At 42.3% G+C, this 71741-nt stretch overlaps 3 protein-coding genes across 9 annotated transcripts in view; 2 read left to right on the forward strand and 1 right to left on the reverse strand.

The window, feature by feature from the left end:
• Positions 1-2711: 2711 nt before the first annotated feature.
• On the reverse strand, positions 2712-30114 carry KLHL15 (kelch like family member 15). 5 transcript variants are annotated; one of them, XM_082759477.1, is made up of 5 exons: positions 29990-30114; positions 28390-28467; positions 27812-27908; positions 17552-18263; positions 2712-9468 (listed from the first exon to the last, which is right to left on the reverse strand). In XM_082759477.1, the coding sequence occupies exons 4-5, from the start codon at positions 18254-18256 to the stop codon at positions 8359-8361; spliced, it is 1815 nt and encodes a 604-aa protein (XP_082615603.1). In that variant the 5' UTR covers positions 18257-18263; positions 27812-27908; positions 28390-28467; positions 29990-30114; the 3' UTR covers positions 2712-8358. The 5 variants fall into 5 exon arrangements, with proteins under 5 accessions (XP_082615603.1, XP_082615602.1, XP_082615604.1 ...); XM_082759476.1 differs by lacking the exon at positions 29990-30114 and adding an exon at positions 29816-29858; XM_082759478.1 differs by lacking the exons at positions 28390-28467; positions 29990-30114 and adding an exon at positions 29816-29870.
• A 76-nt stretch (positions 30115-30190) lies between these two features.
• EIF2S3 (eukaryotic translation initiation factor 2 subunit gamma) lies at positions 30191-41589 on the forward strand. The gene is made up of 12 exons (XM_082759524.1): positions 30191-30391; positions 31526-31589; positions 32102-32229; positions 32345-32466; positions 33828-33922; positions 35119-35277; positions 35845-35979; positions 36819-36913; positions 37813-37957; positions 38375-38544; positions 39580-39752; positions 41329-41589. Exons 1-12 carry the CDS (start codon positions 30323-30325, stop codon positions 41390-41392), a joined length of 1419 nt encoding a protein of 472 aa, XP_082615650.1. The 5' UTR covers positions 30191-30322; the 3' UTR covers positions 41393-41589.
• Positions 41590-66868: 25279 nt separating this feature from the next.
• ZFX (zinc finger protein X-linked) overlaps positions 66869-71741 on the forward strand; it is a 22012-nt gene continuing 17139 nt past the window's right edge. The window contains exon 1 of one of the 3 annotated variants that reach the window (XM_082783325.1): positions 66869-66958. The gene's annotated coding sequence lies outside the window, so the exon portion shown is untranslated. Of the gene's footprint in view, positions 66959-67750; positions 68167-71741 lie in introns of those variants that run through there. The other 2 variants (XM_082783326.1, XM_082783324.1) reach the window with 2 other exon arrangements.

Raw genomic sequence — 71741 nt, forward strand, 5'->3', positions numbered from 1 at the left:
GGATGGGGAGGTTTTGCACTGTAAAATGTCTTCTGAAACTTACATTTTTTAATGTTTTGGGTTTATTATCATATTAAAAATTACTGCTGGAAGTTCAAATAAATTCCTGGTATTAAGTTGCCACCCATGTTAGATAAGAAATGTGAGAAGAATGACATGCATGAGCCAGAAAAGGAAGCCAGAAGAGCTGTTACACAAGGCAAATCCCACAGAACATCCACAGCTGGTCAGGAAGGCTCAAGTGATTAGGACTCCATCCCAAGAATAAATTAGCCAAGAGGGCTTTCTGAGAGGCACAAGAAGATAGCAGAGCAATTTCTTTCTAGGGGTGAGCTGAATTTTCCTCCAATAGGGGAGAGTGCTTTGGTCATCCCTTGTACTGGCACCACCACAAACACCATTCTGTGGATTTTGTAAGACTTCAGGAATCCGGGAAGGTAAATATATACAAGAGGAATATACTGACCACCTTGGAACTGTTCCCTTCAGGTTATGGAAGTTAAAAAAGCAGTACGTGGGTGAAATACTTGTTTTCAGTTAGCATCAGGCGATTCTTTTGACAAAGAAGGGATGGTGAAGTGAAAATCTCATCAGTAGTACTCAAATACATGTACACATACCCATAACATGCACGATTGACCACAGGAGAGAAAAGATTGTCACAGAGAATAAAGAATTACATGGTCGGTTTAACTCAGGCTTGTGAGATGAGCAACACGGCAACAAAGAGTAAAAGAAACAACACTTGCGCTGTGCCTGGGGACACACTGAAAATGGGTGGGGGAAAGAAAGGCGCCAGTTTAGGTCAAAGACAAACCACCTGTCTGATAAAACTAAATGCTGCAGCAAAAGGGTTAACTGCTAACGCCATCTATCTCATTAGAAAACAAGTATTTTACTCAGCACCATTTATTGAACTTTTATCCGTTAGAGGAGTGTTACCAAGGGCGACATCACCATGAGACATATTTGACAGATACCAGATATGTGGCAGAGTTTTTTCTTATTTTCTCAAGTAATACGTAGCATTAATCCAGAAGGCTGGGTGCTCAGCATGAGGCACTTAATCGCTGGAATGAATGTCAGTGACAGAAGACTGGGTATTTAAACAGAGATCACCGTGAGACCTATTGTTACCTGTAAGCATTGCCAAAAGCTAGCTTTTCAACTAAAGCAGCAACGTAGAAGTAAAAAATGTTAACGAAAAGAAATTACTATCATCTTTACACACATTCCCTTACCCTCTCACTTGAACAAGCAAAAATTTTGCATGTGCCTAGAATGTTGCATTGGCCAAGGTGGTGCTATGATGAAGAGATGACACTGAAACATCAACAAGACTCGATAGGCTGAAGACTTGATACCCTGGGGGCAGGGAAGGGATTCATCAACAAGTACGTTGTGAACTCCAAAGGTACCAAAGAAATACAGCATCTGTGGAACACCCAAATCAACAGTTTTTGTTTTAATATTATGAAGCTGATGGAATAAGAAAAAAAATAATCCATAACTAACAGGGAACATCTGTTAAAATTAAGAATTTCAAGTCAACAAGGGTGGATAACATACCAAAAATCTAGAAGGAATTAACAAAATTACCTTTGCCAAACTACCATTAATTTAATATCACACAAAGCAAGTGAACACAGATGAGTGAGCTACCATGAAAAAATGAGGCCACGTACTCCAAAAAGTAAAGAATTTGGTAAGAACAACTCTGAGCCAGTTAATCTGAGAGTCTCCACAGTGAAACAATGGAAGCATTACTTAAGGTTCCTAATCAACTAAGCAGGTGCTAAAGGCAGCCAAGTGTAGCATCATGGTAGAAAGGTACCACCAGAAATGTGACCTCGCTCACAAAGAAAGGAAGCTAAAAGATGAACAAAAATAATTGTAAATAACAAATCTGTGACATGGAAAGATTGCTGTCATCTTCTGTTCTGTTGTACCTGTCTACTACATTTGGTCTGAGCCAGAAACGGGGGACACATCACAATTCAGAGGCCCCTTTTCTTGTGGCACACTCCCTGGGGCCAGTGGATCTGCGCTGTTCTCTGCTGATTTGTGCTGCTTAGTGTGGCATCAAGTCAGGCCACCCAAGAGGGAGGAAAAGAAGCCACTTTGCGCAAAAAGTCTTAGGTCACTCCATGTACCAAAATAAAATTAGAATACTATTTTTGGACTGTGATAAGACCATCAGTTATTTTCAAATATTTTTCGTAATAGCCTTTTAAACCAGGGATTTTGACAGCAAGAGAGTTGCTGAAGAACGCTTGCAGAGAAAAGGAAAAATGTGTCAAGGGACTGACAAGGAAGGCTTACGTCAGCCTGCCTGAGAAAACAAGGATCACAGCCTCCTTCATTTTACCTCCCTTCTTGGTATCAAATCTTGTCCTAATCCGATACATCAATCCTGAAATTAATACCTTGTTATGGGAAACTCAAAGTGGTAGGACTTAGCTTTCAGAGTCCAAGTGTGTAATAAATGCACGTTGTCTCAGAGCCCCCAGTTCCATGTAGTTGATAGATTTGGTTGGACCTTCTCTTCTCCCAGCCTCTGAGGAACATGAAATGCTGGCCTCAGTTCCCATTTTTGTTGTTTAAATGTAAATTTAGTAAAGTCCTGCAAGCCAGGTACACTACAATAAGTATTACAAAGTATACACAAGAGCGTTTAAAGCTTAAAAATATTTTATTTACACTTTTCTTTATACACATTTTATACATCTTTTTTTTCAGTTTAAAAACCAAACACAGCGCATATGCAAGTCTGAGCAAGTACTGTATCCATAGCTAGGGAAAATTACCTTCTGCCAAAAAGATACAAGATTTTTTTTTTTTTTTTTTTAAACAGTTTAAAAGAGGCAATTCTTAAATAATTCAGAGTTTATAGCAGCCCTGGGGTAGTCATTAGACAGTTAATCCAAATGTACATATGAGGTCATATATATATATATATATATATAATTTTAATTTTATATAGGAAAAGTATTTCCAATTGCTAGACAGAAACGCGGCAGACTCTGAAAATAACTCTTCCTGTTAACTTATCAAATACATTCCTCTCGATACAAACAATCTGATATCGTACACTGGAAACAAGTGGGATACTATAGCAGAATTGCATTCTTCAGCATATAATAATATATTTTTAAAAGATCTAAAAAAATAACAATATATAGGGAAAATATTTAAAATAAAAAACATAGCTCACTCTTCCCCTCCACCTGTTCCCGTAACTGACATGAAAGTTAGGTGGGTTCCACTGAGGTAATACAAGCCCCCTACATATAGCCTTACAGCCCTACGTAACACTGATTTCCTGGACTTACACCAATGCTTTCTACCAGAGCCATAAATAAAAACTACTGCCTGCAAATAGAAGTGGTTTTCCCCTAGCTACCAACTTGATATTAATCCAAAGATATTTGATCGTTGAGAGTTATTTTAAAAGACTATATAAACATCAATTGAAATCTGGGAAGTGGAAAAAAAAATAGCAGAGAGAAATCCAGGAAAGCGGTACACAAAAAAAAAAAAACATCAGTTTTTCTGCCACCTGCCACACTGACGATGCTTTTATGAAGTTCATCCATACAAAGGGAAATTCTAAGTTGCTTATCAACTTCCAAAAATAGAATACAGATGCAGAAGTAGTCATTAGTATTTACTTTAAGCAGCTTCAGATTGTTTTACAAACATTAAAACCTCAACAAGATAGCTACAGGACACTGGCAAGCTTTGTTTTAAACGAGTTACGCGTACTTCCCAGTTCTGTTCTTTCCCAGATTCCTTCCGTGAGCCCTGCCACATGTGATGGACCACGCTTATTCAAGTTAAATTCACCTTTTTTTTTTTTTTTTTCTATTAAATGAAGAACAACATGGATGTTTTCTTTGATGACCCAACCCTGGAAATACTTAAGCACAGCTTATAACATTTGTGTCTTTAGGTTAGAAGTACCTCACAGTTCTGTTTTCTTTACATTGGACTGTTCACATACGTGAAGGACGCATTTGAAGTGCTGAAAGAACGAGGGGCCCAATTCACTGCTTTAGTTTTGTATGGAAAAAATGCATTAAAAAGGCTAGGCACCTCTACAAATGGGATTATTTCTAAAAAAGACTGCCACTTACAAAACTGACATAAGCTTGAAGTTTATTTTTAAAGAGCCATTCGCATCTCCTCATAGTGCTTGCCTTCATTTTGCAAAAGAATGGACATATTGAGTTAAACAATGTTTTTCTTTTTGAACTTCCTATAATTTGTGCCAGCTGAATATTATCTTTTGCTTCCTGAGCGTCAGTGCTTCATCCCCAATGCAAATACTGTATTATCAGCAGGAAAAAAAGGCAGCACTTGTGTTTGTAAGGCAGGAGGTCCATAAGAAAAAACAGCTGCAGGCCTTAGAGAGCAGCACAATATTAAAGTCCCAACCCCTTAGAACTAGGTACAGCAGGACGCCGTCATGCTGCAGAAAGTAGGGCATCCATGTTTCAAAAGAAGGTAACACAAAAGCAGGCTGTCAGGTACCTGCTATGCTGCTGCTAGCCCTTCTTGCTAGCGATGCTTTCGGAAAGAGCACTGACCCTTTGTCAAATCAAGTCCTGCCTTCCTCCGGTTGAATCGATGAGGAAAGAATTTCAAAAGGGTTTTTTCCCCACCTCATACCTCCCGCTATGAAACTACTGCCAACACTTTGTGGGGAAAAAAATGAGCTAATTCTTCCTTGTGGGGTACTTTGAAAAGAGTAATCTGTCCCGTAAAAACAAACATGACAGGATGCTGAATGGCAACTGGCAGTGTTTAACTCACAGAAGCACTACACATTTTGTCCATTCTGGCTCATTTGGAAACAAACCTCCTTCCTGGAGCTAGGTGCTACATTAAGACAAGGAGCTGATACATTTTGGTATAAATGTGAATCAACTAGGCTGTAACTCACTATGTCCACCTTTGAAATTAAAGGCAAGTACACTTGCTATTTAAAAGGAGGTGATACATTAAGTTCTAAGTATATAGGTAAGATCAGATTTGCTGGTATTCTTTTAAGGGTGGGGAGGAAATTGAAGAACCTCCCAAGCTTACTGATCAAACACTGTAACTTACCTTTCCCTTGATGAATGAGAGGCATTTAGATGGTCTTAAAACCCTCCTTATATTAACTTACTCATAACACTTAAAAATTGATAGCAATAAGCAATTCTTTTTAGCCAAACTAATTTTGTTTAAATAAAAACATTAAATGATCTGGAGCTAAATACTAAAAGAAAATACAAAGAGAAACTTTCAATAAAATCTCTCTCTGAGACAGGACATAACAAAAACGACTGGCTCAGAAGTTCCCACTGCAGTGGAAAAAAAGAGAATGTAAGCTAATTTTATATTTTGTGTTTGAAACAATAAAAGCATGGTAGAAATGTTTACAAAATTAATATAACATTCTTACATACCCACACACGTTCTAAACCCAAGCAAATTCCAGTCATTCCTAATGCTCGAAGATTGCAGCCAGCTTCTCGACAGAAACACAACTTCAGGGAAGCTGAAACCAACAGTGCAAGTTGAAACCTCATGGAATAATTGCTGTTACAATCCTGAACAAGGGCTTCCAGAACTGGGCATCTGAAGACTGTATCTGCTTCAAAGCAGAGCACCTAAAAATGATCTGGTTGTTCAGGTCGGTGTCAATACTCACCAATGACTTCACTGGCAGTTGCTTAGCCCACAAAACTAAGAAGGTACTTAAATGCAGAGCTGCAAACTTTATTTGGGACACCTCCATCCTTATTTTTAATCGAGTCTTAGCCATGTGCAGTTAGTACACCTGAAACATGGAAGACCAGGTTTCCAGAACCACATCCATTCCCCAGACTGATTGGTAAAGTACTCCATGCCCATTATGTCCATTAAAGCTTACTTGAGCAGGATTAGGTTTTTGCTGCCCCATACACTTAAGAAACACGCTGGTAGAAATAGACTATGAACAGGAAAAAAAAAAAAAAAAAGTATTTTTTTCTTGTGCCCTAGTATCCTATGAGATAGGTACAGCAGAACCTTTTTACTTGCGCACAGCCAGCACCTCCTGGAATCAGGTATCTCTGCGCCCACGCGGGGCAATGTACACGGACATCTCATAGTGAAACTGAGGTTTTAGTGTAAACCAAGTTGGCTTTAAGTTAAACTATTAAATTATATTTCTTACTCAGTAAAGAATTAAATATAACTGCAAACCCCAGTCTGCATCAGAAGACTGAATATCAATATTTGGTCCAGTCACTACTGACATAGATAACTGATCACCACAGCTATGATGGCATATATCCTCTCTTTCTGTTAAAATTTATGGAAAGAGAATACTCTATCAATAGATCATTTTTATGGAAAAGATCCTGCTGACTTGTCATGTAGCTCCAGATCCTCACACCTGAACCCAGCATAACTGCTACAAAGGTATTGTTAAGTATATGGATAAGGAGTTTTAGACATTGTTTTAACTTCTATTGATGATTTCAGATTTAGTTTAGGCAAGTAGGTGTTATTTTTAACACAGGACGTTTTGTGTGATTTTGGTCCCTCTGTAAGTGCATTCTTTTGAGCTCCCTGAGTACAGTACATTCCTTTTCTACAGTGATTTCTGACTGGAAGATGCTGAATAAAGTGGACTTGCATTGCTGCATATGAAGTAGAGTCTCTTGCTTAAAGAAAAACACAGTAGCGTAAGATTTTACAAAATATGCAGGTGCATGTTTCAGCATTTTGCCCCTACATGTCTGAACTAAGCCTCTGACTTCCACACATTTCTCCTTCAGATTCTAGAAGCAACTACTTTCACGTAATTAGAGAAAATGAGGATTAAATAATTACTCATCATTATTTATGCCTTGACAGATAATTCTTACCCATGTAGTCTGAGTATCGGCAAGTTAACACGATGGACTTTTTAAATGCCCGCTTGGACCACACAGCTCACTCAGTTCAGGCACTCTGAGGTCAGTAGCTATAGGTATGAAGGTTGTTGTGGATTTTTTTGTAAAAGAAACATAAATGTTACCGACCACCCAACCACCGAGGCTCCAGATTTTTAAAACACAGTAGTTCACAGCAGCTGATAATTCAAAAATTAATAGTAATGAAAGATTATACCACTCCAACATGAGTACAAGCAAAGTCACTGCTGAGAATAAACAAAGTACATCCAGTTCCAAAAATAACCGTGGGTCAAAGCCGTGCCGTTGTGCATTTGCTTACTTACATTTTCCATTTTCATAAAAATGATGACTGGGCAGCACATTCAAACATAAAAGAAACTCAGGTAAGATATGTTTACTTTTAAAAAATAATTTATAAAATAACAAATTATTAACAGTTCATTATGTAGAATCAACATAAAGATTTTAAAGTTACTGAATCAATCAGTATATGCTAAAGAGAATTTGATACCAGATGAGGCCTCCAGTTACTTAAGAACTTTGAATTATGTAGTTTATGAATGGAAAATACTATACCTTAAATTCAACAGATATGGCTGACTCTGTGCACTAGTTAAAATATAGCTGCACATGAAAAGATTTATTTATTTTTTTTTACAGTGTATGCATGTGTGTGTAAATATCTTACTCACCAACAAACACAATGCAGACAATAAAAGGCAGCACAGAAGTAGTGTTTTGAATAAAAAAAAGTTCCATTTTCAATTTTGTAGAAAACGTGTAAATTGCGTTTTGGCAGACTCACTGGTACTACTGTACAAAACCAGGAAAAAAGCCATGCAAAGGGGTCAGGATTATTCTGAAAGTATTTAAGGGAAAACAGAAACACCTAGCAGATTTGAGAATACTTTGCAATTAATGGGAAAAGCATCCAAAGACAACACAAAACACAAAAATGGTTTAGATTTCTTCTTTTAAACCTGGTTGTAACCTAGTATAGCTAATGAGTTTTACTTTGATGCTCAATAAAAAAAATGAGAATAAAGTCTTTCTTCTCTTCTTTCCACAAATATTTTGTTAAATTCAATTGATTTCAGAAGCAGTGTGGTATCATGGCCATAGAAGAAAAAAAAAAATGTATTATGGACATGAAATGCTATCAAAAAAAGTAAACACAACCAAAAATATATTTTTCTTTCTCCTACTTACAATTATGTTTGTTAAAAAAAAGCTTTTACAATATCAGACCAACTACTGACTTTTCCAATAAACTTGGTAAGAACTCTCCCTGTACATCCCCATTTCTCTGAAGCATTTAGCAGTTGTTCATATAGACAAGCTAATGTCTCTGAAGGAATTCAACTGGTTTGTGTTTTCTGACAAAGGAGTTCAGCTTTTCAAATTTCACTGGGTTGTTCATTCCTTTTTAGCTGCAACGTCTAACATGCTCCAAAACATATTCAGGAAAGTGCAAGCTGCAGACTTGTAAGCCATCCAGCTTACACGGCATCCTCGGGTATTCATCTTCTTTCCATTTGTTTTCCTCTGGATCAAAGGTGAGAATCGAATCACTGTAATGACCATTGTAACAAAGGCCTCCAAGAACCATTATCTGTTTGTCCAGAACAGCTACACCATGACCACTCCTACCGATCGGCATAGAAGCCAGTATAGTCCACTGATCAGCATCTGGGTCGTAAACCTCTGTAGACGGACACCCTTGAGACTCAAAGGAAGCCCTCAGAATCACGCAGACACCACCAAAGACATAGAGCTTACCATTATAAGAAATCATTTTGTGAAAGCATCTCGCATAATTCATTTTGCACTTGTTCTCCCAACAATTAGTGACCACTTGAGTTCTCCTCGTTCGCTGCTCTACTGTCCCTTCTTTACTGGGATCGAACACACACACTTGCTTAGAGGTTGAAGATGATGTAATTCCACCAGTGATATACAGCTTGTTCCCAAGCACAGTCCCTTCGTGTCCGTACTTATTGACTGGGTAGGGATCCACAAACTCCCATTTGTCTTCAGTAATATCATACCGTTCGGTTGAGTAAAACGTTTCGTCCCTGGTTCTCCCAGCCACCGCGTAAACATACCTCCCAATCACTCCAACAGCAAACTCAGACCGTGGGACAGACATGTCTGCCATTCGTAACCAAGTGTTCTGTCTTGGGTCATATCTAAACACTTTGGATGAAGCATGAAACTCACCGTCTGGCCCCAGTTCTTCCCCACCTAATAGGAACACAAAGTTATTGACAATGGCAAGGCAGTCTGGTCGTAAAGGTACTTGAGGACCCTCGAGTTCCCACCAGACCCTCGGTTTGTGCAAGAGAAGAATTTTACTGTTTACCATACTGTGTCCTATCATTCCTCTAAATACAGCAGTCTGGGGTTTGGCAGAACGAATTTTGTTCGATTTCATTTCCATCAAAGGCTGTTGGTGAACGCTATGAAAGTAATTCATGGCTTGGTCAACCTCATGTCGCAGCTGCCGGGAGTATCGATAAAACTCTGATGTTTTTACCTATGAATACATTTAAAAGATATTAAAATTCTGACCAAGAGAAACATTCCAGAAAATCTAAATGACTATGTGTCATTAAAAGATTATTTTACTTAGTTTCATTCGGGTATTCTCGAGAGCAATTGCATTTGTGTAGGGAAGGTTAAGCTAATGCACTCTTATCCAAAATCCAGAAGGCATTTGAGAAATTAACAGCGGTGGCTAACAGTTTCAGTGGAATACTCGCATGCAAAATTTAAGCAGGGATTATGCACAACTCAAGTCCCCTAGTTTAAAAATCATTATTCCTTCTCCCTAAAAGCTCATTCATCTTCTGCTTAATCAATGAAGTGCCAAAATTAAAAGCGCACCACTGTCCTAGTTTTGAAAAACATTCTACACACCCATTCTGTGCCCACTTTACACTAATTTCTAATGAATTCTCACCACAGAGCACAAGCAGGTATTCCTAAACACAAGGCTCTGCTCAGAGGGCCATTTAATCGTGGTGGAAAGGGAAGGTACAAAAACCCCTTCCTTCAGGGCATGTGATCACACTAACCACTTTTCATCATGGTTACCTTACAGTTCCCCCTCTGTGCATCTCCACAGGTTAACACACACCTTCAACACAAGAGGAAAACATATCAACAAATATTCTTTTGCTTGTGCATTTTACTGGTAAATTGCAGATGTAGGTTTGAACTACCACTTCCCCAGTGAGCCTTAAAACCTTTGTATCGATGCCTAGTCATGAAGCTCTCCTTCCTGCTGCCATCTCTCAATTTGAAAAGAGCTCTCTCTGCTCAGTTTTTCTGAAAGAATGATTGTAATTTACCTTCCCAGGCCTCTACCTAGTATCTAAGCTCCTTTAAGTTCCTGAAACTGGTCTGGAGATGATTCCAAAACATATCATCTGATTTGAACATTTTCATTTATGTAACTCCAGGAAGCCCTCAGTCACCCTGTGACTCTTTTCAAAGAGGCTTCACTCTTTCTGTGCAACATTCTGAATTATACCTCTAAAACATAGCAAAACAAACAAACAAAAAACCCCACACTCCCAAATATTGCCTAACCCACAAATCCTCTATCAGATTCGATCCTAACTCTAAGTATCTTCCACAAAAAAAAAAAATAATAATAAAAAGGATTGCTTTCTAACACGCTCAACACCTTTAGTTCCTACCAGCTCCAAAAGGAGGAGCAATGCTCTGAAAAAGGGTCATGTAGCTCCAAAATTTCAAGGTAACCACACAATAACATCAGAAACTACTGTATTTCAACATCTGTTCCCCCACTTCTTCCTACTCCCAGGAGGCAAAAGCCCAGAGCACCACTTAGGTAAGTGTTTATGGTGTGAACGAGTTTTCACATATATGAAAAGCAGTTTTGAAACAACTATTGTTTATACCTTGTGAATAAAATAGCTCCATAAACAAGGACTATGCAAATTACATTAGCTTTCTGTTAATCGCTTCTCTTCCTTGCATAGTAACCATGATGTTCTGCTATCAGATAAACATTTCAAAAAAATCATTTCAAGCCACATCCCAACCACAGGTAGACTTAAAGATTCAAATAAAATAAAATAAACAGTAAGTTAAATACAAATAAGTAAAACAAAAATGACAAACAAGGTGGGTATCCTCAAAAGTTACTTTCAAATTCTAGAACAAAACTACAATTTCACACTGTTTGCACCCAAACTGGAGCAGTCATTTCTGGAATTAAGCAAAAAGACAGACGATTTTTGTTCCACCTATGTGCATCTGAAGCTTTCTTAGATGATTATGGAAGATCAACGTGCATAAAACAAGCATGCCATCAAAGGCTGGCTGAGAAGGGAGGTGTTGTTTCTTTCCTCATCCGTCTGTCTTTACGATTCTGTCTTTAGACCTAGAAATGGAAATGCCAGCTGGAAACTGGCATAAGCTTCATATATCCTCGTCACTCTACTCCTTTATTTAGACAGCCTAAACCTCACACCATGAGAGTACACGAAAAGAAATGAGGGATCTATCTTATTTCAGAGACAGCCTCTCAAGGCCAAGGAGCCCATCTCTCAGTAGTTTATCACTACTTTTCTTGATAAGGGCACTAACATCAAAGCAAAGCTTCAACCTCTTACCTTAAACCAGTAAGAAAGACATCAAGAAGCAAACATAACCACCAGTTATAAACGAACCTCTCAGACTGACCTATGTCTGATTAGCTACACAGACAATCTTAAACAGAAGAAAATATGTAAGCACTGGGAATTCTTACAATATTCAGAAACAAAAACTAGGGTGGTACGCTGTTTCTCTATACACCAGTAAGAAAAGGTACTTGGAGGCTTCCTAGACTTTGCTGGTGGGGAAAAACATCAGTGTTGCTAGCCTTCCACCTTTCACCAGCACCACCTCAGCCATATAGGAACAGTACTTCTCCTAAGGCTCAAATGATGGTTTAAGATGAATGTTGGGATGTGTCTACAGAAACAAGTAGAGACTGTTCACGCTTGCTTGGTATGAACAAAGGCAAGGCAACTGTAGGACAGGTGGCCCACTTTCACATTCACCTGTGTTCATCTGTGTGAGATCTGGAATTACTTGAAAGTCCTATCCAGATCATAGTAAGGAAAACTTCCCATACACCTACACTTTGGAATAATTTTATAATACCTTTAATTACTTGCGTGTATAATCAAAAAGGGAAGCAAGCATTAAAATGTATGTGTTTAGTGGTTAAAATACAACAGAAAGTTGTATATGTTTTAGTTTCAGTAAATTACAAGCATGGCCCACAACAAGCCTGTTGTGCGAACTACTGTCTGATACCAAAAATATGCTAATGGAAATCCCTCAGTGTTCAGAAGTAGGCTAGAAGTAGAAAAAGTAGTTGTCCAACAAATATCTAAGTGCTTAATAGCAGACCATATTTTTCTGTTAAGTTCAAATGGAGAAGATCTAGAAAGAACATGCACTTAGTTACCAACATATAATATAAAATTAAAGAGAATGTTCAAAGCTTGTGTGGGACATGTACAGATGGAGATGTACACTAACTGTGATGAATTTGAAGTAAAACAAACGTGCATGGTAAGAAGTATATCATCAGCGCTGTAGTGATAATAAAAATGTTAAGTGCTTCACAGCATTCCCAGAATTTAGAGAGACTTTCTGTTCTCTTGCTGGAGGGTCTCACAGAAAGCTTGATTCAGACTTCCTCACCAACACCAGTCTTATTATAAAAATGAAATTTAATCCAGGTGATAAGTCTTCCCTCCTGTGGTTTTTTTTGCATTGTTTCCAGTATTATTCTTCAGTTTTCCAGACAAAACCTTCTTAGAGGTTCTGCTAGGATACAGGATTAATATTGGGACATAGCTACCCAAAGAACCACAGGAGAAGTACGTCATCGCACCATCTACTAGTTACAGTGGTTCACAGACAGACTTCTAGGTACACAGTCAGAAAACAGCGTGAACAAAATGAAGTGTTTCATTCCATAGAAAAGATGAAGAAAATAATTAAAAGCCATTCACCTCCACAGCCATCACCAAAACTTTACCAAAATTGTCACCATCCTTCCAGGCATAGTAAATTGGAGCTGGAATGCATTTTCTCTTCTTCAATTTGAATCCATGAGATACTCAGTAAAGAGCTCTGATTCTCCAAAATAAAGCAACTATTCATCACTGACTATTTTCCTGCAGAATCACAATGCATGCAAGTTAAATAATTTTTCTAACTGTATTCTGAGAAGAAATAAACCCAAAATATATGCCTTTACATTAGAGTATCTAGTCTGAAAAGCGAGCCCTATAAAGGATCAGATAAACCCCGTGCTATGTCAGTCTTATTTTTCCCCTCTAACAATTAAGGAAATCAATAAGTAGAAGGGAAGATAATGAAGTGCAGGGTAAATTTCCTTTAACAGTAGTCTGCCTTCAAAGCATAGCTTTTTTTTTTCAGCAGCCATTTACCACTTTTGCTCTATTTGTATTTTTCTTACTTGGTCTTTTAGTAAAAAGCTTACAAAAATATATATATATATATATATATAGAAAAGCTGCTTTTGAAGTGGCCAAAATAAACATCTCTTATTTGTAAACTCAGTAACTAATTCTTAACATGTGATTATCTGAGGTAGATATTAGCATAGTTCCTTCTGTAGGACTGGTAAAAACTCTGAAAGATTTGGATGGCTCATAAAAAACTCCACAATTTCTAGCCACATAAGCAGAAAACTATTTCAAAGGTCATAAAATTGTTCCTGAGTTTTTTAAAATTGCTAATTCTGAATGTGTAAGTGAAGCAACTCAAACTCAACTTCCAGGCACGCAGAAGCTATGCTAAGTCTTTCCAAAGAAGATGTATCAGATTTCTAGAGCTAACTCCACCTTTTACTTGCAAAAATAAAAAAAAAAATAATCAAGATTTGACTAGAGATTAGGCTGACTCAAAACAAAAGATCCACCAACTCTGCTATAATTCATATTATTTTCACATCTCCTTATCTCTGGCCATATTCTAAACACGATTACAAGCCTGTCAACAAACATGATTAAATTTCTGGCACGCTTACTCCAAGTCAAAATTCAGTCAAATTTAAAAAGTTACATGTATGTCTCTAAAAGGGCAGCAACCAAAATTACTTTGCAACCCAACATCAGCATACATGACACTAGGTAAATTGCTGTACTTAACTTTCCCTTTCTCTAGCATGGGTGATTACTTCGTTACAGCCCATGGCCAGTGTGAAAACTGCATAGGACTTTGAAGGGCTGTTCTGCGAGTGCTACAAATCACGTAGTGCTTTTCAGCCTAGCTGTAAAAAGACAAAAAGACTGTGCAGCAAGAACAGTGCTCTCAGAGTGTCTCCCCAGTTAAAAAAAAAAAAAAAAAAAAAAAAAAGGAGCAGCAAGAAAAATGATCACAGCCAAGCTAGAATCTAATTGCAAGAACTCTCCTATAGAACCAGAAATCTATATGCCAGAATTGAGGTGTTCAGCACATAAATACTGCTAGCAAGTCTATCCAAGTCAGAGATAACCTTCAGACAGAAAAATATCATGTGCAGCACCTATTTAAGAGAAGTGGGAACCACTAACCTTATCCACTAGACACCTCAGCATATGAAATATGTAGAAAATATTGATGTGTAATTTACTAGATATGGAGGTGAGGAAAAAAAATATAGACAGATACATTTATCAAAGACAAAAATCACAATGACAACATTATAATGCCATCTTCTCAAAAGCAATCATTTGCTAGATATAGAAAAGCACATACTCAAACATGGACTAACTAATGTGCTTTTCATCGTATCTCTAAAGTACAAATTGAGGTACCTAGTGATTAGTAAGCTTCTGATTTAAATTCAGAATTTATAAATCAGCACGGACTAGTCGTAACACACTCTAAAATATAGTTATTTCAAAAAACTTCCATGATTTAAGGACAGAGGTTTTTGAAACATTTACATCTGAGCAGTACACAGATCGAAATCAAATATGAAGGGAAAGCATAACATGGTTGCATACAGTAACAGAGAAAAACTCAGTTTGCCTTAAGACTTACAAGAGTTATGGGTAGGTTTAAAATAAAGGCAAATGTAATGTTTAATGGAACTTGTGCTTCTCAGTCATGAACCTTTCCTTTTCCAACAATTTCCCCAAATCCTTATATTTATCCTTCCATTTTCCTCATACATCTATTTTAAGAGCCAAACAACAAAGTACCTATTCCTACTTTAGAGGCAGCTCTTCCAGAACCGTTTAGAGCAAGCAAACAAACCACACCTTCTCTTGTGCATCCCAAATGCATGTCAGTCGTGAGGTATTAACTCAGTCACTCATCGATTCCTTTTTAAAAAGACAAGGCATCCCACTCAGATTGTAAATCTCTTTTTAAAAACGCTGTAAGAAACACAATGGCCTAAGAGGCAAAAAGTATCCTTACTGCAACTTGCAAAATTATGTAAGTTATTTATGTACTATAATGACAGGCATCTCAGAAATGCCTGTTAGAAAGGTTACATAAGAGTACATATGACATGTCAGTGAGTGTATTGTGAATTCTGAGCTTGCTGAACCGTAAGAGTCAGCCTCAGACTGTATTTGGTACATTTATGCAGGAGTTTACCATGCGCTGGCTTCAGAAGGAGGAATTCTTGTCTGATTTTTGATCTTCAGGAAAGCAGAGTAATCAATATCTTCCCCCTTCCACACACAGTAGCAGGTTTTCCTCAAGTTACTGTCAGAACAGTTAACTGACATGTTATTTTATTTAAAAAAAAACGTTTGTTTGTTTGTTTGTTTTTACATTGGCTTCAGCTGCAGATGTCCTTTGTCACTTGTCATGTTGGATTACTCAGTGCTCTCTAGCAGGTCAAAAGACAAATACATTTCTAGCTGCAGTGACGAATGACATGCATATTTAGCTGTGCTTCCCTGTGCTGAACATAGCACTGTGTCCCTGTAGAAAGTGCACTGGCGTCTCTCCGTTGCCACATACAGTTATGGGTAGGGCATTCACAGATACGGCTTTCACCTGTGGGTATATAACCCGGGGCACTGAAAACAGCATCTCTCCTTAAGTTCTATCTGTTTGGTAGCTGCCAAGAGAAACCATGAAAAGCCGTGTATGCAGGACAGATATCAGTGATATCAAAACCAACTTCAGAAGTTACACCTGAATATAACCCTAAAAATCAACACACACTTTTCACTTGCGCTTGCAGAAATTTCATGGGAGACAGCTTGATTCTTGAACTTCTATCCCAAAAACTCAAAGAGCTGAAGCCTCTTCCACATGAATCTTAACCTATTAAATTGACTTTAAGAATACCTGGTGAATCCTAACAGTTTTCCTACTGAAAGGCTTAAATTACATAAAAAGGTAAAAGCTTTATAAAAAACAAGGCACCACATGGTATCTTGCAGAATCCAGCTCTTACTAGCTGGAAACATTTTAACCCAATATAAACATTCCATTAGTGTTCTGAAACAATTCTAGGTAATTAGATTTATTTTATGTCCACAGGCTAATACAGGATCACCAATATATTTTATGTATTAAGTTCTCTACTCAATTCACACACAAAAAACCAACCCATTTAAGGCCCAATACAGGGCCTTAAATCCTATTAATTCATTAGGAGGTGAAAAACATACAAATTAAAGTTCGTCTGATCGCACAAAATTAATAACATAGTTAAAACAAAATAGCACAAATTAAGTAACTCTTAACTTGAATACCTTTACTGCTACTAGCCTGTAAGAGAGCTGATTATGAGCTTTGTAGCTCTCTACTGTTGACAATAAATATTCCTGAGATTATCAGGAACTAAAGAACAACATTTTTTGTCTATTCTTCAACAGAACAGTGGAAAAAGCAAGTTCTCTTTTTTAACCTCTCAACATACACAGTCATCAGATAAATTTTAGATCACCTATTACAAAGATTCCTCTGATATTCGAGGTCATTATGTTTCACACTGTCAATCACTTTTGGTTGCATTATTTGCCTTGTATCAAATCAATTGCACGTGTAACTTTGAGGGACAGGGACTTAGTTCCAACTTCTGTGTAACAGCACAAGTACTGAAGATACAATAACAACAAAAACACCCTGCAGATTTAACAGCAGATGACACTTTTCATTTGTAAACAATTCGAATTTTTAAAAAAGTACTTAAAACACACAAACTCCACAGTCAGAATGCTTTGATTATATTGGTAACATTTGTCATGACATATGCCCTATATAACACGTGCAGTCCCAAAATCTCTGGAAAGCAAGAAGCAACTTGTAGAAAACAAGAATGATTAAAATAAAACTTGATACAGGTGACCTTGTTTTAAAACATCCTTTCCATATGAAATCACTTAAAACACATGTACTGTAAACCTACCTGTTCTCCAGCCACTGTACATACTATTGTCTAATAAACATCTTAAAGTATTGTCATCTGATTATCTTCTACAGGTATACTAGAAAAATAAATGGCGTATTTTTGTTCCTCCTAACAGCACTGGGAATCTTACCTATTTAATGGCATGCTGCCCTAGCTAAATGATGAATCCTGTCTATTGCTTTTCAAATGCACCAACCTTCTCAAAAACACTGGATGGTGTCATCAAACAAAACCTGATGTTCTGAATGATGGTGTCCGTATGCCTCCAGCGTCTTCTATCATGGCGCAGCCAGGCCTGAACAGCTTCATACAGCTCTATCTCTGGAAACCTGCTCAGATGATCATTATCCAAGTAAGACATGAGCTTCTCAAAGCTCAGATACGAAAGGAAGTCAGGTCTGGACATGAGTGGCACAAAATTCTCTAGCAGAAAGGAGTCCAATTTTTCCCTGACTCCTTCGATGTTTACACCAAAATCATCCAGGAGTCTCATAATTTCTGCACAGTTTTCTAAGCAGATCTTAGCTAAGAGAAAAGAGCAGCAAAATTTTACCACCTCTATAAGCTGGACATACATGGCAGCCTGAAGGATTTCATGAACAGTGTTCATACTCAGTTCAATAGTTCCATAGTACATGAACTGGAGGACATGACTGAAGCCTGTAGCTGTCAGACCTTTCAAATGGATTTTGTCCTGATCTCGTTCCCGCATGTCAGCTGTGAACATAATCCTGAAGTAATCACTCTGGGTGGCAAGCAGTGCTTTATGGGCCTGAAATTGGTGGTCTTCAATGACAAGTGTGACATCAAGAAGCAATCCCTCCTCATACAGTGCTCTGAATCCAGCAGAGACACTGGTGTCATGGATGGAGGAGCTAAACCCTTCCACGTCCCCTGCCATGAATCACCTGGGGGAAAAAAATAAACACAAAAATAAAAATAAATTTTTATTTCTAGTAATGAGCACATCACAAACTCTTCCTGACCAGATAAATCCTAACTGAAGTTGCTTTCACTAAGACTTAAAAGTCTTCCCCATCCTTTTGGTTTTTATCTTCAGCTGAGAAATTAACTGAAAAAACAACTTAAGACTCAAAATTTAAATACTTTTCGCCCCCAAATATTCTCCTTTTAAAGAAAGGATGACGAACAAGAACAACTATGCAATAATACCAAAGTAATTCCTCACTCCACACTACCTAGTGGTCAGATAATGAATATACAATACCAAAAAGCTCACCATTGTTCTCCCTCCTTCCCCTCCCCCCCCAGTCTTTCTAAAGAAGGTATCTCAGGAGAGCAATGAAACACACTCTTGAATATGAAAGGTTTCAGAAAGGAAGTGGAACTTCCTTAACTTCAGAACCAAGCTGTAAAAGAACTGTACGAGGTGTAACATAAAAAAAAAAATAAATAAATAAAATTACCCTCCTTAAAAATGTACATCAATTTACTCAAAAGTTATTTCTGGGAAATGAAACATTTTGCATTCGAAGATACTACTTAGGTTTTCTGTGTCTCATTTGTCCCACAACAATATAGTCTAACCTTCCCTCTTGTTTCTCATTCTCAGAATTATTTACATAATGAGATTCATAAACTACAAAATACTAAAGGCCACAGGAAGCACTGACAGGATCAAGTCACAATAAATAATATTCTATCTACTGGGTTTAGTGAAGCTTAACTGCTTTTTAAAGTGCTACTTCTGTGCAAGCTAGGGTCAACCACAATTAAGTCAAAAAGAAAATAAAGACTAGCAGCATCTTGCCCTGTAAAAGTTAAGGAAGATTAATAACCAGTAAAAAGCAGTATAAAAAAGTACTCAAAATCCAAGAATTTGTCAAAATCTTGCTCACCTTCCTGGGGTCTAGCTAGGGTGCAGTTCCGTTAAACAGCTTGAACCAACCTAACAATTTATCACTACTCACAGGGCAATAGTGTGCTCCACTCTCCCTCTGTCCTCAACCTGGAATCTAAGCTTCTGCTGCCTGCCTACTTTGTGCCACTTCTGCTGCTCATTGGACTGCTCTGGAAAACCCATTCAGCTCTTAAGCCTGGTAGAAAATAAACCATGGGGAAAAACAGAACCAGAGAGCGACCAGGTTGGCCAAGGTTTCACAACTTCAGAGAGCAGTTAGCACGTTGCACCCCAAGCACAGCATCCTGACTGCTGCCATTCTATCGGCAATGTATTTTATGAGGCTCCATGAACAGATAACCACCTCCTCTCCTTAACTCATCCACACCCATTCTGGGAAACAAAACCTGAGATTTTCTTTGTCTACACAAAACTACAGTGGTGTGTGGGTGTTTGTAGCCGCGCCTTGTGGAATTGGCACCACTCCCACACTGTTGAAGCCTGCTGACAATCATAGAATAGAGTTAAGGCCAGGAGCAATTCAGGCAAATTAAGGCCTAAAAGCAAAATTCAAATTCCTCAAAGTTAGAGCAGCAGCAAGGGAACAAAGCTGACAACCCAAATACTTTCCGGTGATCCAGTATCCATGAAAGGTAAACTCCAGAAAGGTAAATCATCATCAAATATTTTCCGCTTAGCTGTTGATAATTCTTGTATAAAAGCAGGAAAGGATAGAATTACTCTTCTAACCCTTACCATCTCAAAAAGAAGCAACAAACAGAAGAAGAAACATAAAACCTGGCTTCAGTAATTTGCTTTCCAATAGGAACTGTGATATCAAATAAAAGACAAGCACTAATATTAGATTTTTTTTTCTTTCATTAGAGCACTTGTAACACCTCCCTGTCCACCTCCAGTTCTCTGATGTCTAACAGTAGCTGAGCTCACACTAAATTCTTCTCTCTTTATGAAACTTCATGGTTACTTTAAACAAGCTTTAAATGGGCTCCCCATTTTCACAAAATATAGAGCAACTTGTATATACAACTGCCTCTCCATCGGGTTTGAAACTGGCCACAGGGTTCAAAGGTTAGTAGGATTCTAAGGCAGCAAAGCTGGGTTAGCTACATTTCTTTAGGAGATAACTAAGGCATACACCTCAGCTTCAACTCCAAGGTGAATGGAGATGACAGGACAGAAGGACAGTTGACATCTGCAAATGTGAGACATGAACAGAATAACAGAAGAATAAATATATATATATATATATATACACGCACACACACACACATATATATATATAAAAGGACAAAAAAGTCACAAGAGAAGGAACATTCCCCAGGTGACTGAAGCAACATATAATAATCTGAAAACAATGGGATTTCCCATCACACAGGTGACAATCTTGTGGAAGGGGTTTCTTCAAAACCATACATATGTTACTGCATACATAAAGACCACATAGGAACAACACCAGTAAGACATGTTGGGGGCCTTTGCCCTTAATTTGAGAAAGATAATTACATTATACATACTCTGTAAACGAGAGGAACTCGGGGATTTTAAAAGGGTGCTCTCATCACCCTCAAAGCAACAAAAAGGAAAAGTCAGCAAGCAAAGATAAAGAGAGACAAATCCCAGAAGGTAAATGCACCAACTCCAGAGGAGCAAGTCGGGTGATCTTTTTAATGATCTTGATAAATAAAGTCACGATATCCAAAACCCAGCATCAGACAGTGATCTAGGCAACTGACTGTGGAAGGCCCTGCTTGAGCAGGGGGATTGGACCAGACAACCTCTCCAGAGGTCTCTTCCAACCTCAGCCATCCCTTGATTCTGTGATCAAGGTGTTTTTATAGCAATTGCTTTAATTATTTTTTTTTTAAATTTGATTAAACAATAGTAAAAAGAAAAAAATCAGAAATAAACTATTACAATTCAAATTTGTATCTATCAAAAAGTAAGGTGGTAGGAATCACCAAAAGGCATTAAAAAAAAAAACTGCATGAGGAAGTGCCTAATAGGTTCCAATTTTCACATCTCCCTCAAGGTAGTTATTTGGTAAAAAATATATGTATAAAAACAAGAAGTCAGCCATAAAACTCAACGGTAACAAGGTAGTCAACACTCTGAAATTATTATTTCAGAATGTTTCAGAGAATGTGATGTTTTAAGTCACTTAATCCTTCTTTTCATATCTCTGCTTACATTATTTTTAGCAAGTCTACAATTTTCAACCTCAAAATGCTTCCTCCCAAACATCACACTGCATTTAATGGATGTCTTAGGAAGACACACAAATAAGACTTCACTAAAACCTCATCTAAAGAAGCCTCAGAATTTTACGAGTAACAAGGAGAAGACTACTCATCTCCCTCTATTAAACAAAAGGAGTAAATACTCTTTTTCCAGTACAAAGCCATACACGATATCAGAAGTCACAATTTTCTTTAAAACTCGAAATTATATTGGCCATTGAATATACTTTAACAAGGGGTTAAAATAGTTTTCTATAAAGTCTTCAGCAGAGACTGAAAGAGTAAAAGTTAAACGCATATTATGACCAACTGGTAAAAATCTCCATTGCTATAGCCAGTATTCCAAGTCAAAAGCAAACAGCAACATGGTAGCTCAAACATTAAAAAAGCAATACAAAATACTCTCAAAGGAAGTCATTTTTCTAAAGCACAGCTATCCTATTCCTCCCACGCAGACACTTGCAATCTTCGATGTAATTCTATGCACTATTCAAATGCTGCAGCTTATTTCCCAGAAGACAATAACGTAACAATTTTTTCTTACTTTCAATAAAAATGCAAAATTCAGAGGTAGATTTTTTTCCACCCATGCAAATCACAATAGCACACTTGATTTGACAGAAGACATGTAGCCTACAGTGATCTGTACGAAAATGGAACAAAAAATTCCAACGTATAAACAATAAAGGGAAAAACCCCCTAAAGCTGACATTCTGCATTGTCCTGCGCATAACAGAGCTGATCAGTGTAATGCAGCACAGGAAGTAAGATTCTCTGCTGAAAAAAAAAACAAAACAAGACAAATATGCTCAACCTTGTTAGCTTTTCCTGACATTTCTTCCTCTTTCAGCACATAATGCATTACAGTCTACTCTGCTGCGACTGTAAAAGCTCTTTCTTGGAACATTGATTTCTCATCTTTATTCTGCAGTTGTAATAAATGTCTGAAAAGCCTGCTCCAGACTGCTTTTTCTTGCCGAACAAGGAGAACCTTCTTTCCTCAGGGTCTGAGGCTTTTAGTCACAAGTAGAAGAAATGGAGGCTAAATGCACAGGCTACTGAGAAGGAAGTTATGGAATACTTATTCGTGGCTTACGCCCTTCTTGATTTCAATATCTATCCAAAAGCAGTACTTCCTGAAAAAAAAGCACCCTAAAAAGAAGCATCTGTATTTAATACAGAACTCTGTGTGCACTTTCTAGGGATAGAAATGTATTGTCCCAGTAAAGCACTGACATGATCAGGAACAGCATCTGAAAGGCAAATTTCTGCTTTCCTTTCCTGCTGTTCCTTAATTACTCATTTGTGATGCTGAGACAGAACTAGCAAGCTTCAGATGAACTACCTTGTTCATTCTACCTACCTCAGAGAAATTCTAAGAAAGCATCTATGTGAACACAGCTGAACCACATTTTTTCACATAATAGAACACCATCTCCAGGTTACACAAAAAGATATTTCACAAGACATATACATGTATAGCTGTGTTTTGGTAACATAAAGTACTAAAACAGAGCTTAAAAAACAGAAATCTGTTCAATCTATCCCATTCCTTTCATCTGTCCAATGCATGCATTTAAACCTAAATTTTAAAGCCAGTCTGTACGCTTTATATAGCACAGCACATAGCAAAAACTGCTTTGAGGAGCACTCTTTCACACTAACTTTACTTAAACCAACACTGTCCTGCACTAAGGCAACATTTCTCCATAGTCAGATTTTATACATATATGTGAAAATAGACTACTTACAAGCAAAACTTTCAGTTGTATACACTGGTCACTGAAAAACTGGGCCTTTGAATGCAGATAGGTAATGAGTGTATAAACATGTTTATACGGTATAATTTATCCCCCAAATTAGGCCTCTATTTATATGGTTTGACACTAAACCCACCAAACTTTGTCTAAACCACCATTTTTCCTCACAGCTCCCCACTAAGTGCAATGGAAGGAATTATATAAAAGTGAGAAGGATCAGTAACAGTGGATATCAAAACTTTCCGTTGCCGGAATAATTGGAGATGCAGGAAACAAAGAAGCACATTAAATTTTTGTATGTGTAAAATCTTTTATAATCCTAAATTTTGGAACAACTTTTCTTAAACCTCTCAGCATTATCTGGCAGTTCATGCTGAGGACTTCACCCAGCCCGAGGTGAGAATTCCAGAAGCATCCAGTTAACTTCAGAAGTGAAGAGCTGTAGGCTTAACAGTCACAGAGCCAAAGGAACAACGCTGCCAGAACTTCAGAAGCTAACACTTGGGTACTCTTGAAAACTAGCCACTGCACAAGGCTTTTCTTTTAGGGGCATACATCAGACACCGACAGTCTCTACCTGTGTTGCTATCTCCAAGCAATCCACAGCAGCTTTCAACAGCAGCATTTCTGCAGCAGATCAGTTGCCTGTGAGGTCATCATGGCTAAGCTAGAAGTGTCATCAGAACTAGTTATAACCAAACATACTTAAATGACATATGGATCGTCTCAGCTCTGCATGCTTATACGTCATACTGGAAATGTGCTTCAACCACAGCGTACAGGACTGGGAGCCTTTTGTTTTGAAAAAACGTCTAACCCAAAGCAGATGTGTCGCTGCTCTTAGATATATGTACTCATAATGGATAAGGTTCTCGACTCACATTGCTTTCTGTTCCTAAAAAACAGCATTACAACCCAGTTTAGTCTTTCTGCACTGAAGAATCCAAATGCACACACAAAAAATAGTCTTTAAAACTAAATGGTTCTATTGAAGAATGTAGGTATCACATACAGTCAATTTACACAAATACTAACAGATTTTGTCAGAAACTTCGCATTTTACAATGCTAACAACCAGAGAAGAATAATATGCTCACCGGATGAGCCCTTAAATCAAGCTTTAGGATGATAATCAACAGGTGTCTGGTGAAAGCGGATGCTTGACAAGTTTTTAAGACTGCCAGACATATTAAGCTGCTGCAGTTGCCTGACCAGTTTAACCTCGCCTGACTGAATCTAAACTCAGTTTCTGTCCCATGAATTAATATTAATGACATATATGTTAGTTTTGCATAGTTTGCCCATTAAGCAGATGACGTAATTGCACCTCGCAGACATCGAGAGATTTTTAAACCATTTGGCTAAACTATCACTGCAGCTACACCTTTATAAACAACATGCACCAGAGCTAAGGACAAGCACAGCCCAATGCTGTTCCAGCTACGTTTACTGATGTCAGACATGATGTCTAACATGATGTTAGACATGCAGTCTAAAATATTTCTAATAGAGCCATAAGAATGAGAATCATCTCTAACAAGAAAAACTTGTAACACTAATATGTAAGACTTAAATGATGGCAGGGATGAAAACCGAATTGCCACTGCTCTCAAAGAAGGACCGCCCTACCTTAAGTGTCAACATTATTTATGTATTTGTAATTTATATAATGATTATTGTATCAAATGTCAGAATGATATTGACCAGTGATTTTCTCATTGTCAACATACTATGAACATCATCACAGTGTATTTTATACAGGAAAATATAAAATTAAGTATTTCCTACTCAGTCACCAAAATCTAATCCTACATGTTTACAGCAAAGTGTTTAGGCTCTTATTACATATAATTTTAGCATAATAAAAGGTAATGAGCTGTAAGTTACTACTTCATAAAAATTATTTTTAATTAAATTTAGGATATCTTAACTACTTCTTAAAACTCATCGACTTGTTTGTTATCATCAGTAAATTTATTGCTAACTCAGCTGTGCTTTTTAGTAGTCCTCTGAGAAAATAAGAATGATGAGATTGTGCCCTTTGTCCAAGATGCACAGCTTTTGACCCCACTGTCAAGTGCCAACTTAATTTGTCAGGACAGAAGTCTCAAACTTCTCCAAATCAGCACCAAATTGGCAGCTACTCAAACAAAAAGACCCAGTGCTACCTCCAGCATGAGCTCAACTTATCTGTTTTGCTTCGCCTGCTGAAAGGCAGATCAGCACGTGTAGATCCAAACCAGCTACAGGATATAATTAAGGAAAGTGAAAGGAGATGAGTGACGGTAGGAAAGCTTATAGGACATGTGGTAGAAATTAAACACATTGGCTAGGACACATTGGCTAGGTGTTGGAAGGAAAAAACACAGAAAGGATGTTGACGCATGGTGGTATGCCAAGGGGATCCAAGTGTGAACTGGGGTGATGGTGGTGAAAGGGCTGGGTTACGTCTTAGGAACAAGTATATGACACAACAAACAAGTCAACAGGACACCACGCTTCAGCAGCTCTGCCTTTTTATCGGGTAACAGCTTTATGGTTCCCCTATTCTTCATTTAAAGGAATGAAAAAGACTTCAAGTTTTTAAGTGACGTTTAAAACGGGTCGAAGCCCCAGTACCAATCCTGAGTGGCAGGCTACTCCCGCTACCAGTAACCACTATTTTTTCTAACGCCGCCGATCGCAAAGTAGCCCTTTCCTGTGGCAGGCGCTTGGCTGACCTACTTCAGCTCTCCTACCGACGCGTCCCACACGGCTGAGCGGCCCCGACCAACGGGGCAGGAGGGCCGGCGGGTCCAAACGGGCCGCCGGGGCCCGCAGCGCCGCGCTGGGGGTCCCCGCTCTCCCGGCAGCCCGCCGCGGCCCAGCCGTGCCGCCGCCCCCTCCCCTGCGGCCGTAGGCACGGAGCTCGCCGCCTCGGCCGGGCTCCGCGGGCGGAGCGGAGGAGGAGGGCCCCGGAGGCCGGGTGAGGCGAGGGGGCCCGGGCCGCCCTCGGCGGAGCTGCCGGCAGCGGCGCGGCTGGCGGCTTCGCCTACCTCTGGGCGGCAGCGGCGCTGAAGACGCGGCTCCTCCCGCAGAACCGGCGGAGAGGAGAGGGTGCCCTCCGCCTACCATACAGCCGGAGGCGGCGGGAGCGGCGGGCCGCGCCGGGGGGCTGGGGAGAGGGGCGAGGGCTGAGGCGAAGCCGGGAGGCGGCGGCGGAGGAGGAGGAAGAGGAGGAAGAAGGGGGGACCCCGAGCTCCCTCCTCCCCGCTCCGCCCGGCCAGGGGCGCTCCGGGCTGCCCGGCGCCATGCTCCCCCGCCGCGGGGCCCCCCGCCGCCCGTCACTTCCGCCGCCACCTGCGGGCCCGGCGGGCAGCCCGCGGGAGGGGCCGCGCCCCGGGCGCCGCAGGGCGGCCGCCGCTCCCCCGCCCCGCGAGCCGGCGCCTCCCCGGGCCGGGCCCCTGCGACGCCGCTCTCTCGCTTACCGGGGGCGAGCAGCGGCCGCCGGCCGCTGGGGATCGGGAGAGCCGTGCCCAGGAGCGTCATCTGCTCGGCTCCCCGCCCGCCGGCAGCCACCTGCGGGGGCTCCGCGCCTCGGGCCGGCCCCGCGGCTCGCCAGCCTGGCGGCGGCCCCCGGGGCACGGCCGGGCGGCTCCCGGCGGGGATGCGCTACCGGAGCGCGCTGCGAGCGGCTGCGAGCCCTCGGCGGAGCTGGCGCAACTCCTCCCCCTCGCAGCTGGCCGGCTGCGGGAGCTGCAGGCTGAGCACAGCTCGGCACGGGCAGCCCCGCCGGCTGCACGGGGCTTTGCCGTGGCCCGGCCTTCACCTCCTTGCTTTGCTGTTCGAGGCCGAAAGCAAACCCAGCCTTCCCCGCTGTAACAGGCTGCACGCCCGCTGCCATCCTCCCCGTGCGTACTGCTGTTCCCATCCCCTGCGTGCCAATTTTCAGCCACTCTCGATGAATAAAACAGCAGCGCAGCTCCTCCAGAACTGCCTCCCCGACCTGAGCGTCTATCCCACCTCTCACAGCTTCACACAATCAACTAGTTACTCCGTGCTCAGCTTCACAAAAGACTTCCCGCTGCTCTTCCCGCTCTGTCCAACTGACCTCCTGCTGCTCCCTCATGGCCTACTTACTCCATGCTGCAAACAACCCGCTCCCATTCACTCCCTCGAACCAGTGACCTGACCTCTCTCTGCTCAGCCAACTTCATACCGTTCCTCCTCACGCGCTTACTCACGCAGTAAATTTGCCCCATTTCCCCGGTCACAGTTTCAAAACCTGTTACTTGTGCAGTTACGGTGAGACAACCAACTTTTACACACCCGCTATCCCAAAGCTGCTACCATTCCTGCCTCCTCAGCCTCCGAAAGGCAGGCTCTCCCTTATTCACAGGCTGTGTCCTCTGCTGCATCAAGCACGTACCACACCGCTCATATCTCGTGCTTTGACAGGGAGAATCACTACAGAATACGTTCCACACATGCAGAAACCACACAACTGAAACACCACGCATCCCTCTGCCCTCTTCAGACTTTTGGCCTTCATAGTTCAGGGAGGGTGTAAAAAGCTAGCAGGGCTGTTTTGGTTTTACCTGACTGTCATTTTGCTGTTTGCAGTTTGTGGCAAGCTGAGGTGTGAGATGATCTTCGGGTCTCTCCTATACACTGCCATAGAAATGGACCTCAAACCTGGCAAAAAAAAAAAACAAACAAAGCAAGCCAGCCATTTTTACATACTTGTTCTCATCATTATTAAAGCATGTATTAAAGTATTAAAGAGTATTAACAAAAAAAACACTCCTCCTCCACATCAGACAATTTACCTCCACTGTAAAAGCCATAACTTGTTAATAATGCTTCAGTCTCCTAACTAAAAATGTGAGACTCTTAAATTTGGGCCTCAGACAGCAACGAGTAGGGTCAATACTACCTTAATTAATACTAATTTACATAGAGATTTAGGTTGACTCCTCTCATGTAGGTATCTGTACAACCTCGGTTATTAAGTAGTTACCATTGCCTTAACTGAGACTATTGAAATTAATATAATTCTGGACTTAAGTTTTTGAGTTTTATGAGTATGCAGTTCGCTATTCCATTTCTATAATTTAGACATTAAATTTAAGCATGCACGTATCATATATTTGACAGTTCCTAGAAACGTTTTTACCTTGTTTTGATTAGACATTTGCAGTCTTTAGACTTTCATTTTTCTTCACACTACACATATTCGCAAATACGGTGAACCCTAGTAACAAAACATCAGAATATGCAAAATGTAGCATTTCGTTGTTTAAAGTAGGCGCAACCGTTTGTGGATTTTTTCCCATTCCTGGCAGAATTCTTGGCAGGGATTAAATCATTTCTAAAGATTGCTGCAAACGTGACAAAAGCTGTTTCTGTAATTTTATACTGCACTGCATTATTGCATAAATATATAACTAAGTAACTGTAGAGTCTAGTATTTTCAGCTCATTTTCATGCCCAATGTCGAGGCAACTACATTCAAGTACCACATCGCGCTCTCACTATAATTTGTCTATCTGTCATAACCATATATTGTTTCTCCCAAAAGCAAGATATTTACAATTCTTATGTAAAACATCATGCGGCCTGATGAAAGACTAGAAATGCAAACGTGTTTTATTTTTGTGCAGAATTACTGGGCTGCAAGACATAATACATTTTGTCACTGGCAACATCATCACCGTACGGTTTCTTGCCACATTCTTGTATTCTTTTCTTCAAAGCAAGAATGCTGGCAATGTATTTGCTACGGGTATATACAGCAGGAGTCACTCCTGGATCTTGTAGCAGGGAAGTATGGGAATAGCATTTGTGAAAGTGGGAGGTTACGCGCGTTGTTAAACCAGGCATACCAGTTTTGTACAGATTTCCATCATCGCGTTTTAATCACATGTGCGCTGTGTGCCTGAGACCCATTGTTTTCACCCGAACAGCTAGCTGGGCAAAATCTGGGAACCTCCACATTTTCCAGTAAGCAAAACCACTGTTGATGAATGTGGATGCATCTGACAGTGGTTACTCATTGTGAAACCAGTTGCTCTGATCACTGAAGAAATCCTATTAGAGTAGCAACCTCCCCTAGGCCTTTAAAAAGTTCCCATGGAGAAGTCAATTCAATTCCCCACGGGGGAGGGCTGTGAATTTGGCATTTAGTCTCTGTTAGGTCTCTAAAATGGCTGTCAGCACCGATCAGGGGTTTTATTCCATTCTTAACACGTTTATGTTGTAAACACGTTACGTTGCTGAACACAGCATGCATTTGGAGGGGGGGGGCTTGGGGGCTGTTTGGTGTAAAAGAAGAGCTCATGTCTTGGGGCAGGGCCCTATATCTGTCCCCTGCAGCACTCCGCCTCCAGAAGCCAGCAGCGAGGGAACAAGCGGGCTGTCATTCGCAACCGCGCCAGGCTGGCGGCCAGCGGAGATCACCGGGCCGCTGGCGGTGACATTTTTAAAGCCGTTACAGCCGTTACAGCCGTTACAGCCGCGGCGCTGGGCGCGCACACGGGCAGGCGGCCCGCCCCCCCGCCGCCTCGCGCCGCGCCGCCCCCTCCCCCCCCACACACACACACCTCCATCTCCGGGCCGCTGGACGCGCGGTGACCGCCGCGGACGCCTTCACCCCCCCCCCCCCCCGCATCCCACGGCGACACCCGATCCCCGCGGCGGCCGTTAGGGCGGCCGTTACCTCAGCACCGCCCCGCCCCCGCCTCCCCTCCCCTTCCCCCTCAGCCCGCGACCGTTACCCGGCGGCCCTCCCGCCCCGCGCATGCGCGAGGCCCTCCGCGCCCCGGCGGCGCTGCCGCACGCGGGGCCGGGTTGCATCACCCGGCGGCAGGGCGGCGGGGGCCTTCCGCGGGGCTGCCCCGCGCCGTGCCTGAGCCGCTCCCTCTCCGCGCCGCCGCCGCCGCCCGCCCCGCCGCGCCGCAAGCCACGGCGGGGCGGCCCCGAGCCGGGCTGTGCCGGCTGCGGCGGGCAGCGCCGTGCGGCCGGGCTGAGGGCGGCGCGGGGCGGGGCCGAGAGCGGGGCCGGGGGACAGGCGGCGGCGCGGGCAGCCCCGGCTTCCTCTGGCGGCCAAGATGGCGGGGGACGAGGCGGGGGTGACGCTGGGGCAGCCGCACCTCTCCCGGCAGGACCTGGGCACCCTGGTGAGGGGCGGGCGGGGCGCGGGGCCGTGGCCGTGGCCGTTGGGTGGGCTCCCCTCAGCGCCCTGCGGCCCTTGGGCTCTCCCCGCGGCCTGTGACCGCGCTCGTGTCGCGCTTCCAGCCGTTGGTGCCGCCGCTGCGGTTCGGTGCTCGTCCCCCAGCGGCTCCTGCGCCTCCCCGCCTCGCTGCTGGGCTGCGGCTGCGCCTGCTCGGCCCTTTTTTCGCCCGTTTTCTGCCCGTTTTCCGCTCGGCCCGAGTCGCGTAGCTCAGCCCCGCCGGGCTGCGTGCCTCGCGCGGTGCCGCGGAGCCTCCGCTGCCACCTGCAGGGCGCTCGGCACGGCGAGCCTCGTCCCGGCGAGGCAGGCAACAAGGAGTAGCGGTATCAGGGCAGTTGGTGGGCAGAAGCTGCCTCGAACCCGGACGTTTTGCTCGTGTGGTGCTCGAGAGTAGGGTGGGTGGTGTCACAAGGCTGTAGTGGGTGATGCAGGCAGTATGCGGGCTGCAGAAATGCCATATTTGGCCAGGTGCTGCCAGTGGTTTCCAGCAGCAATCTGCTGAGGACAACAGATTTTTTCTTCCAGTACACGAGGTGGAAATAATAGTGTTGGAGGACAAAGTTGTCATTCAAAAAATCAGAATCAGAGCCATGGCGTTAATGACGTCCCTCTGCCTACTTACTCCACAAAGCTGCAAATATACCTGCATTTATACACTTTCTCTAATAGAACCTTAATCTCAAAGAAAACTAACATCTATTGCCAGACCTTTCTCTTTAAAACATAAGTACAGTTGGCTGTGTAGCCCGTGGAAAGGTAACATGATTTTACATGTTGCAACCAATTCAGTTTGGGGATAGATGTGAGGTATTTTTATTTTTAGAGCTTCCTTTTGAAGCTTTTTGTTTTGCTTACTTTTCTTCTGTCTTTCTTTAACACTGCAACCTCTTCTGACTGTAGGCTTTTTGTCCTATTCTGCATACTTAAAAAAAAAAAATGGAATGCGTAACACTAGAGGTGCTTTAATGAGCTCGGTTGGATTTTGCTTAATAGAACTACTGGATAAATTTTAAGAAAATACATATAGTACTCTAAACGTTTAGATCCAGGATGAATAAATTGTAAAATCTCCTTCATACAGGATGTTACCAAGCTGACGCCTCTGTCACCAGAAGTCATCAGCAGACAAGCCACGATTAACATAGGTAACAACAAAATTCTGAAAAAACGAGGGGCTGGGGGCATCACAATGTAACTTATTGTGGTGCTCATGTGTTAGCATATGGTACCTGTGTTGAAAAAAATGAAGAAATCCTTACTGAAGCACAGTAATGTAGATAAGGTATTCTTACTATAGATTTTGTCAAGATGCAAGAAGAGACCAGTCAAACCATTTTAACTTGAAAAGACCTGTGATTTTACTTCAAGAATGCCATGTTGAATTGCGTGGGGAGTAGTTGCTAAAGTAAAGTTTATTATACCTTAAAATTACACGTTGAAATGAGTTTCATGAAAATGCAAATCACGACAGGGCAAAGATCTGCGCGTCAAGAGACAGTTCTAGGGTGTTGTGCGTTTAAGAAACCCATATTTACTGTGATGGTACCACTGGGCGTGCTGGCTCCAGAGAGTTTGGGGTGATTATGTGTTGACCATAATAGAACACTGCACAAATTAAACAATGGCTTATTGACAAACATCTGTTTTTAAACCATAGGTACAATTGGCCACGTAGCCCATGGAAAGTCGACAGTAGTCAAAGCTATATCTGGAGTTCATACTGTCAGATTTAAAAATGAACTGGAAAGGAATATCACCATCAAGCTGGGCTATGCTAATGCAAAGGTGAGTTACTGGTAGAGATAGAGCAAATATGTTGCTGATATATTTCAGGGTGGATGGAAGCTTATAAATGATTAACGGTTAATTAAACCTCTCAATTTTTAAAAATTGCTTCCAGATTTACAAGCTGGATGACCCGAGCTGTTCCCGACCAGAGTGTTACCGATCCTGTGGAAGTAGCACCCCAGATGAATTCCCTACAGATATTCCTGGCACCAAAGGGAATTTCAAACTAGTCAGGTACCTGCTGTAAAATGAGTGGTGCAAATTGTATTTCCTTTATTTGCATTTGCTTTACAGAAATGAAAATAGTCAGGATTGAGCTGTGAGCTGAATGATAACAGACTGCGTGCTCGTAGATGCTGAGATGGGACACCCCGATCTGAGGCATCTCTTAAACTGTGTTCTCTGTCATTGTCTGTTTGCAGGACACTGAAGTGAAACGATGCTTTGTTCTACTCTTACCATAAGTACATTTTTCAAGCCACCAGAGTAAGAACTAATGTGGACTTTGCAAACTCATCTTTAAAATTCATTTCTGACGTGTGGCTTTTTTTCCTGCCTCAATGGATTAAAAAAAAAAAAAGTTTAAAAGTTTTCCTAGTTCTAAAAATGAATCTCTTAAAGCCTGATTCTTAGTACTGGAGGACAGGCGTCCTTCATTTACTTCACAAGCATAGCATGGTCATTATGCAAGCATCGTAATCACAGCTGTGGTTGTGTGAGTCTGTACAATGATTGTTCAAATGAGAGTAGTCACAAAGGCAGTTGTATGACAGGATTCCTGGTTCATGCTTACGTATAAAATAGGCGTCCTGCTGTAGTCATGTGTTTCCTCCTTTTCCTCAGATTCCCAGTAGAGCACTAGTTCTAACAATAGCTTCTGTCCGAGTGTGATTGTCGTGCAGCCATTTTTAAGCTATTGCTTTAAAGCTTTAGGTTCTTTATCTTGCTGTTTATTTGCTTATGGTAGATTTTTAATGGTGCTGGTGAAGCGGAAAATTAGTCTCTTGCTTTTTGGTGGCATGCTGCAAGGTTTCTTCATTGAATAGTTTCACACAAGAATGTAGCGTGTCGACTGTTATCAGCTGCACAACGCACTCATAAGATTGGAGCTAGCAGCTGTAGTGCTGTCTCTGGATAAATCTTTGAAGTGCAATTGTTACCATGTAATTAAAGATGCATCATTTTCTAAAATTGGAGTGAGAGGCATCTTAAAAGAGATCAGAGAGATGGTGTACAATGTGCCAGTTCCTGTGTTTTTTTTGTTCTGGTGCATTTAAATCTAGTCTAATTTACATGTATTTTTTTGAAATATTAAAGCAATAACTAGTGTGAGTATATGGTATTGAATCTTAGAACTCAGCCTTTCTGTAGCCTTTCCATAGTCTTTGTGTTCTTAAGTGTATACTTTTAATATATTACTTCTCAGCAACTGTCTTGAAATTTTGTTTGCTTCTTTATTTACTTAAACTTGTTCTGTTTTTATTTATTTATTTTAACTTGTGTATCTGCTTAATCATTCACATAAGTCGGAGAAGTTGTTGATAATTGGCTTTTTTTCTTGTTTTTTTTTTTTTTCTCCCTTTCTTCTACAACAGGCATGTCTCTTTTGTGGATTGTCCTGGCCATGATATTTTGATGGCTACTATGTTGAACGGTGCAGCAGTAATGGATGCAGCTTTACTGTTGATAGGTAAGAATTGTTACACAAAAGCAGGTCTCTATTTTTTTTAATACCATAAGGCAGCTTTGTATGGGTTTTGAAATCTAGTGGGGTGGGGTGAGTGGTTAAAACAAGAGAATGCTTTTGAGATGTGTTTAAGAAGCTTAAGTGATGTTACACTGAAAATACGTTCCAACAAGCTTTTTTAAATACAGCTATACATGGTCAATAGCCTGGTAGCCATCAGTTGGCCAAGATAAATCTCTGTAGTGAATACTACTGTAACATTTATATTTTATGGAAATGCATTGGATACAGTTACTTTTATCTGAAGCTTCAGTTTGCTTTAAGTTTGTAGTCTTAGTCATACAGGAGAGTACACAGCCATCAGTATGAGCAGTAAATCCAGGTGAATATGGGGCAAATGCAGGTACAGGAGATTGAGCTTGACTAAAACAATTGTTCTGATTTGCAAGTGATCAGAAATAAGTAAAACTCATTTTTATATTAGTGAAACAATAGAATGCTCTACAGGGATACATGGCAATTACATTATCTGGACAGGGCATGTCAACAAACAAGAACACCAACTTCAGATATTGAAGTTTAAATAGTCCAAGGTAACTGATAAATAGGGAGTGACATCTTAAGTCTAGAAAGTGTGATAGACCAAACTAAAGTGAGATTAACTGTCATAATGGCACATGGGGTCAAAGTTGGCTTCTTGGATGGCCAGCTGTACTGATAACTGCCCTATTCACATACTTAATGTCTTTACTGTCTGTATTACAGTTTGGGGATGTTGCTGGTTTTATTGTTAGTGGTAAGAAAACTCTAAAGAATTTTAAGACCTTTCTTGAAAGGTCCAGTACAGTCAGTACTGAGATGTCTAGAGACCTAGAGGGTGGCATGATTCAAGTAGATGTGAGTTAGCTGTCAGTATCTTGGGAAACTTTAAATCTGTTTCCACTGGGAGCAAGTAGAATGGCAGACTGGTTTTGCAACCACTCATCTGTCATATTCTGTGGATGCTGAATCCAGCAGTTCTGGGAAAGAGTGGGTGTTTCACATGTAGCTTATATTTTTTTTTGTTTGTTTTTTTTAAAAAAAAAGGCTGACTTTTTTTTTTAAAAAAAAAAAAAAAGGCACAACAGAAAAATGTCCTAAGTGCAGGAGATTTGTCAGTCTCTCTAGCTTCTATATCACAGTCCCTTTTCTTCTTTCAGCTGGCAATGAGTCATGCCCTCAACCCCAGACCTCAGAACATCTAGCTGCTATAGAAATCATGAAACTGAAACATATTTTGATTCTGCAGAATAAGATTGATTTGGTGAAAGAGAGCCAGGCTAAAGAACAGTATGAACAGATTCTTGCATTTGTACAAGGTAAGTTTTCACCAGCAGAAATCCAGTCAGTGGTGGAAGTTATTCGGTGTTGAGACATAGAGATGGTTTTTGTTTGTTTGTTTTTTTTTTATAAACGTATAGAAAAGCCCTGAATTGGACTTCACTGATACACATGGTCTGTTAATCTAAAAAAAAAAATAAGTGATTGGAGTTGTGCTTCATGTTTTGGTTCATGAAAACTGACTTTAAAATGAATGCCAATGTATCAAATGTTTAGGTATCTGATCTCTCTGAGGAAATTCTCTTAAGACTTTTTCTGCTCACCCAGAAGCAGATTACCTTTCTCAGTTTTCATAGAGCAACTGTAAAACTCCTCTGTGTGGAGTTATCCAGTGGCAACGCGAAGGTGGTTTCAGACTGCCTTGGAAAAGTAGGTCTGGCTGGTTTGAGCTAAGATGTTGAAGGGAAGAGTGTATGTTGTGATACTGCCTTGAGAAATACGTGTAAAGTGTGCTTCAAACTTCATTAGTGCTTATAACAATGACAGAACACTTGGTCATGCTTCTATAAATATTATATTAAGGCTTGATGTGGAACTGGTTTTAGGTACAGTTGCAGAAGGAGCTCCAATAATTCCAATCTCAGCACAGCTGAAATACAACATTGAGGTAGTCTGTGAGTATATAGTGAAGAAAATCCCAGTCCCTTTGCGAGACTTCACATCCGAACCAAGGCTTATTGGTATGTAAATGCTTATCTTCGGGCTTTTGTGATTTAAATGTTTCCTACCTTTACCTACACTCAGAACATCGTGTTGCAGAATGCTCTAAAAAGACATGGGCTTAAAAGGAGCATTCAGTTTGCTCTTTAAAACTCTTTTCCGAGACCTGTATAATTTGTTGATAGCGAAATTAAGCCAGTTAAATCTATCCAAGGTAATTGTTCTTTTGTATATGTTCTGTGTGTCCATCAGTAGTAAAATGCAATAAAGATGAGAAATTTGTCAGTATCTTAAACATTAATTGCTGTGGATTTAAACTTGATTTAACAAAGTATAGACAGGCTGTTTCGTTTGAAAAGTAATTTACGTGAAAATCCTATAGTTAGGGTAGCCTGGTTAAATTTCCTGTATTAAAAAGCCTCTGTTCTTGTACAGCATATTTTGAAATTCAGTGCCACTACAATAAAACCACATTTTTGCCTCTTCCCCCAAAACCCACAGAACATGTTCATAGTGCATATGAACGGAGTACATTAAAACAAGGTTACAAAGAAGTTGACGTTGTGAATATTGAAGTTTTCTAAATAGCTGATCATTGCTTTATTTTTCAGGTATTGATATTTAACTTAATGTGTGTTATGCAGAAATAGATTTTTAAAATACTGTTTATATATATGTGCTGCTTAAATGAATTTGAGAACAAATCAGCTAAATATTCATGTTTTATTCTCTCGGAATTATGTTTTCATAAATAGTTGGATACCTTCATAAGGATAAGGAAGTAATTGAAATTGTTGAAAAAACACAAATTCTTTGAAAACTGGCTCTTAAATATAAACTTGTTTCTTGTCCTTTTCAGTAATTAGATCTTTTGATGTCAACAAGCCGGGCTGTGAAGTGGATGACCTTAAGGGGGGAGTAGCTGGTGGCAGTATTCTAAAGGGTGTTTTAAAGGTAACCTTTTCTCTCTTTTTGGAGATTTTTAGTGATAACGAGTAGTTTTTGTACGTTTTCAGTACAAAATTAATCTATGTAGTTCATTTTTTTTAAGAAGAATACAATCATGTGGCACCTATCCTGTCTGTATGTGCATCATTGCTACTTTCCTGTTTTAAAATAATGTAACAAGAAACACTGATTAAAAAAAAATATTTTAAAAATATTTCTGTAATATTTTATTATTAATAATACTGTTTTCATTGCTTAACAAAAGTTGAGGGAGCTAATTACATTTTCCCTGTCCTATCACTCTTACTTTGTCAATTATTTTGTGGAGGAAGGGGAAAAACTTTAAAGGTACCTCTTTTATGAAGGTATATAGGTTCCCACAGGTCTTGCTTCCTGTCTCAAGTATTCTGTAAATATTTTTTTCTTGTGGAATACTGTCAGTGGGTGGGAACTTCAAAAGTTACTGCATTAGACCGGAAAGCAAATTGTCTTTGAGCATTTATTAACTTGTATTTTCTTTTTCTGGTTTATGAATGATCAGTTACACAGATTAAATTAACACAATTTTTATTGGTGCTGTAACACTTCTAAATGAAATGTTATTAAAAAAAATAAACTTAATTTATATGTCACAATTAAAGCTGATAAAGATCCTTTGCAAAAGCAGTTATTTAAAATTAATTGGAAGGAAAAGCAATTGCTTGATTGGCTGTAAGATACAGAGCTTTAGGTATTGTCTGGCTTGCATTAAGCAGTGCCAAAGTCATAGAAGTTCTACAGTAGCCCAAAACATAGGATTTGTATTAACAGTGGGCCTTGGAAGAAGTATGTCTTACCTATGACTAGTAGTTTCTTCATGTTCCTGTGAAACCACCTGTTAACCACTTTTTCACCTTTGTAATTAGGTTGGTCAGGAAATTGAGGTCCGGCCTGGTATTGTGTCCAAGGACAGTGAAGGAAAACTCATGTGTAAGCCAATCTTTTCCAAAATAGTGTCACTCTTTGCAGAACACAATGATCTACAGTACGCTGCTCCAGGAGGTCTTATAGGTAAGGATATTCTCTTACAGAAAGATCTTTCTGTCCAATGCTTATTGAAAACACTTGGTTACTACACTGAAATCCATTGCTAAGTGAAACCAAAAGGGATATGAGCAATTTCAAATACTTAGATGTAGAAAGAGACAATGTGTGTGAAAACTAAGTATTTATGAAATAATTTTCCTGTCACTAGCCAACTTCAATCAATTTAAACTGTTAATTTTATCAGCTATAATGGTAGAATATCTCTTCATGTGTTTAGACAGATCAGTCTTGCTGGCATTCTGAAAGGGCTGTCCAAGTTCACAGGGAATTCACAGTACATTCTCAGTTTATTGTTTTGAGGTCTCATTCAAATATTTTAATAACGTAAATGTGACATCTCCCTTTTGATTACTCCTTGGGACTTTCCTTGTTATGTTGTAGGAGTTGGAACTAAGATCGATCCAACTTTGTGTCGGGCTGACCGAATGGTAGGGCAAGTTCTTGGTGCAGTTGGAGCACTGCCTGAAATATTTACAGAGTTAGAAATTTCCTATTTCCTGCTGAGACGACTATTAGGTGTGCGTACTGAAGGGGACAAGAAAGCTGCAAAGGTCTGTACCCTTTTTAAAAATAAAAAATAAAAAAGTATTTCATGTACTTTTTTTTCTGATTTCTGTTTTAATAACATGTGCTAAGTTTCCTTAATACCTACATTTTTGATGTAGTATTTTGTTTCCTTGTTTGTATACGGTTGTTGCAAAACTGTTACCTCAAATTTTACAGAATAAAGCTCTTCAGAGGAATAGGAATTCATATCAGAGTAGCTTAAAATACTATGAAATACAAATATATCTTCAAGTTACATATTCTTTTAAACACATTGGTAGTTTTCCTTTGCTATCAGCATATTCATTGGTGCCATATGCACACACTGATTTACTTCCTACTTGCCTGCGTTTTGTAGATTCTCTCTTTGAAGAACTTCTTAAAGTTAAATATTTCTGAAAGACTATAGCTGAATAGAAACTGAACTTGATACACAGTATGGCTTTGTGTTCCATGGTCCATTTTATACTAACAAAACCAGAAGATCATACTGTTCCTTCTTAGCGTTAACATCCACAGCCTGCTTCATGCAACAATAAATGAAATACTTCAGTCCTCAGATCCTCTGTGGAATTATTTTTTGAGAAATCATTTTGATGTATGTAGGCATAAGGAAAATGAAAATATCCAGATAATTTAAAAGAACGGTAAAACACTTTGTAGCAATATGTAAGATGACGATTTTGCTTTTGATAGAGTATGTGCAGTTCTAGGTATGTATTACAGTAAATAGGATATACCTTCTTGGGATTTAGGTACAACAAGAACCTGCAGTACTACGTGTATTGGCCTTCACAAGAGTTAAAAATATAAACTTTTTATCCACTGATGCTTTTGCATGGTTTTTATGTGGGATATCTATGGTTTTTACATTTCTCAGCTGTATCATTTTTGTGGCCATTAGGTAATAATGTTCAGTACTGTCGGTGGTATTTCTCTTCATTTGAGGAATTGTGTTGCTAAATGATCTTGGCTTAGTGTGAGCAGGTTATTTTAAATACTAAAGCTTATGTTTCAGACTTCTGTATGTCTTATTTCAGGTGCAAAAACTATCAAAGAATGAAGTTTTAATGGTAAACATAGGATCCTTATCTACTGGAGGGAGAGTCAGTGCAGTAAAGGCTGATTTGGGCAAGATTGTGCTAACCAACCCAGTGTGCACAGAAGTAGGAGAAAAAATTGCCCTGAGTCGAAGAGTTGAGAAGCACTGGCGGTAAGTGGGCAGCAAATTGGTAGAATATCTGGCTGTTATGATATAAACACAAAAAATGCATGGAGGCTAAAAATGATAAGCGGATTTGATTGATGATTAATGTTAAGCTTAGTGCTGTACTGCTCTTTAGATGATTATGCGTACTGTAACTCTTATGTATTTATTCCATAAGAACATAAGGGTATTTATATTCCTTGACCCTGCACAATTCTTGCAGTATGAGGGGAAAGTATAAGGAAACAGGAGCATTCACCCGAGAAGTTCTTACTGTATGAAAAAGAACTGAGGCTTTAGTATCCATGGATGGGTGTTTCAGTTCAACGGGAAAGCACAGACAGGAATTTGGTGCTTCTTGTCTTGGAGATAGCTGATGAATCAGGAAACCCTGCACAGAGTGAGCAGAAGAAAAGAAAAAGATAAGTTCTTGAACAGGAGAAAGAAGAAGGGAAAAGAAATAAAGAACCTAAATTAAGATAGCAAAAGCAGAAAGGAAGAGGAGAATGTATTGGAAACAGAACAGTGCTTTTTTTTTTTTTTTTTTAAAGCCAGCGACTGTCAACTTATGCAAATTTTAATACAAGTTCTGTTCAAAGGCATCTGTCTTTCGTACTTCCCACTCATAAAACATAAGCAAAGTTTGCCAAAAGGACACTTGTCTCTATACAGTATTGTGGGAAGGAACTTGTTGCCTGAGGGAATGGAGTACTGAGAAGGTGGTAAGAAAGCAAGAAAAGAAGAGGAGAAAAAATAGAAAATAAATACATAAAGGCATAGAAGTTAAGCAGCAAATGGCAAAGCAAACAAGATGTACTTGTATGTTCCAGGGAACACAGATTCCAAATGTGGACTAGTTATAAGCTATAAGTATGGTCCCAAAAAGTAGGAAATCCAATGTTAATTGATTTTGGTTACTTTTTTTCGGTGCTCTGCTGATGATTACCGAATCATCATGAGAGCCCCTACCATTAGTGAATGAAATTGAAATGCACATAGTTCCTGTGCATCTCCTTGCTGAAAATGCAAAATGCATTAAAGATAGTTGAGTTAATATGGTCTGCCTGATGACTGTGTAAATGAACATGATCTTAAATTCTTTTAAGTATGTTTTTCTGAGGTGACAATGGCCTACAAAAGGGGCCTTAATATAAGATTACCAAACTGAGAATTGATTTACCTTTATAGGTTGTAGTTTCATTAAGAGTTAGAATTGTTTATAATTTTACTGCCATCTTGTCTGAATCCTCACATTTTTATTTCTCTCTGAAAGTAATGCAGCACTTTCATATAGGTAGAAAGAGATTTAGCTATATTTACAGTTACCTATTGCAACTTATGTTACAAAACCTTCAGATTTTTTGTTTACTGTTGGTGAGGTGCATTCTTAATAGATAACAATCGTGCAGATGTTCTATGTCTCTCATCCTTAGATCTTGCAGGATGTTTTGTGAGGAAGGCAAGTGGGGAAAAAATCCAAAATATGTGAATTGAAGGCTTAAGCACAATAGAAGTACGTTGATTTATTCTGGATATTTCTAACTGCTATTAAAAGTAATATAAACTGTTTTTCTTTTTACAGTTTAATTGGTTGGGGTCAAATCAGAAGAGGAGTGACAATCAAGCCAACTGTCGATGATGACTGAAGAACGAAAAAGAGTGCTTCATTTTTAAAGATGAAGTGCCTATTCCTATCTACTTTGGAGGGGGTATATTTTCACAGTGGAATTGGAAGCTGTGCAAACATTATCTTTGAGTTGTATGGCTCTCCTTGTACATCTTACTGAATTTTACCCTCTTACTAAAATACTAGTCATTATCACCATTAAAAGTGTAAAAGAAATGTTGTAGAAGTGGGTTTCATTATCCACATTTTAGTAGAAATTAATCGCACATGTCTCACGGCATGTCTAATTTATGTTTTCTCTTTCAGACATATCTGTTTAATATCAGTCAAGCCAGCCCCAGTGTAACACACAAACCATAAATCTGGTATGGAAATAAAATAATATCACTTATTTTCATTAATTCCTAAAACATATTGAATAACAAAAGAGAGCAGTGATTGCTCAACCAGTACAAGAATTAAACAAGCAAAAAACATCCTTTCCCGGAAGACTAGTACCCTTTCTGCACAACATCTTGGTTTATTTAGTCAGCTGTTTACAGCAAAAGCTTTCTTCTGAAATTTGTATGGTTCTGACTGTAGGATTGTGATTGTAGTACATGTTATAATTAAGATGACTTATATTTGTCACTTTCAATATTACAAGGAGCTTTGGATAAAACCCCAAAGAAAAAACACAAACTGGATCTGAATTGACAGTACTTTTTTTTTTTTTTTTTTGAACTTACGTTAGAATGGGTTTACAAAAAGAACAGGATTAACTTGAAGCATAGCTGTTTATCCTTGTGGAACTTGTGAGCAACCTGGCATATTGTAAATTAAGCTATTGAGCAATTACTAGCTGTGATTTTGAAGTATAAAATAGCTGGAAAAGGCTGTTAAGGGAATGATTTTGAAGGACAAAATCACAATGAGATGAGAAAGGTATAAAAACCACTTTTGCTTTCCTGGATCACATACTCCTTGGAAGAAAACAATGTAACAAACTTATTGTGGGGTGCTAACACTCATTCTTTTAGGTTTAACTTCTTTTCATTTGTCCTAGTGTAATTAGTTGTAGGTATTTCATATAGTAGACTATTTAGCAAGTCATGCTGCTTCCCATATTTTTATACAAAGTACTGTCTTCATTTTCAAAATCTGGTTTGAGCTACTGTGTTTAGGATGGTCAAGGGTATTCTAAGGGTAAATATTGTTTCACTCATCAAAATGGACTTCAGTGAAGCAGACTGGTTTTGTTAATGATTTCACACTGTATTTTGTGTTGCCTTATTCCATCTACATTCTTGTACTCAGTTTCTCCATTTGTAAAGTACTTCTACCTCACACAGTGTTGGGACTAAATGCATTGATTTTTGTATAGTGCTTCTCCTTTTAAAAAAGTGTCAGATACAGTTCTTCCTGATTCTCCTAGTACTTGACCAGTATACAGTGAACATGGATGTTTCAAAGATTGCATCTTCAATGCTTTGGAAGCTCGTTTATGTAACTCTGAATTCTAAAGACTTGGATAAACTAAAATCTTACCTAGTTTGGTTGCATGAGGGCACAGAAGCGAAAGTAAGCCAACACAGTCAGTGCCAGAACAACTCTGCCACAAAATTGAAATCTACTCCAAAGAGTTCTTCCTGGATGCCCTCAACGTGTGGGTCTAATACTAAAGAAATGCTAAGCCAAAATGCTTCTGATATATTGGTTAAGCACCCACAGGCATTTTTAGGCATCCATGTATTTTGGAGTTTAGGCCTTAATGTCTTGATCTGAAATTCAAAAGAAGTGCTATAATCTTTCCAAAACACTTGATGTATTCCTTCACTTAGGTAGGTAATAAATGCAAAGTACTAGTATTGTCCTAGTGCTGGATCAGTAGCCGTAACTACATCACTCCATCTCAATATCCATAGGTCATTACTTAGCTTGGGTCTAAAATATGGTTTGATACTGCTGTAGTTAATATCAAATTTATACATTAGGTATACGTTATCAGTAATAAAAGTGCTTTATGAAATTTTGTTTTGTTCCCTCTGAAACATTAAGCAATACCTTGTTTGGCTGATCGTGTGCACAGGAACTGATGGGAACTAGTGAGCGAGTAGAAGCAATTGGGTGCCAGGATGGTAAACCTTGATTCTGGTCTGTTTTTACATCAGCCTGCTTTCACGGTGGCTTTTCCAACAGACTTGGCTAGGTGTTTGAGCAGCTGCAGCCCTCTCCTACAGCAGTTTCTTTTATTTGGAACTTCCTCCTGATGGTGGATTAGGCTCATTGTATGTGGGTGTATGCTGTGTCATGCAGAAAAAGAGTTGCCTAAGAGTGAATGGTTGTTCAAGAATTGTCTGTCTAGAATGAAGTCTGTTCCTGATCCTCTCCAAGAAAAGGGATGTTAGGAGCATGCGTGGGTGGTCTGAGTTGTGAACTGGGATTTATATATGACAAAGTGTGCTATATATTTTGTCACACTGTGGTGAATGGGGCGTGTAAAATGCACTTTGTTTTTTTTGTCACTAGAATTTTCCTCTAACTGAAAAGCTTTGGCTCTGCTGGTATGAGTATTAAAAAAAAAAAAAAAAAAAAAAAAAAAAAGGTTTTGATTTAGATGTAAACATGAAGCACATGACAGTAGTCAGAGCCAAATACAAATGTTGTAAGTGTAAATATGTAATGTGCTGATGTGTCTGTGTACAGCCACCTGGCATTCACTGGCTACAGAGATGAAATTGAGATGCCATGATCTGGATGTATGAAAGTAGAAGAGAAGATCCATACTAAACTAAGGAAGTTAATTATTTAATGTTCTTGATTTGAATGAAAAATAGTAACAGTACTCATGTGCCCTGTCCCTTTACTAAGGATCTGTTTGAAAGGAGCTCTTTTATTTGAACCTTTTGTAGGTCAGATTTAGCAACGTGAACATAGGTGCCTGCTTCAGGTGTGTTGGATAGCCAAGGCACGTGTATGGAACTGGCAGCCATCGGTTCCTGCACTCTGGAGCAGTAGCTGGCAACCAGGCAGGATACAGCAGGGCATCTCAGGTGGCACCAGGTACCCGTGTTTCAGTAACTGGATCTCTTCCAGTGATCTGTTAGCATTTGGTAGGTGGCTTGAGGAGGGTGCTAGGGTGGAACCTCTCAGCTATGCGGAGGAAAGTAATGTCAATCACAGAACAGCCGAGGCTGGAAGGGACCTCTGGAGATCATCTGGTCCAACCCCCTGCTGAGCAGGATCACCTAGAGCACATTGCACAGGATGGCATCCAGGCAGGTGTTGAATATCTTCAGAGAAGGAGACTCTACAACCTCTCTGGGCAACCTGTGCCAGTGCTCTGTCACCCTCACAGTGAAGAAGTGCCCTCAGATATTCAGCCAGAACCTCCTGTGCTTCAGTTTGTGCCCGTTGCAACATCATACATGTACATCTGTGCCAGGCCTCTCATCATCTTAGCAGCCCTCCTCTGGACTCGCTCCAGTAGCTCTGTGTCCCTCTGGTACTGGGGAGCCCAGAACTGGACACAATGCTCCAGGTAATACATCACCTCACTACATATTTTGTAAAAGCATTCCAGCGTGTCAAAAATCCATGAGACCGGTGTAAGTTAGCTGTCTTTTAATGAACCCGTAACTGGTTCTCTATTAAAACTTGTAAGACACATTGGCTGCCGGTCATTCCGAGGAGTTCAGTAACAACTTTACTGGAAGAAAATCCATTTTCCTTTTAGGAATTAAAAGAGAATCAGGTCAAAGGCTATGCATTTCTGTGGGCAGCTTGGATTTAAAATGTGGTTTCAAGGCCAAATCATCTGTCGTAAGATTGTAGGTAACAGAATGTGGGAAATCCTGTTCTTGCTTTCCCCAATTAGGAAATTAACCTTCATTTCCTTAGGTATCTAATGTAACTTAAGACTTCATACCGTTGTGCTCTATCTCCATTAAACTAAAAATAAATTCCGGTCCATGTGCATACATCAGTCGCACAGGTCCATTAATTCACACTGGTAATGCAATTAAAGCCAGGATGGTGTAACTGTAGTATTACAAGTCCAAGCAGTGTGTATTTAAAAATATATATATATATAAATAAAACCATAAAATCAAAACATCTCTATTTTTCCTTCCCCAAGATTCTGGCTGTTTCTACTTTTTAATTATTTTTGAGAGTTACTCTGCACTGATTAAAGAAAGGAGGCATGCCCGAGTGTCTGCAGAGCATCTGCATGGCCATTTCCTAGGATACGAAGCTGGTTGTGCAACAAGGAGGTAACATGAAGAGAGCATTTCCCAGAATTGTGGTGGTGCTGCTGCTGTTAACAGTTTAAAAGCTGGCTTGCAAAGCCATGATTTCACAAAAATACCGGGGAAAAAATGTCATTATCTTAGTAACATATTGGTATTTTCTCTAATGCTTTAGTATGTTTGTTGGTTAGGGTATTGCATACGTGTAACACTTGCTCAATGCAAATAGGACAGTGAATGGATATGCAGGAAACTAATTCTGTGATGCAGCAAAGGGATAAAGAAAGGTAAAAGCTTGTGTTTGTGTGCGATGCTTATTGAGGTCCTTTCTTTGAAGAAACTTATAAAATGCTGAGGAACATATAAAGTCTTAATAGGATGAGTAGGCTTAGATTCAACAAAAATTTAGGATGATTTTTTTTTTTCTGCATTTTGTACCTTAAAAAGAGGAGGTTTGGGGAAAGCTTGGTTTGTAATCATACATATGCGTGGGAAAGGAATTCACAGGTGGCTCCATGCTGTTTCACATGTCCTTGAATTAGAGATAATGAGGAAACAAGCAGTAGAATCAAAAACTTGAGCAAGGCTGAGATAAAGTAACTTGGCTACAGTGTTAAAGATGAGCTTTGGGCAGTGACCAATTGCTGGCTGGCTCGAGGCACGTGTCTGAGGGTCTCAAACCAGCTGTATGACCGATTCGGGCGCGTGGACAGTGTGTGGAGCTATGGGGAAAGTATATGTAGTAGTGAAAAAGGGCAATAAAGGCCTTCTGTTCAAGAGCCATCAGGAGTCTGTGTCTTGCATCCCTTCAATGGTGACCCTGACGTGGGAGGAGCAGCGCTGCAGGAGCGTCTGAAGGGAACCCAGCCGAAAGAGTCAAGCTCACAGCTGGCCTGCAGCTTCAGCACCGGGACATGGCCTGAAGGACAGGTGAGCAGCTGGGCGTTAATCATGGGATCTGGCCTTTCTAGCCTTTCGCCAGAGGAAGAAGCTATTGTGAAACTACTAACGCAACTCCTAATAGACAGGGGAGTAAAAAATGAGCCGTTTAAGATAAAGCTACTATTGAAATTTTTGCGAAAACAAGGGTTCCCCTCAATGGCTTCCACAGTATTCAATGTAAAAACTTGGGACCAAGCGGGGAAAATACTATGGGAAGCAGCATCCAGGGGGGATACTAATGCTGCTGAGGTGATTACTACGTGGTGGCTGGTGACTGAGACTTTAAGATCGTGGCAGGCAGAAAAGACAGTACAGAGCACCGCTGCCCAGGCCATGACAGCAGCCGAACCGAGATCAGAGCCTGTAAGGTCCCCAGGGCGGTGCAAGTTGATAGACCTGGGGCATGACAAGGAAGAGGGCCGCAGACCGCTGCTGAACCCCTCGGCTCCTGCCTTGCCTACCCCCGGTAATGCCTTCCAGTGGGACCTAATTAAAGAATTAAGGAAGGCTGTGACCACGCATGGATTACGCGCACCATTCACTCAGTCGTTGTTGGAGTATGTTATGGCTGGCCAGCTGCTGGTGCCATACGACTGCCGACAGATAGCCGCGCTGATTTTAACGCCGAAACACAAATTGCTCTGGGAGCAAAAATGGGAGGCAGGGTGCAGGTTAGCCGCCCTGGGCAACATGCAGCGGCTGCCTGGTGACCCCCTCCGCGGGGCCGGGGTCCCACAGCTGATGGGGACGGGGCCATTCCTGGACCCGAGGCTGCAGGCTCGGCTCAATGCCGCCGTCCTGCGGCAGTCCGCCTCTCTGGCCCTGCAGGCCATGCTGAAGTTGCCTGGAGCTGGAGAAGCCGAGCCATCGTTTACCAGCGTCAGGCAAGGCGTTACCGAGCCCTACATGCAGTTCATTGGCAGACTGCGAGGTGCTTTGGACAGACAAATTTTCAACCGTGAGGCGAAGGAGGTCCTTACGCTAAAACTGGCAGTGGAAAACGCAAATGCAGACTGTAAGAAAATACTCCGAGCCCTGCCTGCTAACGCTACGTTGGTACAAATGATAAAGGCTTGCAGTCGAGCTGGGTCCATAGACCATCACGCTGCTGCTTTGGCCACAGCTTTTGCTGCCGCGCTTAAAAGCGGGGGTAAGCGGTGTTTCCACTGCCAGGCCACGGGGCATTTTGCCACCGAATGCCCACAGCGAGGGGCCGGGGGGGAAGGTGGTAACCCTGCTCCTCCCACCATTTGCCCACGGTGCGGCAAGGGGTGGCACTGGGCGAGGCAGTGCTGCTGGAAGCATGACGCAGAGGGTCAGCCTTCACAGCCGCAGCGGGGACACGGCAAGCGGAGCGCGGGACAGGGCTGCATGATGACACCAGTGGCCGGGCCGTCCTCGCAGAAGTCACTGGGGCAGGTGGTGATGACTACTGGGCCGCAACCGCAGCCGCCCCCTGCTCCAGCAGTCCCACCGACTGCGTCACCGTGGGTTCCCACACAGCCCAAACCCAAGAAAGCGCCGCATGGGATGGCTCTGCAGTAATGAGCTGCACCCTTTGGGACATTTGGGTCTGTGAAATACCTCTGAACGTAAAGGGATCAATAGGGAAGAGATGCAGCACCCGCTTGCTAGGGCGGTCTAGCACCACACTGATGGGTCTTTTTGTGCTGCCTGGAGTAATCAATGCTGATTATGAAGGAATAACACAAGCAATGGCATGGACTCCCTCTCCTCCAGTGCTCATACCCAAGTGGACTAGAATTGCACAGTTCATGCTATTTGAAGCCATAGTTCCACAAACAGAGACACACGACCAACGCAACGTGGGGTTTGGATTGACGGGACCCCCATCAGTTTTTTGGGCCTCGGCCATCGCCATCAAGAGACCTACGCTGACCCTAACACTTCATCACCCAGAGGTGACCCCTTGAGTGCACAAATAACCATATTAATGGATACCGGGGCATCCATTGCTCTTCAGGATTGGCCCAAAGGTTGGCCATTAGATTCCACCACAAAAAGCTTTGTGGGAGTTGGTGGTGTCTCCGATACTTTTCAGAGCCGGGATATGCTTACTATTAAGACTCGTGAAGGCTCGCTCTATAATGTGATGGGACAGGGAGAGTTTACCCTGAGCTTTCCAGAAAATTTTCGATAGCGACCATTGACAAATGACCACGCATGAGACTCACCTGGAGGACTAATAATCCTGTGTGGGTGAATCAATGGCCGCTCCCTGCAGAAAAGGTCACTGCTCTCCAAGAACTTGTCCAAGAACAGTTACAACTGGGACACATTACCCTCACAACCAGCCCCTGGAATTCACCCGTGCTTGTTATTGAAAAGTGGAAAATGGTGATTACTTCACGATTTATGTCAAATAAACAGTGCAATGGAAGACATGGGAGCTCGCCATCCCACATTACTTTCTCCTGCTATGATCCCTCAAAACTGGCATATAGTAATTATCAATTTAAAGGACTCCTTCTTTACTATTCTGCTTCACCCTGCTGTTGCTCCTTGATTCGCGTTCTTGGTCCCCAAAATCAGTAAGATAGAACCAATGGATAGGTATCATTGGACTGTGCTGCCCCAAGGGATGAAAAGCTCCCCAACAATTTGCCAAACATACGTAGCAGGAGCACTATGACCCGTATGCAAACAATTCCCGCACATATACATTATCATTATATGGAAGACATATTGCTCTTCAGTCTGACAGACAATGCAAGAAGTACTGCCTGTTCTATGGCAGGAGTTACAGAAATGGGGATTACAAATCGTGCAGGAAAAAAATCAAATGGAGGCTCCTTGGAAATATTTAGGCTGGAAGATACTGCAGCAAAGTATTCAACCCCAAAATTTAGCCATTACAATGGAAAATCACACGCTCAATGATGTCCAGAAACTTATAGACAATATCAATCGGATAAGAATGCAATGTGGAATTGACAACCATACCCTAGCACCCCTGTTCGAGTTGTTAAAAGGGGACACTGATATTAATACGCCCTGCCAGCTGAAGACACTAAACTAATGAAGACAGGGTGACACTACACCATATAGAGGAGATCTCTGCCCAGCAATGCTAGTGGTGAGCAGAAAATTTACCTGTTCAGCTCTACATATGCAACCAAAATCCACAGCCTTTAGCTATTAGTGCTCAATGGGACTCCAACACAACAGACCCATTACTACTATTAGAATGGGTGTTTCTACCTCACCAAACGACAAAGACACTTGCCACCTGCATTGAGATGTTTTCAGATTTGATTAGGAAGGGCAGAGAACAAATTATAGAAATGGCTGGAGAAAAGCCAAAATCCATTATCATTTTGATAGTTGAAGACTGCCTTGATTGGTGCCTCCAGAATAGCTTAGAGCTACAGTCAGCCCTTTTGGGTTTCAATGGTCAATTTGATATACATCTCCCATCTCATAAAATGCTTACTTTTTCTAATAACGTACAGGTTGAGGACAAGCCACTATATTGATGGCACCCAGCCCAAGGACAAACAGCATTTACAGATGGGTCAGGGAGAACAGGAAAAGCTGTAGTCACGTGGGAACAAGGAGGCCACTGGCAGCATGTGATAGAAACAATACAGGGCTCCCCTCAGATAGCAGAATTACATGTGGTAGTAATGGCCTTCAAGCAATAGGACCAGGCTCCACTAAATATTGTGTTTGATTCACATTATGCAGTAGCACAATGAATCAAAAGATCTCAGATCAAACACATCCAGAACGAGGCGCTATTCTTAAAATTTAAAGAGTTATTATTTCTTGTAGAGCACCGTACCCACCCTTATTGTGTGATGCACATTAGAAGTCATACGACACTCCCGGGATTCTTTACAGAAGGAAAGGCCTGGGCCTGTCAACTGACCAACATTGCATTGCAAGTCCCCGTGCCAAATACATTGTCCCAGGCTTGTTTATCACATCAGTTCTTCCACCAGGCAGCAAAAGCATTGTCCAAACAATTTTCCATCCCCATAGGAGATGCTAAGCACATAGTACAGACCTGCCTGGATTGTTAACAACAATCAGGCCCACCAAATACAATTAATCCTAGGGCCCTCTCTTCTCTTCAGATTTGGCAAACTGACATTACTCACCTTCCTGAGTTCGGGAGGCTAAAATATGTTCATATGTCCATAGATTCTTTTTTGCATGTGCTCTGGGCCTCTGCGATGATGGGCAAAACAAGCCGTCACGTACAGGTGCCTTTCCGTGCAGCCTTCACCGCCCTCAGAATCCCTAAAGAAATAAAAACTGATAATGGCCCGGCTTATGTGAGCCGCTCTATGCGGGTTTTTTTCCATACTTGGGGCATCACTCACAAGACAAGCATCCAACGCTCACCCACAGGACAAGCAATAGCAGAGCGCGTTCACTGCACATTAAAGGACTTATTGGCAAAACAGAAAAAGGGGAAGACACAGGAGACCCCACAGAATAGATTAAACAAAGTGGTATAGGTCATGAATCATTTGACACTACCTTTTCAATACAAAGAAATACCACCATTAAGCATTTTAAATCAATGGAATCAGGACTAACGTCCATTCCAACAGGAAAAGCGATGGTTATGATGAGAAATCTGGATACTGGGGGTTGGGAAGGACCATATCCCTTCATAACCTGGGGGTGAGGGTATGCTTGTTTCCACAGGACAAGGACCATGATGGGTGCCGGCTCGTGGCGTGCGACCATGGTTGGGACCATCGTCCTCGTCCATCTCTGCAGCTTGACCACCTCCTGGGTCTCAATCCAGCCCAGACAAAACATCTGGGTCACCCTCGCCAACATGACTGGACAAAACCATATGTGTCTGTCTATGGCAAGCATGCAAAATCCGTTCACGACCTGCCTAGATTCCACTAGAAGATAAGGATCTGACAAATTCGGTTAGGGGCACATCGACAGGGCCACACCTTGTGGGGGGGGGTGGAACCTCTAGGATACAGGACATGCCTCCAGAGAGGCAATGAACAACTGGGATGGTTGGGTGGTCCAATTACCGATAGCCCCGTTGGAGCTGCAGGAATTAGACATCCTGGGATGTGTAATAGCAACAGCATGTGTAAGGTTCAATTGCATGGGCAAAAAACAGATTATGAAACAAATGGTCAACGCCACACTTGCTCCTTATTGCAATGCATCTCTTTGGTGTAATTATACAAAACTATAATGGCATCATTCCTTGTGCCAGGAGTTACTCTGCTCGGCTGTGGGATCGACTGTGGAACGGACGCCCCTAGCTGCACCCCAAGCATTTTCCTCGGAGGGGTCTCCACTCTCAGCCACTCACTACAGGAGTAGACAAGGACCCCCTGAAGCCATGGACAAATTATTTTAAGTGATATTTTCTTGTGGTATGAATGAGAAGTGCAAGAGGCCTCTTTGCATTACTGTGTGATTGTGCTGTGTGAGTGAGAAGCAGCATTGCTGCGAAGCAACATCCCTAGCGCTTAGTGGCTTGTTGACTGATGTAGACTCTAGTAGGCACGCTGCTTTACAGTCGTAATTCTGCATGTGATTCTCACCCTGTTGCTTACTGTACTGTGCTTATTGCAATGTTTGCGATGATTGATAGAAAAATCTATAGAAAGCGTTTGGTTGGTTGGAAATAAAAAAGGGGAAATGTGGGAAAGGAATTTGCAGGTAGCTTCGTGCTGTTTCACACGTTCCTGAATTAGAGATCACGAGGGAAAAAGTGGTAGAAACAAAAACTTGAGCAAGGCTGAGATAAAGTAACTTGATGACAGTGTTGAAGATGAGCTTTGGGCAGTGGCCAGTTGCTGGCTGGCTCGAGGCGTGTGTCTGAGGGTCTCAAACCAGCTGTATGACAGGTTCGGGCATGTGGACAGCGCGTGGGGCTACAGGGAAAGTGTATGTAGTAGTGAAAAAGGGCAATAAAGGCCTTCTGTTCAAGAGCCATCAGGAGTCTGTGTCTTTCATCCCTTCACATATGGAGGCAATAAGAAAATGCTTCTTAAGCAGTCTGGCTCCAACATGCAGGACTAGTTTCCAAAAGTAAATGTTTAAACTCTACCTCATTATTAAAACCCTGTGGTTATATTCTGACGTATAGATCTGTTCTTGTGGGAGTTTAAATATACCAGTGGTGAAACCTTCCAGTTTCATAGTTCAGTTCTCACGGAAGAGTGCTCTCCCGGTATCTCATAGAGATTTCTTTTAAAGTAGCCAAAATTAAATGCAGAAGGGGAAAAATGAGGGCAATTAGAGGTTCTGATACTTTAACAGCTGTTCTGATACTTTAACACCTTCTGGCTTCCTGGCTGAGACACTGAATGCTTTTGAGTGGTGTAACAGGGAAGAAAGTTTGACTTGTCACACAGTGCTTTGTACTGGCTCAAGTTAAACTAAGGCATTGTTGAAGGATACAGTGCTGACTGAAGACGTTGTCAGGCTGCATTACTTCAAGATTATTTAACAAGGCAGCCTGATGCAACGGAGCCTTTCTTTAGTACAATAAGGAGGTATCTTGTGCAGTGGTACAAAGTTAATGGGCCGTGTCAGACTAATTATTTCTGAATTTTTAGCACGTACTTGGGAAATGCCGTTTCTCAGCCAAATCTCAGGTCATGTTCTGCTAACATCTTTGCTAATTTTCAGCTAACATCTTTGCTGATTTTGTTCTACTACTACTACTACAAAAAAAATAGTAAAAGTAAAAATCCACAAGCATTTTAAAATGATACTTCTATTATGTATTCTATCTGCCCCCTCGAGTTCTCTCTAGCTCGCTCCTGGAAAAGGAGCTTCCACTGTTTTTCCATGTGGCTTCTGCCCCCCTCCTGTTGATGTGCTGGGATCCCATCGCTCCTCCACCAGGCAGAGGCCCCGGCTATGCACGCCCCTGCCCTTCTGCATCACGCCTTGCTTCAAGGACAAGGCCAAAAACCCCTACGTACTTTCAAACAGCTGCCTCCCCCTTTCCACTAGTAATATTTAAACATTGCACCGAGTCCTGCTTTCCAGGGCTTGTCTCTTCCTGACCATGCGATGGCGCTTGTGTATGCATGATTACATCCAGTGGTCTGTCCCCAAACCGCCAGACTTCCTGCGTACGGCCTGTCGCGCATCACTTCTTCCATTACCACCACTATTCTGGCACAGCTGGCTTAAAAGCTGATGCTCACGTACCGTGATGCTAAAATTATGAGTGTGTCCTGGCGTTGCTGTTCTTGTTTCTGTAAATCTGCATCTGTCTGTGCACATCTAATTTCGCATACGTCTCCAGTCCGTCTTACTGCCATAGTAAGAGTGCTTGTTCCACATCATTTTGGACTAAGCCCAGGCAAAATAAACATTTTTAGACAGTTTTTTGTTTGTGTTGAATAACATTTCATTTGTAACAGTCAAAAACTTATGTAAGGAGCACAAGCACATAAATAATTTCACCTTTCTGTTTAATCTTGAAAGGATTAAACAACAAAGAAACAAAAGACCCTAAACCCTAACATGGGCAATGTATAACACAGGAGGAGGAACTAGGAGAATTTTGGTGGCAAGGAATAGGAATCTTGTCAAAGGAATTACTTCAAGCATTTAAATAAATACGTGTGAGAAGTGGCTGAGGGAGCTGGGGTTGTTTGGTCTGGAGAAGAGGAGGCTCAGGGGAGACCTCATTGCTCTCTGCAGGTACCTGAAGGGAAGGTGTGGGGAGCTGGGGGTCGGCCTCTTCTCATGGGTAACTGCTGATAGGACAAGAGGGAATGGCCCCAAGTTGCGCCAAGGGAGGTTCAGGTTGGCAATGAGGAGACATTTCTGCTCAGAAAGAGCAGTCAGGCACTGGGATGGGTTGCCCAGGGAGGTGGTGGTCACCGTCCCTGGGGGTGTTCAAGGAGAGGTTGGATGTGGGGACATGGTTCAGTGGGTGACATTGGTGGTAGGGGGATGGTTGGAGCAGAGGATCTTGGAGTGCTTTTCCAACCTTGATGGTTCTGATTCTATATTTAATGTCTTCTATAAGATACAAGGAATTAGAACACCAAGCTCAAGCATGGATGAAAATAGTCCAAATAGTTGAAATAATGTGCATATGTGATTTTTACTTGTGCTGAGGAAGGCTTCGTTGAAAATTTACAGGGCCTGCATTTTGAAAACACCAACTTTTCAGATCGAGAAGTTGCTTCTAAAGCCCAGCATATATATTATTTTTAATATTTCAGTACTTTTCCCCAAAAAAAAAAAAAAAAAAAAAAAAAAAAAAAAAAAGCCGCAAATTTAAGCCTCATGTTCCATAATCCTAAGGATAATAATTATCAAAAGAAAAAAATATAGGGTAGGCAAGAAGGTGTCTATCAGTCATTTCAGTTCTCACATTCACAGCAGGAACAAGGCCCACCAGACTGCATTACATGATTTTATCACCACCTAGCAATTTAGGGGGCTTTTTATGTAGGACTTTTCTGAGGAACTTTTGAAGCATTCAAGTTAACCAGAGCACCAGCTCTCTTTTATTGTCTCTTGGTTGACATTTGTAAAGAAATCTAAAATGTCAGACAGGAGTCATTCTAAATACAAAGACAGCCTCAGCCTCATCCCCTGCAAAATAGTACCCGACTCTATGTTTATGTACTGTTTCAGTTTATTTAATGATGAAGCCCTGAAAAGTTTTTTCTTCTGCAAATGTGCTGTAAGGTTCTCTGGTCCATTTTTGTTCCTGGTTTTGCTTAATCATCTATTAGACTATGTAATCCATTATGAATCTCAAAATGTTTCGTTTGCCACATAGCCCTAACTACTACATGCATTACATGCATTCAGAATTCAGTCTCAGCTTTTGGCAGTTTTTATTCAAAAAGGTTTTTTTTTTTTTTTTTTTTTTTTTTTTTTTTTAAATCTAACATAACTCATACTGTACATACAGGAGTAGAATATTTTTTCTTTTGTACTTCTCCTGCCTACAGCCAAAATGCTGCTGATGAAATTTAGCAAAAAGCATTTCCCGTTTATTCCTTTGGCAGTAATTGTATACAACTTAATCCTTTATAAATCTAAAATGGAGTCATACTTTTCACCAACAAAGGTATGAGAGCGTAATTATTTCTTCCATAACAATTGCAAGTATTCACATATTCTCCATATGGTTTTGGTTCCTTGCCTCTTCTCTGGCTGTCTGATAACACGTGTGTTAGACATGCTGAGCCTGCACATGCTGGTGCGGCCGCGCAAGCGATGCATGTGTACGCCTCAGACACACGGATTGTCCTGTTAATACCGGTGGGACTATTATCTGCTTAAAGGTAAGCTTGTGGTTTAAGTGTTATGGAAACTTTGATCTCAAGTTACTTCGATTTTCCTGAAGGTATAGTTCTTTCTTTACATGACAGTTCACGCTATCACTGTTTCCCCATCATGTATTCTCACGATGGCAATTTATTCGTGCAGCTAAAACCTCACATTTGACTTGGAAAGAGTTTATAACTTTATGTTGAAGTGTCTGTTTAGACACTTAATACTAAAATAATAAAAGAGTGGGCTCTCTGTACTTAGTGGTGCAACTTTATGGACTATTGACAAGCTTCCACACGTACTGAGCAGATCGCAAACAACTATCAATTTAAGTAGACCACAGACTCCACATCCCAAGTCACATAAGGACAGGGAGGAACAAGGAGTTTCTTCAGGAGTTTAAGCTTTACTTCCAGGAGTTTGAATTTCATTTGTGTTTTTGTTTTTCACTTTTGCTCCATTCTTGAGTCCCATCAGTCCAGTCCTATATGAAAGTTTCACGTCGTGACATGTATTTTTTATGCAAGTTTAGGAAAGAGATTGCTCATGTCTGTGCTGGAGAAACCCACTTTTCATTTTTATAGGGTATTTGACATCTCAATGTTTCAAAGTACTGTTGCAGCTCACGTAGAACACAGCTGCTGCAGCTACAACAGAGCTTTGCTTGAAAGAGAGCAAGTAACACAGTTTTGAAATGACAAATCCAAACCTAAAAATCAGTTCATGCTATTCTAGCAGCAAATTTTGTTCCTATTCAAGTCACACTGAAAACAGAGTTGGTCCCTTAATGCAATGCTTTGTTTTGTAATGCCCTGCTGTCTTGCTAAACTATTTATTAAAGAAACAGGGAGGGGCTGGCACAGTCCTATTTCAAAATACAATGCTTGTGTAGTCACTGAAGCAGATAGCCCTCAGGGCCATTTGCAACTTTTTTTTTAGCTAAGAAGAGAAAATAGAAGTACCTTTTAACTGTTTGAATTTTCTCTAGCTTTTCTTTTTCATAACCTATTAGGCTGTCTTCCAGCAACGTATTGAGCTGAATGTTTACCGGTCCTTTCGCCCTTACTGCATGTACTCACCAGCAGCTCTGGAAGTGGTAGGGTTGACTCATGGAGAAATAAGGCAACTGAAAAGTGAGCTTACAGAATTATAGGGCAAGCCTTGAATATTTTTTTTTTTCCTTTTCCCCCCTAAAACAATAGGAGTTTGAACCAAGGAGACGTTATTTGAAATTGCAGAATAAATAATTAACCTCCCTACCTAATTAAAAATTCCTTTCAGCATGCACAGCACTTGATAAGGAAGAGTTAGAACTAAAATTGTCTGTGGAAACCCTACCTTTAGCAACTAAATATTGACAAGTCTACTGAATATCTGTAAACCAACGTATTTCAAAGCTTTTAATGCAGCCAAACCACTTGTCAGTTCCCCAGAGGATGCCAGAGGCCCCTACACAACACAAGGACCACCCTGCTGTTAAATATAAGATCTTTTTTCAAAACTTTTTTTTCCTTTCTGTAACTATGATGTTTAATTTATTATTATTAACAAGGGAAAAAAAAATCTGCAGTTTTGATCTTAGGCAGCTGAAAAAACTGTGTCTGGAATCTTCCCAAAAATTCAGTTTGAGGCCAACACCCCTAATGGAAAATTTCAGACTTGTGAAACTGGCAAGGTTTTATGAGCAACTAAAAACCTGTATAATGCAAAACGTCAGAGAGCTTCAAAATAAGTGACACTATGCTGCCTGCTTCTAATGTTTTTAACTAGAGAGGTTATCCAAGATAAGCATTTTTAGTGGCAATTTCTTCAAAGGAAGTTTGTGTAGTAATAGATGATTGACCAGGTTGATTAATATTATTTTTTTACATTACTTCATTCATTGCAACTAGTTTTCTCATCAAAAGAAAATATTTCTCTCTTACATTGTCTTCAGCCATCTTCCTTTGTACCCAGCCCGCTGGCTCCAGGGCATTTTGACGGCCTGTACACACGGGCAGTCCAGTTAAAATGTCTTATTTGGCTATCTACATTTGTGGAGATGTGGAGATGTGGAGACAGACACACATGGTCAAGTTCAACCAAGCTGGCTGAAAACAAAACAGAAACAAAACAAACAAACAAAACCAAAAAAATTGTTTCTGGTCCTAGAGGTAATTATTGAGTTATACCATGGGGTGGCTCTGTATGCCCAAGCTCAATTGGCACTTTTGTCCCTGAGCTCCACCGGCTGAAGTCAGTCGGTGGCTCCGTGCTGAGGGTGTTGGTGTAAGGGCTGTGGCATGCATGTCTTGGTGGTCCAGGCGTTTGTTCTGACAAACATCAGGCCAGATGCTACCTGAAGCCTGGGTGTTTTGATAGCCTGGGCACTTTTCCAGCTCGTGTTGTGCTTTCCAAACCTTGTTTCCCAGGAGCCATGCGAAGCTTCCCACCAACATCAAGCCAGTTCTCCCTTTGGGTCTCACCATGCTCTGAAGACCAGCGGTGATGGCAGAAGAGCAGATGGACTGGTCAGAGCCATTCACAGCCTCCTGGGGGAAGGGTGATGGGCAGCACACCCAGCTGTGGCATTCAGACAGTGCTCCAGCTCTGTGGGGGGCATACCACCTGGCAGGAGCATGCAGCAAATCCATGGGGATTGCCAAAGTCAGGGGACATGGCAGGTGACTGTCCTGGAGTTCTGCACTGATTTAGTCCTGTTTTTAATGAGGCAGATAACGAGCAGAGCTACCTGGAGAACAGGAAGCCTCTACTTGTGAGCAGCCTGTGCCTGTTTTAGTGCCAAAAAAATATCAAACGGAGCTGTGATTTGGGAGAGGGCTGTGAGGTTAAAAAGCACTCGCCCTTTGTTGCCTGTGGATCACATAATGCATACCGGGCCCTGGACAGATTTATAGGCTTGTGATTCCTTACCTGCAAGAAAGATAAATCATATAAACCTCTCCTTCCTCTACCCAGCAGGAGTTCCAGGCCCTGGCTCTTCTCAACACCCTTTCACACCTTGGAGTATCTTGCATCCTTTTGTCTCACTGCATCTGTCCCATTCTGTGAGTTCTCTGAATTTGATGATGTTGGCTTCTCAGACATAAAATTATTCGACACTTCATACTGTGGATAAAACATCCTGTGACTTACAGATGACTTCAGCTGTCTTCACTTTTCTGTAGGCAGCTTCAAGGGACTTTGCTTCACACATTCAGACTTGTGCACGGCCATAAGCCTTCATCACAGCACACAGCAATAACCAGCACCGCTGCGGGAGGCTCCAGCAACTGTTTTCCTGGTAAAATTTTTGCTCAAATTGAGAAGAGTTACAGACCCGTTTTGGGGCATGGTGCCTGGGATCAAATCATCTCTGATGCATTTCCTTCTGCAGGCCTCAGTCTGTTCTTTACTGGATGTTTCTGGGTCCTGCACGGAAACCCTTGAGACCATTTAACCTGGGACAGTTTTGGTGAAAGACCAAGTGATTGCCAAGAGATAACGGCGGGCTGGTGACAGCACCGTGGTGGCAACATTCTCTTGTGATGGACACAGAAGGACCCTTTCCTAAAGCAGTCCGCAAAGAAAAACAGCAATAGCATCTCATTTTGCTAGTCAAAGGACTGGCAATACAGAGAAATGTGAGTGGGATGAAATAGGCACTACTGACCGTGTGCAAGCAGCAGAGCACAGACACTAGAGGACTCTACTCGGATCTCTTCACAGGCTTTCATTAGATAATTACATTAGTTTAATTTTTAAATGTAAATTATGTCTGGACAACTCTTTAGAAATTTTGAACAGCTCTATGCAGATTTTACTGTCTACCAAATAGTGACAACTACTACTGGGCATGATTTGAAATATTATTTTTAATTTTTTTTTTTAGTTATTCTTAAATAGAAAAAATCTGAATACTAAAAAATATGACTTCAATAAATTATATTCTTCTGGGTACCTGTAATTCCTTCCACTTCTGAAATGATGAGGTCACTTAAATTTCTCTGTGTCATAAGCCACTAAATTTCACTCGCTCCCTGAAGGACTTGGATTCAGGGAAATATACCAGAACGCTATCCCATCTTGAGCTGAATAAGCCAAGGTAGAGAACCCATGCTATCCCTTTTGTTTTGCTTGTGGTTGCTCATATTTTATTGTTCAGAAAGTCAAGTCTAATTTTTAAAATGAATCCATCTTGTTTAAACTTCCAGCTATCAATTTTGGTTATGTCTTTGTCTAGACTAAAATGACCTCTTACCAGAAAAGCACTACCTAATTCATCTATCTCTGTTTTGTTGTTGTTTTTTTTTATGTTTGTCTGCTTCTGCTGTTACTAAACAGCAAAATATTTTTTAAGCTTTTAAATCACTTTTCTGATTCTTTGTGCTCTCTCTGGTTTTCAGTCTATTTAGACTTTAAGCAGGTATAAACTCATCTTTTTTCTACAATATATCAATGATCCTTTTTTTTTTTTTTTTTTTTTTTTAAGTCCCAGCTGTATTCCAGAGACTCTTCTTGAGGTGTCTTGGAATTGCATTCCTTCAGTCTTTTCTGAACTCTCTGCTTTTCAGGATTCAGTAATATCTTCTAGGTAGATGACTTGTATTCATTAATCCTAGATAGGTAATTTTGTGTTTGGACATGTTAAGACAACTTATTTAATGTCCCATTTATAAAGTAATCCAGCCTACATGACTGCTCTGCATTATTGTCTTTTCCTCCTCATTACTTACCCACTCCACCATCTTTGTCACAAGTAGCATGACCACGATTACTTCTAGACCATGGATGGAGCTGTTGGGCCAGATAACCATAACTAAGGCTCCACTTCTATGAGCAATCCAACTGTTTCATCACTTCTCCAGATCTGTCAGTCCATTAGCTTTAAACCATTTAATCTATTACGCTAAGTGAGACTCACTGGTGCACAGTGTGAAGCACTTTACCGAAGTCTACTCTGTCTACACAGTTTTGTGCTCAGGCTTCTCACCTATGCAAGTAATGAAACTCAGTATATTTGCTGAGATCTTTTTTTTTTTTCTTCTTTTTTTTTTTTTTTTTTTTTTTTCCCTTAAACCACACTTACTGGTGTTAGTTATATTCTTATCCTTTCATTCTTTATCAAATAACTCCTGTGTTTTCTGTTCTGTTATTTTAATGAGGACTGATTTTAACATGATGGGCTGGTTTATTAGTACCTGACTCAGCCAAATGGGAACTGGCCCTGATACCACACTTTCTGATATTGCTCAAATCTTTTGAGATTTGCATTTATTATTGTAAATGGATCAGCTATCTCCTCTGCTGACAAAGGAAGGCAGGAATATATTTTGAAGAATGTACCACTCTACACTTGCCCTACCCTTGTACTTCTCACTAGACATTTTCTACCGATTACTGTCCAGAAACACTTTATGAAGTCTAACAGACTTTTGGTCAGACAGCCTTTCCTTTGTTACGTTCACTTTTAAGATTTCAGAGCTATGTGGACCTACTGATTAAATAATATCAGTAGAACGACTGATTATCCCTCATACTTCCTTCATTTTCGGACATACTTTTACAAGGAATACTTTTCAGTATTACTGTCATATTACTGTATACACTGTGCATGAAAAAAGCTCCTCGTAGAGTTGTAGTTTTACTATAAACCACCACTTTGGTTGACATGATTTATGCCCAATCCTTTCTTCCGGAGTAAAATAATTCTAATGAAGCAACTAGCCTTGCTGGGAAACCTGTCCCAGCAAAAGTTCACAATTTAAATCTTGCATGACTGCTTTTACACTGAAAATTGCTTTATTTAATCCATATGAACTACAAATGCATTTGGCTATTTTTCCTACTTGAAAAATGGAAACACTTATTCAGTTGAAAAACACTCCATCTACTGAAAGAAACATACCTTTGCTAAAACCTCTTGTTCCTAACACATCACAAAGCTCTTTGTCCTCCACTTTCCTTGTCAGGGCCAGTTTTAGCAGTGGTTAACAAGCAATTTAAAAACAAGAACACTAAATACTCAGCTGTTTGGATTTTTTGAAATCCACATTTGTTTAAAATGGATGTAGTCTTTGCTGCGTATCATGGGTTGCTTGGGTGAATAGCTGAGATACTACTAATAAAGGTTAATTCATTTTTCCTGCAATTCTCTAAAGGTTTAGCAGATAGCAGTATCACAAGTACTCTGGTTTTCAGCCTCGGAATCACATGTGCAAGTTTTTGTATTTAATTACATCAAACTTCTTGTGGGTAAAAGTTAAGGACCAAACCAATAAAGGCCACCTTGTGGCTGGGGTCTGCTACAGGCCACCTGATCAAGGCGAGCCTGTTGATGAGGCCTTCATACTTCAACTACAAGAAGCGTCACGCTCACACACACGCTCTCATCCTGATGAGGGACTTCAACCACCCAGATGTCTGCTGGGAAAGCAAAACCTGAGGCTGTAGGCAATCCACAAGACTCCTGGAGTGCCTTGAGGACAACTTCCTGGCCCAGGTATTAGACAAAACAACCAGAGAAGTGTGACTGGACCTGGTGCTCACCAGTACAGATGAACTCATTAAAGAGGTTAAGATCAGAGGCAGTCTGGGCTGCAGTGATCACACCATGGCTGAGTTTGTGATCTTGAGGAATATGGGCTTGGTGAAGAGCAAAGTCATGGCCCTGAACTTCTGAAGAGTGAACTTTGAGCTGATTAAAAACCTAGTGGATGACATCCCCTGGAACACCATCATTTGGGACAAAGGAGCTGAGCAGAGCTGGCAACTCCTTAAGGATGTTTTCCTTAGAGCACAGGAGCTCTCCATCTCCCTGTGCGAGAAAGTGGGCAGGGAGGGCAGGAAACCACAATGGCTGAGCAAGGACCTGCTGGTCAAACTGAGGCACAAGAAGGAAATGCCAGGCAGCAGAAGCAGGGAAGAGCACCTGGGAAGAGTGCAGGGATGCTGTCTGGATGTGCAGGGATGGGATCAGGAAAGCCAAGGCCCAGACAGAACTGAGCTTGGCACGGGATACAAGGAATGACAAGAAGGGTTTCTATAGGTACACTGGCCAGAAAGGAAAGGTCAAGGAGAGTGCGCCCCCTCTGATAAATGAGAAAGGAGAACTGGCAGTGACAGACATGAGAAAAGCTGAGGTACTCGACAACTTCTTTGCCTCAGCCGTCACTGGCATTCAGGCTGCCCACATCTCTTGTTTCCCTGCACCTGTAAGCGAGGGCTGGGGGAGCAAGGTCCCTCCCACTATAAATGAAGAGCAGGTTTGAGACCCTCTGATGAAGGTGAACAGGTACAAGCCCATGGGGCCTGATGCCATGCATCCCAGGGTCCTAAGGGAAGCGGCTGACAGAGTTGCCAAGCCTCTCTCCATCATATTTCAAAAGTCCTGGCACACAGGTGAAGTCCCTGGTGACTGGAAAAAGGGAAACACCACTCCCATTCTAAAAAACGGCTGAAAGGAGGATATGGGGAACTACAGACCGGTGAGCCTCACCTTTGTGCCTGGGAAGATCATGGAAGAGATCCTCCTGGAGGCAATGTCAAGGCACAGGTGTTTTTCAATACTTGGAGGAGTCTTATAAAAAAAAGAGAGCAATTTTTTACTCAGGCAGATAATGACAGGACGAGGGTGAATGGTTTAAAACTAAAAGACAAGAAATTTAGGTTAGATGTTAGGAGGAAATTCTTCACTCAGAGGGTGGCGAGGCACTGGCACAGGTTGCCCAGAGAAGCTGTGGATGCCCCATCACTGTTCAAGGCCAGGCTGGATGGGGCTTTGGGCAACCTGATCTAGTGGGAGGTGTCCCTGCCCATGGAAGGGGGTTGGAGCCAGGTGATCTTTACGGTCCCTCCAACCCGAGCTGTTCCGTGATTCTAATAGGTATGCACTTAGTTTCAGAGGTGGACCACAGCCAGCTAAAATGAATTTTTTTTTTTTCCAATTCTTTCTTTCGGTACGTTAGCAACTACCATAATTATGAAGTAAACCTTTTTACTACCGCTGTGAGCAATCTTCTTAATCCTCCTTAGTCGCTTCTTTTTAATCAAATAATTGCAGGTAAGTAATGAAGCATAAGCAATGCTATTAGTAACTAAAATAGAAAAATGTGTGACAGAGTTTAGATGCTTGGATAAGACAACTGTACTTCCTTTTTATGAAGCAGCTTCAAATGGAAGCAGGACAACAGAAAACTTATCTGTAATTTTTTGGTGAATATATGTTAACTATTCTGGGAGAAATTGGAACCGCCCTCACCCGTTCCCTTCTTACCCAGCCTCTGATTTCTCTCTCTCACTGTGGCTGCATAGGAAAAAACTTGAACATATCATGTCAAAGCACTGAGAATGTTTACTGTATAGCGTTTGATTTAACTCAGTGACCGCTTGTCACCAGCTGTCAGGTTTGTCCAGGTTGAAAAACTGCTACTGTTAAAGGAAACATGATGATACAACTGTCCAGTAAAATTACTCAGTATGGCTGTAGATTGAGAAGCAAACACACCTATGTGGAAAGGCCTACAAAACAGCCAACGCAGAGCTGGTGACTCTCAACTTAGCATCCCATTTCTACAACCTGGAGCAGTTAGCAATGGAGGAGCTAGAGCTTCACCAATTTGGCGGTGTTACTTGGCACACGTGTGTTTGCTAAGCATGCTGCTGATAAGCGGGAAGGGTGCTAATTAAGACATTAAATAGGAAGGAACTGAGACTGAAAATGGCTTTTTCTTAATTTTTAGAATTTGTTTGCATGTAAATTATCAGAAAGACAGACGCAAACATTATTAGCCATTCTGACCTACAGTCACACCAGGTCTTCCTGACTTGAGGGACACACACAGCTGGTATTATACAGATTGACTCTTTTTAAGACAACTTAGATGGAACCTTGATAACCAATGCCAAGTAAGAAATTACTAGCATGTATCTTTGGAACTAACCCAGTGACGGCTAAATTTGAGTAGAATTTAGGAGGATATTTCAGCAAAAGCCACAGGCTCAATTCGCTCTTGTGAGGACGAAGTCGGATACAGCAAGGTTACCTACTGCTGAGGGACAGACACTAGGACAAGCTCCAGGGAAAAAAACAAACAAACAAACAAAACAACAACAACAAAAAAAAACACTGGACCACAGGTAAAACTAGTATCAGAAGGGCTCTCTTCACAGGACTGTGGAACAATTGAGCTATGAAACCTTACACGCAAGCTATATTCTGTCTCTGAATTAAATCTGACCCCAACTAATCTCTAATTAAGGTCTGAAATCCTATTGCTTACAATGTATTTTTTTCTTTTACCATTTGTGTACTCTACTCCAAAAAGTGCAAGTCACAAAAACATTTCTGCAAACACGTGAACCTGTGTTTCTACAAGGTGGTGCAAGTACATGTATTTTATCTGCAGTTTTCAAGCGTGTTCTGCCCTTGGACTCCCCTGCTAGATGCGAGAGCAGCAATGTCTGTGAGTATCAGTCGTAAACATGGCTTCCTTTCTGGCAGCTCAGCAGATGGGAGTTCCCCTCTTCCTGACCATAGCAGGGTGTTTGTGGCCTATTGGTCGGCGTCAGAAACGTTCATGGTTGGGGATAACACTTAGATCATGGCTGTATCGAAACAAATTGTTTCTCCTTAATAACTCAAAAGCTGTTGGTATCTGACTCCTGAGTAGCAGGGAACTAGGGGATAAAAGTGCAGTGGTTATATGCAGACAGGGCGAATGACCAACAGCGACCAGACAAGAAGTTGAGTCAGGCTTTCACTGAACATCTGGGCGTATGCCTTTCAACGACATCATGGCTCTTCTGATGTCTCTCCTTGCAGTGACCTAACACACGGATATGCTGCATTTTCAAGGGCAATGCTCTGTGTATTCAGGACTTCCGTTCCACACGTGAATGACTGATTTAATTAATCGGAACCAAAAAGCTTACAGTGGGCCGTGGTGTTCATTATAAACACTTTAAACTTGTGGGAAAAACTCCTTAAAAACACAGAATCGCTGAAGTTGGAAGGTATTCTGCAGATCTTCTGGTCCAACTCCTACTCAGCGCAGGGTCAGATACAGCAGGTTGCTCATGGCTGTGTCCGGTTAGGTTCTGAGCATCTCCAAAGACGGAGAACTCACAATCTCTCTGAGCAACCTGTTCCACTGTCTGATCAACCTCAACCTCACAGCCATTTTTCTTTTCATGCTTAAATCAAATTTCCAGTATTTCAATTTGTGCCACTGACTCTCCTCGTGTCACTGAATGCTACCGAGTAGTGACTGGCTCCCTCGTCTTTACTCCCCTCATCAGGGCTTATATATAAGCGTAACATCCCCCTGAGTCTCCTTTTCTCCAGCCATTCCTTCTGAGCAGCCTCAGCTCTTTGTCCTTCCTCATGTATCAGATGCTCCAGTCCTGTAACCACTTCAGTGGCCTAGCTCCTGTGAAAGCATTACATAATATGAATGATCAGAGGCATGTTCCAGCCAAGGAACTTACCAATGCTTAAGTAAAAACAACACTTTGAACATATTTTTTTCACTTTTCTATATGAGATCTACCTTGCTGTTGATTATGAATTAAGATATTTTTCTGCTCTTGTTCCTTTGGCTTCTTCCATTCTAACAAGAATGTTAACTTCTTTTATAGTAGTATCATAGTTATGGTCAAGATTAATAACTGTTTTTAAGGTAAATATTTTAGGAACCTCTCCTGCAGTACAACTTGGGCTGATTCTACAGTAGTTTAACTACGACCTTCATAAAATGAAATAAAATAGATTAACTTTTGAAGTATCATGGTCAAAATTTGCACAGTTCAGGGTACATGTTTATCGTATAGTACACCAAAATAAACTATAAGTGTTTCACAAGAATCGACCAAATTACTTTTTAAAACTTGTGTGTTAAGATGGGAAACTAGTGTGTAAAATTGCAGCTGAGTCAAAACTGAACCCCAAGGCTCATTCTCAGCATAAACACTGCACGGGTGCTGTTCAGGGCCAGATAAGTGACATTGGCCTGCGTTGATAAGTGCAACAGTCCGTTTACTTCCAGTTTACTTAAGTGGCTAACACAGAACGAGAAGCAGTCCCCTCGAGCCCTGACCCCACAACTAGGTGAGAAGTCCAACCGTGTTGGATGTACCTACTCATCGCCATGAGGTTGCTCATGGTATGTGATTTCTGGTGTCTTCAATGCTTTAGGTTGCATCTTTTGTGGGTCAACAGTGATTATTTTCTTTAAAAAAAAATAAAGGAAATGGGGTTAAGTTTTGGGGCGAGGAGCAGGAGGCACTGCCAGCCAAGCGCGCTGGATGTGCCAGTACCTCCTTCTCCCCAGTTCTGTGCAGTCTATGCGAGCAGACCTCCCCCCCTTTATTTTATTCGCTTTTTTTTTTGTTTGTTTGCTCGGCGGGAGCGGCGCCGGGCGGGCCGGGGCGCCATGGCGGCCTCTTACATAAGCGCCAGCGGCCCTGGGGGGCAGCGCCGGCCCCGCCAGGCGTGCGGGAGCCGCTGCTGCGAGCCGCAAACCTGGGGCTGGGGCTGGGGCTGGGACTGGGGCTGCTGTTACCCGCCCGGCCCCGCTGTTGCTGTTGTTGCAGTTATGTTGTTGCTGTAGTTAATGGTGGCGGTGCTGCCTGGGGGAGCGGCGGCCTGCAGGCCCTGGGGCTCGCCCCGTGCCCCTCGCCCCCGTGCCCGCGGCCCCGTCCCCCCCGCGGCTTCTCGCCGGGCACCCGCAGCCCTCGGGCCCGCACCACAGCGCCGGGCCGGGCCGGGGCCTGCCGGCCGCGGGAGGCCCGCCATGGAGGGGCCGGGCCGTGCCGGGCCGGAGGGCGGGCGGCGGGGTGCCGGGGGCCGCGGCTGGGCTCGGGGGGCTCGGGGCTCGCCGCGGCGGCGTCGGGAGGAGCCGCGGGGCGCGGAGCGGAGCGGGGCCGCCCGTCCTGTCCTGTCCTGTCCTGTCCTGTGCCGGCCCGGCCCGGCCTCGCCTCGCCGCCCCCCCCGCGCCTCGCCCGGCCGAGGCCCCCGGCCCGCCCGGCGGCCCCGTCCCCGGCGGGCGGCCGCGGCGAGGCGGCGGCGTGCGGCTGGCTCCCTGCCCTGCCTGCCGCCTGCCCGCCCGCCTGCCTCCCGCCGCCGCCGCCTTCCTTTTCCTGGGTCTCTCTCTCGGGCAGTGACGTGACGTGCTGACGGCGGGCCCGGCCCGGCCCGGGGAGCTTGGCCGCTTCCACTCAGCTCCGAGCTCGGCCCCTCCCTCCCCTCCCGCCCGCCCGCCCCGCCGCAGCCGCCGCCGCCGCCGCTGCTGCCGCCGCCGCCGCCGCGCTCGGCCCCGCCGCGCCGACAGAGGCCGCGCCGCGCCCCGCGCCGCCGCCCGCCACCCGCACGGTAAGCAGCCCGCGGCGCGGCCCCGCCGCCCGGCCCGGCCCGGGCCTCCCCCTGCCCGCAGCAGGCCGCGGCGCAGGCCCCGAGGAGGCCGCAGCTAGGCCGCGACGGGGCTGCGCCGACCGGGCGGGCCGCAGGGGCCCGGCCGCCCAGCGCCGGGCGCCGGGCGCCGGGAGCGGGGGGGGGCGGCGGCGGCGGCGGGGGGGGGGCGGCGGCGGGGCCGGGGGGAGGCGGGCGAGGCGGGCGGCGGGGCCCGGGCCCGGCCGCGGGGGGCTCGGAGAGCGGCTGGAGGAGGAGACAAAATGGCGGCCGCGCGGGGGGGGGGAGGCGGAGGGCGCCGGGCGCCATCTTGAATTAATCGCGCCCGCAGCCCGCGCCTGGCGCAGGCCGGGCCGGGCCGGAGGGGGGAGCCCCTGGCCCCGCTCTGCCGCCGGCTGCGCGGACACGGGGCCTCCGCCGCCGCCTCCTCGCTGCCGGCCGGCCCCGGGGCTGCTCCGGGAGCCGGGGGAGGGCGGCAGGGAGGGCGGCAGGCAGCGAGGGGGGCAGGCGGGCGGCCCCCGGCCCCTGAGGAGCCGCCTCAGGAGCACCCCCCGGGTGCCCGCCGCCCCCCGGCCCCACACGGGGGCTGCGCCCTCGCCCCGCTGCTGCCCGGCCGCAGCTCAGGCGCCACCCAGCAGCAGCCCGACAGCTCTGCGAGACACCCCGAGAGGAGGCCTCTTCTCTTTCCTTTTTTCTTTTTTTTTTTTTTAATTATTATTATTATTTATTTATTTGTTTCTCTAACCAGTTTCCACGAATGCCCACGGCACTGAACTACAACAAAGAGAGAGGAAAAAAAAAAAAAAAAAAACACACACACACACAAAAAACAAACAAACAAACAAAAAGACTTGGTATTTTTCATTTTTCACCGCTTTCCCCCAAATCGCAGTGAAACCCCCCGGCAGCAGCGCTTGCGCCTCCTGCCACCGCGCAGTACAGAAATAAACGGCTCTCTGATTGCACCCTCGCCTTTGTAACCTGGTTTTTATTCTTCCAACCCGTTCGCCCGGTGGTGCTGGGGGTCGCCTCCAAGACGAGGGCCGGGCGCTGCAGGAGGACGATTTTTAACCTTGCACGTGCGTGTGACCGGGAACAGCGTGTGCCCAGAAGTGGGTCACGCAGGGGGAGTTGTGACACTGCAGCCCTGGTGTGGGCTGAACCCGCAGCAGCCTCGCTGGCAGCCGCCACAAAGCTTCGGCTCGCTCGAGGCTCCAGCCCGCTCGGGGACGTAGGAGGCGTGCTGCAGTGCTCGCTGTGGTGCAGCAAGGCATGACGGGGGGCTCGGCCGCGGCCCTGCTCTTCGGTGCTTTTAGTGGAGGTAGGGGCTGGGGCCGCTGGGCGAAAATGGGAAATTTCACTGTTTTTGTTTTACGCTGCTTTTGTTTTGTGCCTCTGTTTGCAAACAAACACACACACCGTTCTTTCTTTAGGCAGGGGGAGTATATTTCTTTATCAAAAGCATGGCTTTTCTGAGGTTTCCCCTCTTTTCATTTCATTTTTCCCCCTTTTTTTGTGAGAAAGCAGAAAAAAGTGATCATTTCTGTGGCGTATTAAAGATCTTTCTCTTAAGTAACTATTTTTAAAGTTGCTCTCTCTTTAAAATGCTCATCCGTTTCTTCTCATTTCATCTTGATTACCTTGCCAGGCCTAGTAAGTCAAGGATATTTGTGTGGCAAGACCGTTTCCAATGTCTGCATTGCTTTTCTTGACTGATTATACTCAAGATCAGATTTATGGAAAATACCCTATTTTATTTTGGGAGGTTGCTCTGTTATTCCTAATGGCTTAATACTGTTTCTTCCACAAATACGTACATATATATATATATATATATATATATAAAAATATATATATGTATTTGTCCTTCCACTTAAAATATTGCTTTGACATTCATGAAATCACAACCAGCCAAGTCCCTGAATAAATACATAAGAATCAATTTGTAAGAGCTACCTTTGCCAATTGCATTGGGTGTGTTTCAGGGTTGTATTAATTTTAAATCCACGTGAAGCTGACAGACCCAAGCCAAGTAAAAGATGTAGGTGTTTAGGTCTTTGCAGAGATAAGAAACTGAGGGGACAGGTGCCTGGGCTTTTCCCATTCTAGTGGTAGTTAGAGGAGCAGTTCCCCAATTGCAGCGATTCAAACAAAGAGCTGTGTAGGTTTGGCCATTGAGAAAGGAATAAATGTAGTCCTTCTGGGCACCTGCTCCTCTTCAAGAGTTTTGGTTCCCAAACGAGAACTGGAAATTGCTTCACTGCCAGAACCGGCTCCTGAGGTAAGTGCCCACTGGAACATTTTGGAAGAACCGAGGGGAGGTTCTGCCCTTCTTCAAGTCTTGCAGGAAGGCGAACTGCTGCTATTGCTTCTTAGGCTCTGTGGTATCACAAGGTTATCACGACAGCTATCACAAAGATGTTTTGTGAGAAGCTTTGGTGTTTCTTGCGTCGCAGAAGAGTGGCTTCGTTGCAGAGCTGCCGGCTGGTGCAGAGCCACTGGGCATAACTTCCTTTGTGTGGCTGAATCTGGGGCCGCTGTGCTGGTCCACTGATCAGAAGAGCAAGCAGGAAGAGATGCAGTGTTTTCTCATCTGCTGCTTAGAAAGTTCAAACCCTGAAATGCTTTCAGGAAATGTTTAGAGATTATTTTTCTCCATCCACAGAAAAATGCCCTAATGCTTTTTTAGGCTGCAGATTTTGATTTGGGCACCTTTATCAATGTAAATGGTTTACTTATATTGTGTTTTAAGTGCCTGCCTCTTTTGGTCTTCTTCCCTAATTACATTGCTGCATGAGGGAGGGGGTCTGTGCCCTGGTGGAGCAGTTTTACGGCGCTGCACATGTGTAGGGCTTTGTGTATGAGATTTTTTTTGGCTGGAACGGGGTACAAAAGTTCACTATGAGAAACATTATTTAGGAAGAAACTCATTCAGATTTTTTTTTCCTTCTTTTGAACAAGTACCAGAGCATAAATTCGTCGCCTTTTAAAGACTCAGTCTTGAAAACTCACTTGCCTGGGAAGCTTCTCCAGTCATTTTTCGTAGAGCACGAGCCTTGGCTTTGCATAACATTATGCCCCTGTAGGTGAAAAGAGCTGGCTAATACAGAAGAGACCACGCTGGTATGCAGAACACGCAGTTGAAGGTCTGCTGGGCTGTCTGTGCTGGTGGCAGTGTCTTAATGAAGTGGCACCACCACGAGCACCACAGACTTGCTGGTTGCAGCAGCTGGCGCCTGGAATCCGGGCAGCAGTGAAGAAATGGTGTCAGCGGGCTCCTGCTGGAAGCTGGGACGTAGTGGCGGCAGCCTCCAGGTCTCACGGAGGAAGAGAGAGACAAAAAGAAGACGAGGGAGAGCCTCAGTAATAGGGAGAGTGAGGAATTTGGAGAGAGGTTAGGGTAGAGAAAGTGCACGCATGAATCATAAGAAGTAGGAATTTGTGGTGGCGTGCTGGTCAGGTGGGTGATGAAAGCAGGAAACAGAGAAAACGAATGCCAGTTCCCCCGGTGGCTCGTGGTGAACTGACACTTCAAGCTG

The sequence above is a fragment of the Aythya marila genome, assembly GCF_965140915.1.
Source record: "Aythya marila genome assembly, chromosome: 1".
Taxonomy (NCBI): Eukaryota; Metazoa; Chordata; class Aves; order Anseriformes; family Anatidae; genus Aythya; species Aythya marila.

Bases quoted from the DNA above. Each gene is read 5' to 3' on its own strand.
- KLHL15 (XM_082759477.1), bottom strand. From the start codon at position 18,256: ATGGCAGGGGACGTGGAAGGGTTTAGCTCCTCCATCCATGACACCAGT. The intron at 9,469-17,551 runs GTTGGTGCATTT...ATGTATTCATAG, and splicing joins CATCCAGTGTTTTTGAGAAG to GTAAAAACATCAGAGTTTTA.
- EIF2S3 (XM_082759524.1), top strand. From the start codon at position 30,323: ATGGCGGGGGACGAGGCGGGGGTGACGCTGGGGCAGCCGCACCTCTCC. The intron at 30,392-31,525 runs GTGAGGGGCGGG...TCCTTCATACAG, and splicing joins GGCAGGACCTGGGCACCCTG to GATGTTACCAAGCTGACGCC. The intron at 35,278-35,844 runs GTAAGTTTTCAC...AACTGGTTTTAG, and splicing joins GATTCTTGCATTTGTACAAG to GTACAGTTGCAGAAGGAGCT.